The sequence below is a fragment of the Apis laboriosa genome, unplaced genomic scaffold, assembly GCF_014066325.1.
Source record: "Apis laboriosa isolate Shangri-la unplaced genomic scaffold, ASM1406632v1 scaffold49_cov149, whole genome shotgun sequence".
Taxonomy (NCBI): Eukaryota; Metazoa; Arthropoda; class Insecta; order Hymenoptera; family Apidae; genus Apis; species Apis laboriosa.
In genome coordinates, this window is record NW_025223500.1 from 1,349,608 (window position 1) to 1,421,696 (window position 72,089).

Below are 72,089 nucleotides of genomic sequence, written 5' to 3' on the forward strand. Positions count from 1 at the left end.
GAGAGATGAGTCATAGCTTCTAAACCTCGTCGGATCCGAAATCTCGTCCATGATAGAATTTCATCGAGAGTTATAGAAAGTTATAGAACAATAAATGAGTTTAACGGTCCACCGGTGGTGTAAAAATTTCACGTTCCGCGGATTTACGATTCCCGCCCCGAGGATTGAATTATGGCGCCTTACGTATCCCGTGCCGCATTTGCAAACCCGTCGTACCGCACGCTGTACGGCGGCCAGGTTTTGCACGTTACACTTTATATCCACGAGTGCACGCCACGACAGGTATTTACACTGTCAGCGTAAGGTTACACAGAAAATAACGAAGAAACATCCAACGGGGTCCTCTTAACAATTAGCACGTACCGTTGATCGTGGAACATAGTCTTCCGTAGACGGACGTTGTTTACTCATTCCGTGAATCAGTCGCGTCTCATCACTGGAAAAAGGAAAAAACGAAGATCCATCGCTTTATTAATACTAAATATCGTTAATTCAATAGCTAAGTCTCCGAGAAAAAATAATGGTGAATAATGAAATTCCTAATGAATTAATTTAATCCCAACTCGGATCTCTTCCCGAGCCTGTAACGCGCAAATATGTCGGCAAAGGCGAAGAGAATAAGTAACGCGTCGATTACGTGGAATTTTCGAGGTCTTCCCCTCTTCAACAAATCACTTTTTACTCATCGTACGGTGCGCGAGTCGTTCTTTTCGTTCGAGAGCGAAGGCGGCAACGTTCCTTTTTCGACAGGGAATCGTCGATATTTCGCCACGGCGATGCACTAAACCGTGGTCAGCCACATTTCGTTTTTTTTTTCCTTCTTTTTTTTTTTTTTTTTTTAGAACCATCCTACTCTCTACGTCGAAGTAACATTTACGGCGCATCCTTTTTGTTGCTCTTGACGATGATGCGATGAGGGGCAACGCCGCCATACCCTTTGCGCCGTGCGTTTAAAGCGCCTCCTCGAGAGCCTTTGTCCTCCTGCTCGTGCGGCCATTTTCTTTCTCTTCGCTTTCTTTTCTGTGAATACCTATCCAACGGTGAAGTAGACGCGCGCGTTCGGTGTACGAAGTGGAGAACGAGGCAACGAAGAAAAAGATGAACGGATGCTAGAGGGTGGAGGGGTAAGAAAGACGGGAAGGAGCGTTGAGGCATAAGGCGGCGCGGAGGGAAGGGAGGAGGTGAAGAAAGAGCGAAGCAGAGGAAGACCGCGAGAAAGAAGCTAAAGAGAACGAGCAGAAGAGACACACGAGCGATGAATCATCGTAAAAAGAGGAAAGCTGGTGGTCGACTACTCTGATTCGAACGATCGTGTCTGAGAATTTTTTATTTTTTTTTTTTTTTTTTGTTGCCCAGAATGCACTTATAAGACCGTTTCTATCGTCATTGTAATACGTTCAACACAAACCACGTATGGAAACTGTCGACGTACCGGTAACGCGGAAAACGAAAATGTATATGAAAGGAAGATAGATCGAGTGACAAGCACAACCGAGCTCTCTGATTGACGATCGGTCATTGCTTTGATCTTCACGACCGAGAAAATCTATGCTGCTGATTTGTATTAGACGTGGTCTGTGGTCACCATAACAATTTTTCTAGGCGTGTCATTTTTAGGGGATCGAGATTGTCGAATGGATTATCCCTACGTCGGCTATCTTTCTTCGAGGAATTTAGGTTAGAAATATTCTTTTTGCGCGAGAACATGCGTCTAGCAATCGTTATTACCGTTAGAGACGTGCATATAAACAAGAATGCTGATCATCATCGCTGAATAAGATCAGTCGGCGATTATATCACTTTGCTCGATGCTAAGTAGCATTCTTAGTAATCGTATCGTGTAGATTCGATCGTATATTATCCTTGACAAGGACTCAACAAGAATACCTTTACAGACCGTTCTTGAAAAATTCTAAGAAAAAGTCTATGTCACTACAAAGGTTACGTTGACAATAAAAATGTGCAAAATGTGTATTATAATAAAAAAAATAAAATGTGCAACACTTGATATTTTATTAAAATTTCATTGTTTTCTACTGATTACGAGAGCATTCTTCTTTCTTAGTTTTTAATCAATCTATTAAATTGATCTTAATTAATGATAAAAGTTACAAAAAATAATTTTTATTAGATGGAATCAATTGACATCTCTTCTTTTGTCGTAAAAACGAATATTTGTTTCGTTACGCAAGCAAGAGCATCATGACGATCCAAGGACACGAGCTAACCCGTTTCAGATGCTTGTTCTTGATGGATCTCTTATGAGCCGATCTCAAACTCGTCTGACACAAATCTCGCCAACATTTTGATCGCTTCGAATGGCATTTACAATACGTACTCTTGTGTAAGCAGTCTCATAAATAAAATCCCTTTGACTTTAACACATTGACTACGTGCAAAAAATATTCACATAAGATGTTTCATTACAACTGAAATCTTTTCCATGAACATACTTCATGTATAATATAACATATGATGTGCTCGGGCTTATATCAGAATTGAGAATTTTTTAGCAATCATAATCTAATTTTAATCTACATAGATCTTTATAGAAGAATTACTTAAAATATTAAGAAAAAAATATTTTAAATAATTATTAAAAAATTATTAAGTTTCATATACGGTTTTTCTATATAAAATTTTCGTTTGTTAAATCTTTTATTCGAAATCTTTATAACTCGAAGATTTTTCTTTCTTTTTGAAATTATCGGATTTTTACATATTATATGAATATTATATTAATTATATCAATATTATATCAATATAATTCCTAATTTTCAAAATAATATACAAAAAAACTATTAATCAACTATATAAGAAATTAACAAATAATTAGCTAACCTAACTTAACCTAACCAATCAGAATTTCTTTTTATAAACAATTAAAATTTTATATTATATTATATTATATTATAGAATACATAATTTATCATTTTGTCCAAAAAAAAAAATTATTATTCACAACATTATCCAACAAGTTCATCAAAAATGAATATACAAAGCAACGCACAACGAAAGAAAATTTTTACATAGATTCTTTTCTCTCTGGCAAACATTTCACGCGAACCACAAGTGACTTTTTACTAGACAATTGTACATCTGTCTTCGTTGTTCTCAATTGGAAAAATAAGGAAAGATATATGACCATGCGACAAAAAGTAGCTCGTGTGCACCGAGCCTAAACGAGACCACTGGGAGCGTTCCTATTTGCGTTTGTTATAACGATCAATGCAAACGCGTGTGAAACGTTCGATGCGCTGCGGCGGACGAAAAGAGAACGTTGCACTGCAATACACGAGGTTCACCTTGAAAGAAGTCATCTTTAGTTTTTTCCTCGATTTGCACCTCTGGAATATCGAAGATGGAGGCGTCCGCTTGAAAAACCCGTTCGCCGCGTGGGTAATACGTGAAGTGCAAGAAAATCCGTGAACAGTGGCGCAACGGAATAAAATCTTAATGTCTCTGTCCTTGTGAACCTTCGAAGAAAGACGCCACGCCCTTGTCGCGCAAATCAGCATCGTCCATTTCTTTTGTGGCATGCTCGCCGCCCCGATAAAGACGTAACGTATACATATATAACAACCGATTATGGTGTTGCTCGTGGGTGCGATTATGTTCCACGCATGCCGGCCACGAATTCATTTCATTTCGCGCGGCGGGTCGCTGTATTCGCCGGCGTCGCTTCTTATATGGATCGAACTGTCGAAAGGGAAACAACAAATAACCAGCCGATGCAGGACTCCGGTCTACCGAATCTCGCCTTGAAATTTCGCATTAATAATTCAAAGCGTCCGTTGAATCTTGACCGGATCTTGATCCATTTGTAGGGTGTGAGGCATGATACTGGTGAAGAATAATGAACGATAAGGTTAGAAATCTGTTCCACTTTATAATCTGAACATTTTATAACCTAATTTAAGAATCTTCAAAATATTTGATATAAGTTTGGATACATGTTTGGATAATTTTATAAATTTTAATGAATATTTATAATATAGTTATTCTTTTTCAAAAAGAATAAAATAGATAAGTATAGTTAATATATTTATAGTTTGAAAAATTTACTTTATCATAACCTCTTTTTCCAAACAATCTGATTTTTATTATATAATATATTTAGAAGAATCATATTATTTAGATTTCTAAAAGATTCATTGAGAAAAACATTGTTATGTATTTTTATTTTTTTTTTAAATTTTCTCGTAATAGAATAATAAATAATAAATTAATATTAAATAGAATTTTCTTTATCCAAGCATGTTGAGTTTTTTTTATTACGAAAATTAGATCATATAAACATCTTAGCATTTTTATGCTACAAGTAATATATTAAATAAGAGATATTTACATCAAATTAGAGATCATTTTATCTATGTTATATATATGTATAGTCGAAAAACAGTTTTTACCATCAACTATAAATTGAAAACTAATAACATTAAAAATATTAAAAATTTTAATTTCTAAATATATTTCTAATTATAAATTATTACATTATTTTAATAAATATTCAAATGTATAAATTAATAACATAAATCTAAATTATTAAATTATTAAAATGTTATATTAAAAAAAATAATTTTTAATGCCATTGACAGAAATCATATATTCATCATATATTAATTAAATTTCGTAACTGTGTGGAAATTTTTTATATATATAACATAGATTGCAGGAAAAGATAATTTCCTATCGAATAATATGAACAATATGAAAAGTTTGGATATAAATTGATTGCATTGTATATTAATGTTATAATATCATTTTTTTCATTGAAAAGTATATAATAAACTATTGATGATAAAAGCAAACAAGATTATTTAATTATATTAATTAGAAACAATGAAATGAAAAAGATATACATTGATAAATGGCAGATAGATAAAACAGTTAACATATACAATATATTATTTAACCAATAATTGAATAATAATTCGAATTCAAACTAAATCTTAGAGATGATCTCGATTATACGTTTATGGATTCGCGAACATTGATTCATTTCAACGACAAAATTAAACGACAACGAGTATTCTCCGAGTCTAATTATGGGTTCACGACATATCGAACACAAAGAGTAAATTAACTCAGAGCGGATGTGAGTCTCTCCATAATCGAACTTAGACAATAGGTATGACTACCACGCTCCTCGACACGATGAGCGTAGTAAAATATGCGGATATTTCTTAGAATAGCAAGAAGTTTAAGAACTCTTATAAGTTCTTACCATCTGAAGTACAATTAAAATAAATATAAATTACTAACAACTAATTAATAATCATCGTATGATAATTATCATATTACTCATATCAATTACAAAAAAATTATCTATCTATAGAATATGAAACCTGTTGATATAATGATTGAAAAATAATACGATAAAATTAATATGTTTTTCTTCAAGATAAAATTATTTAATTATATAATATATAAAAATTCGTTTATTTATCATTTTTAAAATTAAAATTCATCACCAATTTCAATTACAATATCAAAATATCGGTTGTTTAAAGATTAACTCTAAACATTAATCCCAAATTATCGAATGTACCATGCATACTTGTAATCCTCCGATACTTCTGCGGTAGCTGAATGAATTCCGTGGAGTGTAATGAAAGAGCATTGTTTGCCCGAATATAATAGCCTGAAGGAAACGCGTGCTTCCAACAGCTGACGCGATCCTGCATGGCAACGTTGTGTAATTCGAATTACGTAATGATTGCGGCGATGACAGAGTCGCGAATCGCCGTCATCGGCTTTGTCTTGAGCTAAATATCGATCATTGTCCCAAGTCTATACAGTTATTATCACGCGTATCGTTCGTTACTCGTACGCGATTTCCCGTTCGAGAAAAATACTATCGGAGACACGGTGATCGTTATGAAAGATCGTAAACTTTGTCACCGTCCATTGTGCAATAAAACTTGAGCATTCGCAATACTTTTCCGTCCATCCAAGTTTCTGACGCCATTTACACGTATTTAATCTTCCACGCAACATGTAGCGAACTAAAAGAACTTAATAGATCGAAATTTTTACATTTAAATTATTTTTTTATTCTTAATTTTTTTTTAATATGATTTTTAGTACTTCGAACGTTAGATACACATTTAAAATTTTTATAAATCAATAAATTGTAATAATTGGATTATATATAATAATATTTAAAATGTTATTTCTGTAAATAACTACTTCTGATCTTCTGAAAAGTAAAAATTCTTCGATATATTTTTATGCTTCAGTTAAGATTTATTTAAAGATTTTTGACCATTGATCATGGATGGCAATTGTTTTGGATTGTATACAAGTTTTTTTAAATACCATTTGTTAAACTAGAAAGTTTGAAAAAACGATATATATAGAATTTCTGAACTGTTGTTTCAGAATTGAAGTTTGAATAAAATCATAATTAATAAACTTAATTGCTGTTAATTAATTTACTTTACAAGCTATATAAAAAAATAATTTAATGTTTTAGTAATTATATCAAAGTCTTTTTTCTAATCATGCTAAGAAAAAAAAGTTAAAAAAGGAAGAAAATTGAGCAATTATCATTGAAAGAAATATGAAAGCGAGAGAACAGAATATTTCACTCGTTTCTTCTTATATTTCTGCATATAATGTACGTGTAGTGTACATGTTCGTGAATGGGCGTACATTTTGCAACTGAACGAATGTCAGGAAACAGAGTAAGGTAATTATCGTCATAAATTTTTGCAGAAACTATCTTATACTTAATCGCGTACACATTATAGACACACAAGTCTGTCCATGGTCACGCTTCGTGGACGCAGTCATTCACGCGGCCAATCGTTTCAATGGACTAACAACATCCTGCAATTAAAGTACTTGTTCTAATACAGTTCCACGACATGTGGAGCAACGAATGATCAAAAGATGACAGATGATAAAATTTGGTGAATCGTATGATTAATCAGATTTTCTTATAAATTCATATTTTAATATTAAAATGCTCAAAATGAAGAATTTAACGAATAATAATAGAAAATGATTTTTTATAATATATATATATAGAACAGATTAAGAAGAGAATTTGAAAATCTAACCTAAAAATTAAAATATTTTTGATTTCAATTTAGGTACTAAAAATTTGAAAATTTGAAAATATAGATTTTAGAAAATTAAAATATTTAGATATTATTTTAAATTTCATATTTTAAATTTTTCAATTTTTTAAAATCCAAATTTAATAAGATACTTTTTAAGTAAAATAAGATATAAGCTTCATTATTTATTAATACGTAATAAAGAGTGTTTATGTAATGTAATTCGGTAATTAAATGAGAATCACAGCGGTATTTCGAGCTATTAGAAACTAAATTGTGTTTCGTTGTAATCATACAAATGCAATTTAATCCGACTTGTCAACTATTGCACATTCGCGACTCCTTCATAAATTTAACTTAACTCAATCCACTAAAAGTCAAATGTCTTGATCTGTATCATCAATCTCTGTTATTGCTGCGAAATGACTCTCTTTCTATCGCTCTTGATCGACCAGGAAAATTCTCTATCATTATATTTATCTTTTTATCTTATAAATAAAATGAATTTTTTATTGCAATCTATTGCATATAAAATTGCATTAAGTTGATCTATAATAAAGCCCACGAATTTTCATACAATATTTATATTTTTATGTTGTAGAACATGTGATTGAAATTTTTTTTTAATTTACTCCTTTTAAATTAATAAATTAATAAATAATATTAATACGATTTATCTTAAAGTTCAAAAAATTTTCTTCTTTATTTTTTATAATTGTTTATAATTTTACAAATATAAATAAATTATTGTATAATTATAAATTATATATTTTAAATTTAAAACTTTCTCGTAAATAAAGCTTATTAAAAAAAAATTCTTCACATTGAATTTATATTTTTATAAATATTCTGTTCGTAAATATTACATTGTTAGCATATCTAATGTTCAATTTTGTGTAACAAAATCATACAATCCATCGATTTAAGTGATAATTAATATGTCTATAAAATAATATGTGTTTTCTCGACCGTGAAAAACAAAACAAGCACGCTTTAATATGCTCCACATTTTATAATGGAATCAGACGATCTCTTCGCGTCACGCAAAATGATGTTCATAAAGAGATCTTGAAAATTATGTATAGTATATGTTCCTATGTCGATATAGTTGCGAACGTTTCCCATTTATCCATTCAATATCTTCAAATGTGTATGCGCATGCGCATCATTACGCGATTACATTGTTGCTGTGTCAAGAATCCGCTTGAACTCCTATTAACCAATATCACGCGATCCTTAATATTTTAATTAATAGAATTATGCTAGATTTATTTTATAGATCTTCAAATACATCAAAAATTCTATTTTAAAACTTTTTCTGCATTTTGCAATTTTTTTAAATTCTATTGTACATATGCATCGAAGATATTTTTCTAAAAATATATTTTACCTTTTCTTTTTTATTCATTAATAATTTCTTTTGCTATTTCGGTGCATTAACAGTTTTTATATATATATATATATATATAAAAAGACAAGAATACAAAGAAGAATACAAAGTTGATACTTAGTCTAAAATATTACACAGAATATTTTATTCATTCATTGTCCCATCTTGTTTGATGTTCATTGAATTCTAACGTTCGATTCACGTGGATATTGCTGCAAGAGCACAGCAACATACGCGGTTAGGTCATCATTGTCCATGGTCATGGGCTGTCTAGGTGGTCCTCGTGAAAAGGAAACTGCATAATATATGCACGCGCGTTTTATTGCGGCACGCGGGCAAACGCATAAAGGAAAGGCAACCGCATTATGCGCGACACGAGTTCACCGACACGCTGGTTTATCTTATGTAGTGTGATGGAATCAGCCATGACGCAAGTGGTACCAAGACAATTTTTTTTTATTTTTTTCCTTTGTATTCGAAAATCTCACAAAAATTCAAATAATGTTTATTTTTAGTGATAATATTTTACAAAAAATATATTTTGCAAAAAAAAAATTTATTTGTATTGATTTTTCAATGTGAATATTTGAATTCTGAAATCAAAATATGTTCTTTATCTTTCTCTAAAATGACATTTTATGTAATTTTTTCTTCTAAAATTTTACAATCTTTTTAATATTCAATTTCTGATTTATTTAATTTTTTAATTCATAAGTGCATATTCGTTTTGAATCATTATTTTGAGTCCAAATTACCAAATTATTGGTATTTTTAAGCTTAGCATATTGTAAATCTCTAAGAACTTTAATTCTGTAATTGAATATCTATTTTAAAAGATGATTCACAATCTAACAGAAAAATATAATTAGAATCCAAATGAAAATAAAAAAAAAAGTGCAAAAGAAAGATTGAAAGATTGAAATACAAAAAAGAAACATAGCTGTATTAAAAACTTGAATTTAAAATATTTAGGATATGTGCGATTGTCATCATATTTTCTAAATAATTAAAAAAAATATATAATGAGAAATAAATAAAACTTCATGTAAAAAGAGATTTATATATATATATATATTAATAATATTATCAAAACCCAACAATATCAAATCGAATTTATTTTTTATTCGTAAAAAATAATCCATGTTTATCAGTTCATGACACACATGAAAAAAATCCAGATATATGTGGTAGTTAACAAAATGTTTTTACAAAATATTTTACTTAAAATATTTTTCAACTCGTTCTTCTATAAAATCTGAAAAATGCAACTTGTAACGATTTGACTCTGAAATACAGCCAGATTTACGTATATATAGAATAATATAGAATAATATTCTTATATTCAACGATGTATCCACAAAATGCAAATCTTGCAACTTTGACTTTGCATCGAAATCGATTTCGTAAGATTGAGATATCCGATCCAGACCGGTCGCTCGATTCGTGAGGCGTCGAGCCAAAATGTATTCCCACACCGATATGAATTTTCAGGTGGTTAGTAAGCTCTTCTGCGTAGAAACCACCGATATATACCGTCGTGTAAAAGAAGGACCGTGGGAGGCGAAGAGAGTGCATTCGCGTGGGCCTGTATCCTGTGCCACGTCCATTTGTCCCCGTGTCCGTTTCGTTTGTCGACAGTAGTATGTATGCGCTGTCGAGATTATCTTTTGGTGGAAAAACGAGTCACCGTAAATCGTACAACGCATTACAATCCTTCGGATCTTTTATAGAGAGAACTTAGTCGAGGAATAAAAGCCTTCTCTAACTATAGATTAATTAAATGTCGCATGTTAAAGTTTTATTTTGCATTTTCTCATTTCGTGTGACCTGAATTTATTAATCGTGCACGCTATATCAAAATAAAACACTTTTTTCTAATAAAGTTACAAATTGATGATAGAATGAATAGAAAAAGAATGTAAGTAAAATTTTATTCAAAAAAATTGTAGATAAAATCAGAATAACTTGAATAACATTCTATATATATATTCTAAACATTGAAATATATTTTTATAACTGTTTATAAAAGTTTGAAAAATTTATAACTAAATATTGTATTTTTTTTTTTTGAACTTTTGACTTATTAACTATAATATTAAAATGAATTTAAAAAAAAAAAGCAATAGCATGATTCGTAATTTTAAAAAACTAAAACTTATATTTAAAAAAAGTAATAATATTTGATGATGATACGAATATTTGATACGATTTACTTTATTTATTTTTTTTTTTCTCGTAAAGTACAGAGATTTTAAAATTATCACGTTCAAGAAAGTGTAATAAAGTAACATTTACACTCACGATCATCAAAGTCCGCCGATGTCGGGCGAATCGTTTGCACGCACGAAATTATACGCGTATTGTTACATCCGCTTTCATTCGACATTCCTTTGAAAGAGAGATTATTATTACATCCTACGGACGCACAAGGAATACAAATGGAAGGCGTGAACTATCGGATGGATAAAACGAGAGAATTAACATAACGTCTCGAATCATAAATTACACGTATATTGTCAAAAATTGATCGCAGTATATAGATAGGTATTATTTATATATATGTAATAGAATTTCCTAAGTACGGTCCTACATTAATTAACAATATATATTTATATTTTTTTTTTATTCTCGTTTCTTATCACACGCTCTTAATGTAATTGTAAATACGAAAAAATTCACCTTTTAACCGTAGACTATCGCGTGTTCTATAAATGTACCCTGATAAACGAGACGTGGTACGTAGTACATATGTATGGGGTTAACGACCGTAGGGGGTGCAGTTGGGTGCGGCTTTTCCTAATATCGTTAAAGGTGGGAGCAAACGCTTCGCCGATTATTTACAGGATACAAAGCAAATAAACGGTCGTGTTTCCGTGTGTATACGCCTTGTTCGGATTAATAGATATAACGTGTGCGTTAAACGATATAAATTTCTTATCGAAACGATAAATTCGTTAATGGAAATAATGTGCGTAAAAGAGAGCATTGTCGACGACGTAATATTTATTGTGGAGAAAATGCTACACCGTTTTTCTTTGGGATATTGTATGAAACTGCTTCGATTTGAAGAATCTCAATTGTTCAATTACAATCGTACAATTTGAATGTAAAAAAATTTTACAAGTTTTTTTTTTTTTTTTTTTACAGCATTATCTCTCTTTAGCTCGACGAGGTACATAGAATAACTTACGTGCAACATGTGAAAAATTGCGTATAAGATTACGTTTATAAGAACTTGATTACATAAGAGAAATATATATGTAATTTATATTAATAGGAAATTACCATTTTTTATTTCTAGATACTACGCAATCACAAAATTATATACGATAAACTAAACTGTCACAGAACGACAGAACACAAAAAATTCAACTACTTAAAAATTCCATTCCTCGTTTATAAATATATAACATTTTTTATTGGTATATTTTTATAATCAACCTGGAAGGAGAGCTATTCTAAAAATTGTGTATATATTTTCAAGAAAGGGAATTAAAAAAGGTGAAATAAAAAATTAATTATTATAATTATACTAATTATCATAACATTACACTTAACATCAAATTACTTTCTGCCATTCATACTTTATCTTGTATTCACAAAAATTTTGACCTGATACAATTATCATTAATAATATGTATATATAGGTATTTATTCATAAAATGATCTTTTATTATTATTATTATTATTGTTATTATTATTATTATGAAATACTTCTATACAATCACAAATGTAACATCTTCCAGGTCAATGAAAAATTGTTATCTCTTTTTGTATTATGAATTTCTTATATATACATTTCTATATATATCATTCATATTAAATAACATAAAATTCGACCAATATCATTAAATTTATCGTTTGTCTTTCTCCTAATTATTTATAGAATATGATATTTATCTATAAAATGAAGTGTAATGGTAAGCATTTATATACACTGCAGCCTCATTTTATTCTGTAATTTCAGTTCCATTAACCACATTCCAACAATGAATGATATCAATAAATTCAAATATTTTGCTACATGCTTTATATTAAATAACTGATTTAAAAATATTATACCAATCTACGTTGCTAATATATCTGTTTTCATTAATAACAGTTTTGTCGGTTTACAATTTTTGAAGGACAATTTTTTTACTGATAATAAAGTAAAATAATATTTTACATTATTGTAATTGTACATTCTTCATATTTCACTAAACCACAAAACTACTATTTCTTTATAAATTATTACGTACATCTAATGCACTAGTGGCAAAAAATGTTCTTGTACCATTCATGTAGACCGCACTGGCCCCGAAAATTGGCTCCATTGGAGCTATGCACAGAGTTTTTAAATAATATTAAATTGCACTCACAGTATATACCTTATTACTGCGAGAGAGATAAAACATGTGACTATTACATAGATGGATTTCCTTGGATTCCTTCTTCTTATATATATTATGAAATTGTCTGCAGTATATTTATATTACCATTAGCTTCTTCCTCTTCTTCTTCTTCCTAAAAGAACATAATGAATTTATATCATAATAAATCATGTTTTTAAAAAAGGATTCATGAAAATAATAAAAAATAAAATTAACTTACTTCGTCAAAACCAAAACAGGTTTCCATCTCTTTCTGTAATTTTGGATCATTTTGTGTATTTTGAGATTTATTAGTTGTTCCTGGTTCAATTTTTAACTCGTCCATTTCTACTTCTTCTTCTTCTCCATCATCAATTTCTTCTCCTGTACCAGTTACAATTCCACTTTCTTGACTCAGAGGATCTTGCATCACTAAATCTCCATCCTCGCTAGCTACAACGGCCATTTGCTGAACAAAAACAAAACAATTAAATTCATTAATATATAAATTACTTTTTAAAAAACACTAATATATAAATAGAGAATAATTTCAAAATATATTTTTTTGTATTTAATATAACGTATACCTGATCAGTTCCTTGATTGTCAGCTAACTGTATAACTTCCAATACAACATATTGTTGTCCATCGCTCCCTTCAACTGCCATCATATCGTCTTCATCATCTTCTTCTTCTTCATAACCTTTAAGTTTAGAAGCTAAATCACCTGTTATCATAACATAACACACGGATATTAGTCAATGACCTGTACACAGATCATATCGTAAGTGTCCCCGTGATCACAATTTTTTATAATTATTTATTCATTATATATGTGTAATAATTTTTTCATTTATAAAATCTAAATATTATTTTAAGCATATTAAATTTGACTTTGTTTCGAATTATACACATATAAATGAACTATTTTTTTCTTTTATAAATAATTTTACCTGTCATGACTTCAACTCTTTGTCCATCTATAATTTGAATCTTTTTCTGTCTACCCATCTTCAATGCTTGTTGTTTTTCTTGAAGAGATGATTCTGGATCATGAACAGCCATATGTCGAATAAGATTACCTTTATGCCTAAATATTAAAATTTATATAAATAAAATTTAAATATATTTTTTAATTATTTTCTATATATTTTCTTGATTTATAAATCGCAAATATTACATACCTAAATGGTCGTTCACATTCGGGACATTGATGTGTTTTCTCTTGTGGTGGAGGGGGAACATAAGAAGGATTATGATACAAATTACAATGCCGTTTTAGAAGTTGTTTTTGTCTGAAGGATTGAAAGCAATGATCACATTGATATGGTTTCTGATCGGTATGAATTAACATATGACTTTCAAGATGACGCGCAGATATAGAAGCATATGGACACAAATCACATTTATAACATTTTTCTCCTTCGTGAGTTTTACTGTGTAATTTATAGCTATATCTACAAAGATAAATTATATTTTTTATGTTTGTAATATACATATATATATATATTTTTTAGGATATAGTATATAGTTTTTCACATAATTACCTATCTGGGAATGTTTTTCCACAACGTTTACATTTCAAAGGTTTATCAGAGGTATGTAATTTTTGTACATGAATTCTGAGATCTGTTTTTCTTCCACAAGTGGTTGGACATAATTCACACTGAAATACTGGTTTATCACCAACTGTAACATATATATTATTATAAATCATATATATTAATCATATGTTAAAATAATTATATATAAAATAATTACATATAAAAAAAATTACATATAAAATATAATTAATATAATTATTATAAATTAAAAAATTTAGCAAGAAAATTATGTAATAAATAAAAGAATTTTTAGCATTAACATACCATTATGTATCAATTTATGAGCTTTTAAGCTATTAGACTGGGTAAACCTTGCTTGACAAAAATCACACTCATATGGCTTTTCTCCGGTATGTATACGCAAATGTCGCTTTAATTTAAAAGTATCAGGACTTGCATATGTACAATGTGGACACTGTAAAACAATTTTAATGAATATTTTAAATTTGTATATGTTTGTAATTAAATAAGATTTCAAGTGTATAATGTACCTGATATGGACGTTCCCCTGTATGACATCGTATATGACGTTTGAGCTTAGATAATTCAACAGATGCATAATCACATTCATGACATTTATGTGGTTTTTCATGAGTATGTCTATATCGAACATGTCTAACAAGTTCACCTATAAATATATATATAAATATACAGAAACTATTATGCCTTTATATTTCAATTATTTGTTTTATTTAATATATAATATATTAAAGAGAAATAATTATTAAAAAATATAAATAAATAAATAAATATGTATCTAATCACTAATATATATAATATATATAATCAAAAACTATTACATTATATACATATATCAAATATAATAAAAAAATTTATTTACCAGAAGTTGTGAATGCACTATCACAAAATTTACAACGATGTGGTTTGGTCCCAGTATGTGTATTAACATGATTTTGAAGCGAAGCTAATGTTTTAAATCCTCTTTCACAAACACTACATTTATGTGGTCTTTCTTCAGAATGTGATTTCATGTGCCGTGATAACAGATATCTATATTATATATATCATATATAAATTAAAAAATTATTTAAAAATTAAATTATAATAATTAATTATGCATAATTTAAAATAAAATAATAATACATGGATATGATTTTACTATAAAAAAATTACCTTTTTGGACTTGTGTAATTACAATAATTACACATATGAGCTTGAGTAACAGTTTGAGACTTTTTAGGTAAAAATTTAATAATTTTTGTTTTGTCATCTTCTGCTTCTGATTCCACAGGTGCTTCATTATCTTCATTATCTTCAAAGTCATAAACTGTAAGGTCTTGTTCCCCTTCCCCTTCTTCTCCTTCTGTTCCTTCTCGTTCTACAGGTCTGCTTTCTTTGTCTTCAGCATCAGGTTGCTGAACTATTAATACATAACTAACTTCTCCTGGATTTGTATCAGATGGTACAATAGTAACTGTTTGATATGCATCTCCAGAATTGATTACAACTTGATTATTTCCACCATTAGCTACATGACTCTATAAAATAATATATTTTTTATGATAATTATAAATATTGTATTATTCCATGATTAAAAATGATCCACTTACATCTTCATCACCATCAACATTTTCTAATTCTTCAATTTCATTATATTGTTCTTCTTGAGGTGTTTCTCCATCATTTTGTACATCTGTTTCTTCTACTTCTTGAATTTGTACCTGTGTCATCACAGGTGTTTCATCATTATTTGCTTGATAATAATATTGGCCAGATTGATCAACAAAATAAGTCCCACCCTCTTCTCCACCTGACAATCCTTCCACTTGTTGTACTACAATAGAATAATTTATAAATTTACAAATTTGTTCTTTTTACAATAAATATATAAATTTTTATTTATTTTTTTTGATATTAACATTGTACATGTTGTAATTGCTCTCCCTGACCTCCTTCTATTTCTTTATTAAATGTTTCTAAATAAGTCTGTATTTCTGTTACGGATTCTTGCCCCTCTTCTAACTTAATTGCTGCTACGTTACTTGTCATGGTCAGATCATTAACTCATACAAATGTACTTTCTCTCATTAGTCTGAAATAACATTAGATATTTTTTATTTAATAATTCACATAAATAATGCAATCATTTTCAAATAACATCTTTTGTCATTAAATTATATTTTTTTTATTATGAAAACATTAAAGTTAACTTTTATATATTTTAAATTATTTTAAATTTACATTTTTCTATTATTAAAAAGAAATTTTATATTTTTATATTTTTAAATTAATTATGTAATAATCATTTTAAAAAAATGTAATACTACAATAATATATATATAAATATAAAATTTTTATTATAAATATATAATATATCTAAAAAAAAAATATCTATATATTCTATTCAATTAGCCATTAAATTAAGATATTTATAAATTACATATATAATTGTATATATATTATATATATTGTAGAAATATAATATAGATATACATATATTGTATATAATACACATATTATATTATGTTAAAATATATAATTTCAATTTCATTAAATAATATTCTTATAAAAATACACAATAAATCTATATATATAATTATAGAATTATTAAAAAACTGAAATAAAGTTTAAATATTATATAAAATAAACATAACAAACATTTCGCAAGAATACGCAAATGTAATTAGTTTTACATTCGAGAAATGTATGAAAACATGTACATGCATACGAACATTTGGAATTGCACCAATTACCATCGGAATATGAGTGGCAATACATGAAACATTATGAGTCATGTAAAATTAAAGGAAAATCAATATCTGAGTAAGGAAATTCAAGGTACAAAAGAGCGGATAGACGAGAGGGGTCAACGAATAATTAACAAGATTGACCACGCTTTGGCAATCTTCGGAAGTGAGCATTGTAATGTTATAGCATTGTAAAGTCAAACAGAATTGACAAGAGCGACACACGCTGCTACAGAACGCCATGTAACACGCGAAGCGGGTAATGCGAACAAGGATGACGCCATGGGCAAAATGTGATTGCGTCGTGATGGGTGAAGGAGCGTGTGGAAATACGTAGCAGGCTTCCAGGGTTCCGTAACCGTGGACTTTCGTCGAACACCGGAGGCTCCAAAGTTGCGCATTCTGTCGGAAAGCTTTTAAGACAACGCGGGTGCTTTCGATTTCAGGACACAGGGGGCATTAACGACAAAAATTTCAGAAAATTATCACCGTCGGCGCTGTCATCAATATGGAGGACGCAACGGAAGGGAATACTGTTCGTTCTGCTACGTGCTACAGATAACTTACCAATCTTTTGCGTTTTGTTCGCGACCGGCGGCCACAAGTCTCTTCAAATATCGCTTAAAATCGTCTTTCTTCACACGGAATTAAGTTTCCACGTTGTGCTAAGTTCGCTTGCTGCACGAAACCTCGAAATATTCGCTTACCTCGTAAAGTCGAGAATGTTCGTGTGAGGGCGTTGTGTAAGACCCGGAGGACAATATGGCCGATCGAACTATGAATGTTCAAATGCTGCGCGTTGGTAGCTGCGCACTGGTACGCGTCACTCGTCATGTTTACACCGGACGACTGTCGTTTTAGGTACTTCCGGGCATTAAATTTATCTAGACTTTACCAATTAATTTGTTATTTTTCACATATTAAGCTTTCGCTTAATAAAATGTATGTTCAATATGCAATTGTTAAACTAATTTAATGATACAATATTATTAGTAAACATAATTTGATAACATTAACTTTAAACTTTTTTTTATATACTTGCAAATAGAGATATATATATATATTGACGAAACAAAAAAGAATCTGACGCCATGCGAAAAGAGCGGGAAAGTTATGTTAACGGGAAGGGAAATGATTAAAAGTTTTAATGGGGAAATCAACACTCATATGTATGTATGAAAGATTATTATTTATTATTTTTTTAATGATTTATAAATGACATAAATTAATGTAATAACATAACCAATATTATGCATATTAGAAATTGTAATAACAAAAAGATAACTATATATACAATTATCAAAATGTATCGTAGTAAAATTTTTTTATTTAAATTTTATAAAAAATTATTTAATTATTTATAATTTAACAAAATATTAATTCATTTTAGATTATTTTATTGAAATATTAATAATTTGCATTAAAATATTAAAAATAAAAAATATATATTTTGATTAATATTTAATCTAGTATATATTTATACTAGATTACATATATCTTTATATATTTTTTTTACTTCATACTCATATGCATTTCAATATAAAGATTTTCGAGCATAGAATATATATACTTATTGAATGTATTAATTAACAAACAATAAATAGATTATTTATACAATCTTATAAACAATACAAATTTATAAAATAATAATTTTTAATAAAAATATATAGTTAAATAATAATATTATTTCTATTAAATATATAATTTATTAACACATTTTATAAAATTATTATGAATAAAATAATTATGTTTATATTTAATATAATTATTTTTACATCATACATTAAGATAGATATTAAATTTAGTATATTAAATGAATTATGTAAATAAAAAAACTAAGATTTGAAAATTTAATCTGAATGTATATAATTTTGATTATTAAATTACAAGGAAAATAGATTGTACAAATTGTATGTAGAACACGTGTAAAATGTTATAAAAATAATTCTAATTATTGATATATTTTTTCTTTTTTTTTTTTTTAGTAATAATACATTTCTTTTTAAATATCATACACAAAAAATAACAATTGATTTTTTTCATATTGATAACGAAAACACGCGTATTTTATATAATTATATTTTATATAATTTTTTTTAACAAAAATGAAAAACAAATATAAACTAGACATAGTAAAAATCGATATAAAAAAGTTGTAATCGTTGCATGAACATAAATATGTAACAATTAAAAGTTTTATTATTTATAAGTATAAATCAAATAAATAACTATTTCATTAACCTATATCTCATGGTGAATGTCACAAGCTTGATCCATTCTAGAATATTGATCCATAGAATTTTTAATATCAATTTTTAAAATATAAACAATTATTATGGCCACTGTAATTGTAACTATCATAGAAAGTAATAGTAAATGCTTTAAAAATACAACTTCACTGTGCATCTTTGTATTACTTTCTTTCAAATGTGCTATCTGTAATTGATTAATTTATTTAATATAATTTATTAATATACATATCATATTTTAATTATTTTATATTATTATATTTTTATATATTATTATATATTTATATTTATTTATATAATAATTACCTTACGAGAAAGTGTATCTATTTGACTATTTTCTGATATTCCAGATATGGAATTTAATTTTAATACTTCATTATTCATAATTCCACCATAGCAACATTTTAATTTATGTTCTTCTGCTGGTTTTTCAGACTGAATAAGAAATAAATTTTAATCATCCATAAATGTTTATATAATTAACTTACATAGATATTTTTTTACCTTCCATAAAGCTGCTAACTCTTGAGCAGATGTATTCGGATCTTTTAATGGAAGGCACATAACTAAAAATTTATCAACATGTAAAAGAGCACGTACATTATGTTCTTGTTGTACAACAACTGAAATTGAGCGTTGTTCTTGAGGTAATAAAATTCCTGAACTTGGTCGTACTCTGAACTTTCCAGGTGATGTCGTTTTTACCTAAATAATATAATAATTAAAAATTTAGATTATGTCCTATATATATTTCTTAAATTTTCTTAAAATAAAAATACATCATACTTTATAAGATAAAGGTTTATCACTAGTCACATTTTTAAGTAAAATTGATCCACCAATTTCATTTCCTGATTTGTTAAAAATAACTGCATCTGGTTCAATAGATAATACTACAAAAGAATAGTGATTGTATTGTTAATGTAAGAATAAAAATAAAATTTTTTATTTTTATTTAAATAGTATTTGTAATAAAATATAAAATTTAATTTACATTGGTCTTCAGTTGATTGTTCTCCAAAACCACCTGGAGATTGTTCTGTTAATGGAGAACCTTCTGCAAAATGTACCTATAGTTATATGAAGACAAATTAATTTTTAAATGAATTTATAAGTTATTTACAGACATTTCTCAATAATTAAATACATACTTTTCTACTATCAAATTTACCATTCATAGTAGTATCTATATTATTTTGTGCTTCTGATACAAATTTGAAAAGATATTCATTACTACCACCCCAACATGTAAGTACATCATTAGGATCAACTAATTCATGTATGTTGCCTTTATGTACAAATTTAATTTTTGGAATTGCTTTAGGTGGTAACCATGATTTTATAATTTTAAATGCAGTATTTAATATCCATGGCATTTCAAAAATAATAATATAATTTAAAAAATTAGGATAATAACTTTTGCAAAGGTTAATTAAATATTTGATAAATTCCATATCCATATTTAAAATACCAGTATCTGACATATCAAAAAAAAGTGATATTTGATTGCCATTAGTTAGTCTAAAATAATATAAAAATTTTAGTTTTATTAATAATATTACTCTAAAAGTAATTTAATTTAATTTATTACAGATCATGTTACCTTTCTAATCTTTCAAACCAATATACAACAAGTTTTTGCAATTGATTAAACTCTTTACTTCCTTTAGTATGTAAACTACATTTAATAACAAACATTGTTTTACCATCTTTATCTTTACCATGAATAAAGCACAATCCAATATCTAAATAATCTTTTCTTACATTTTCTTCTGTAATCTCTGTATGTTAGATAATAATTGATATAAAATTATTAAAAATTATATTTATCATTTTATATGTATTTTTTTATATACATATTTTTTTTAATACATATTAAAACAATTAAAAAATATAGCATACACATGATTATATTTACCATTTGTACCAAATTTACTTCTCCAAATGCAAGTATCCCATAACATATTAAGGGATTCTTGTATATTGTTTTCATTGTGCTCTAAAAACCTTCTTAACCAATTGTTATTTTCTTTTACTCTAGCAATATCTGCAGGGTGAAACTCTAAAATTATATTTAATTATGAGAATAATTGAATCATGAACATTTCTGTGCATTACCCACTTGATTAATTAAATATGAGAGAAGAGAACAAAAACTTCATAAACTATTTATAAAAATTATCCTTATTTTTTAGTGGATGTATATTAAAAACATTGGCCTTGGAATACAACATTAAGTTTAAATTTTACTTTGTAAGTTAATCACATTTTTATAGAGTCATTAAAAAGGAAAAAATCAGTTTTATGAAATAAGAATAAGTATACACACTAGGATCTGGTGGTCCCTCGTCATCCAATTTTTTAAAAAATTTTTCACGAAGATGCGAGATTAATTCTGTTCGTACTTCCATCTTTGGTTAACCTGCTGACTATGACACTTTAACCGGCAGTGAATTACTAATACGATAGCCAGATGATAATTGTTTATCCGAACACCAGATATGCGCGCAGAGACACGCGCATGCTATTTGGACTTTATACTAAATTAATTGAAGTTTTTTAATTTTTTCATAACTATATAATAGGTTTTTTTTTTATATACTAATATGTAGAAAGATTTAATGTATAGTTTGAATCCGGAAATGCCACGTAGTATGATATTTTATAAAATATGGTTTATGAATTATTTCCGTGCAAGATATTACGTACTCAGTTTACTGTCAATATATTTATTTAAGCTTGATTTCCACGTTTACTATATCCATGTTATATCTAATGTAACTAATGTAATAAAGAATCTGAATATACAATTTATATGTTGATGAAAATAAATAAGATTCATTTAAAAAATATTTAAATCACAAAATTTTAAAATGTTACATGTTAATATTCTTCAATAATTAAATTTAAAAAATCAACAATTATCATAAAATTTATGTTTTTAATTTAAAATATTTTTCATTGTGACTATTTTAATTGATAATTAATTTAATTTATTTAAATTAATGTATTATTTATATATGTTTAGATTTATTTTTTTATAAAAAAATTTTTATTGTTATAAAAATAAATAATAAAAAAATTATCAATATAAAATTATTTCTATTATGCTCTGTTATGGTCATATAATATTTTTATCAATATACACAATATTTTTGATTAGAATTTTAATAAATTCTAATTAAATCAATTAAAATTATAAATAATAGTTAAAGATACTAAACATTGTAAAACACATAGATTTATATTCTATTAAAGAGAAAAAATAATGAATTTTGTTAATTAATTAATATGATTTTTTATATGTAAAATATTTACTCTTATTTTTTAAAACTTATTATATTTTATACAGATACTTAATCATGTCGATTTTAAATATTTTTCTTATAATTTAGATAATTAAAAAAAGAAGGATTGGTTTGGAAAACTAGGGAAATTTTAATCGATGTTATAAAATTCTATTAAGTTACTATTTGTTGATTCCATTCTTCATAAATTCGCCATAAAATTAATTGCACTTAAATCCATAGTTGTCATGGTTGAATCTGTACTTAATATGCCTATACAATAATAAATTTTGTTTTGATAAAAAACAAGTTATAAATAGTAAGAATAAAAATTTGACGATACTTGACTTATATAAAATGATAGGAAGGGTGTATGCATAAACGAAGTAATGTTTTCCGATACACGTGCACACAAAGGCACACTGTATGCAATGTATAATATATTTATGTGGGCATTAAAATATGCAGCTAGTTTTATATCGTATGACAATATGTATATGTATATACAATATTTGACATGTCAAATAATTCACAAATAGTTTTTTGCTTTTTTTCTTTTACACATATATCTTTCTTGTCAACAAATAACAAAGGCGTGAAATATGAAAATTTTAATTTACATAAAACAAAATTCTCGAAATATACACGGTTGACTACTATTTTCTTTTTTTGAACAAGATCCTTGGTCAACCTACGTTAACATAGAATTGTACAAAACGATAGATATTTATCGGGATATAATTTTCATCGCGGTAGTAATCATGGTACTATCTAAACGCGTTTCATTATTACAATAAACGTGGATACTTGAGTGTGTGTGTATATATAACCAGTCTGTAACTACTGCTATCATTAAAAATCATATATATGCATGTATATATCCACACACATATTGCAACATGTATATATATATATATATATTTATAAATACATGTGGGGCCATCCTATTTTTTAATCTATCATAGTCCACTCTTATATTAATAAAGGCATACTAAAAATTGAATAAGCATGCTAAGGCATGTATTTCTTATAATGATTTATATATGATTCTTGAAATTGCATAAAAATTCTATTAAAAAATTAATTAGCATATACAATTCAGTGATTTGTATATACAAATATACTATTTTAGTTAGTGGGACAGAATTATTGATCTTATATCATATATGAAGTGCATATATGTCTTAACATATTTTCATAATTATATTTATTGCAAATATCAATAAAAACTTTTTATTGAAAAAATCACATTTTCCCAAAAATTATTTTGATAATAATTTTTATTATATATAAAAGCGTATCTCCCAGTGCCTTTATCATATTAGTTGCAGACTAGGTGAATGGATTAAAATAGGGCAGCCATTGTGAGTATATGTATATTCATTTCAGATTTATAAAACTCTCATATGACAAATTAGTCATTTGAGAGATCTAATAATATAACACAAAAGATTTTGATAAAGATCTTTAAGAATATAACACATAATATGGTTGTATAAAATATTCTGAACACTGTAACATTCAGATGCTGTTCAAGAATATACCACTGATTAATATTCAGTTATTAAATTGTCCATTTATGAATATCCATTTTATATAGTTGAATTATTTTTTTTATATTATTTTTTCTGTTTAATTATTTCAGGTCTGTCCCATTAGACACTGTAATATATTATTTATAGATCTCAGTAATTTGAAATTTTGATCGATAATTGGCTACTCTATCAATTTAATCATCCGCATTATTTATAGGTATCCAAAATATTTACAACTTTATTTGCAGATGTTTCAATTTTTCATAATTCCTAAAATTCAATCTCTCTTTACAATATAAGAGAAGTTCCATTTAAAACTACTAGTTCTGTGTGAAGTTATTACTTATTCTTTGAATTAGTAAAACTTCCATTGACTTCAGTAACTGTTTTATATGCAAAAATTCAGTTACTTTCAGAATTAACTTCTTTTGCACCTTCACCATCTCCTTCTTCACGTGTCATGCTTTCTATAGGTGCTTGTGCATCCTCTACATTGGTAATATTACTAGATGGCAATTGTCCTTGTTGAATTGGTGGAGATACAGATGGTGGACCATTTTGAGCAGCTCCTTGTGGAAATCCTGTTTCTGCCGATACTAAGTGTGATGGCATATGTGGTGAAGCAGTTTGAGATTTTCTACTTTTTTCACCTTTTCTCCATAACGTTATTTCCTAAGAGATAATTTTATTGTAAAAAGTATTTTTAATAAAGAATTAGTAAATTATGAACATATTTTTTAACTTACTTGTTGTTTAAAATATCTACGATCTTCTTCATCCATAAGAACTAAATTAAGATAATATCTAACACTGAATTTTTTATTGATGTCACGCATTGTAGGTGTTAAATCATACCCTGCTAAAAATACTCTTATAGGGATAGATTCGCCTCGGACAGGTGCTCCATCCATTATTTCATATTTTGCTATAGTTTCATTTTCTGTGAATGTATGTGGACCTGCAAATATATATTCTATTTATAACTATAGTATAAGTTATATAACATAAAACAAATACTTAAAAAATAAAACATTTTCTCCAAAAAAGATATTAAAATTAATTAACAGTCCAAACAATATTATTATAACTATTTTTATGAAAAAAGAAAAAATTTGTTATTATACAATACCAGAACCAGTAGTTTCCCGTTTTATTATGGCAATTTCCATATGTTTGATTTTTATTCTAACCAAAAGAAAATATATTTTTCCAACAATAACATCTTTTAAGTGATATCTGAAAATATAAAAATAAAAATTTTATTTTTCTAAATCCAATACTTTTAATAAATATAAATATTAAATCTATAAATATATATTAAATCAATTAAATTTTTCATTACAGTAACTTACTTGCTTTTGTTATATTCAAATTCAATATGCAAACAGTCTTCAATTCCAACTTCCATTTTAATAGGATTATTCATATCCGGATAGGAACTAAGAGTATGCACAACTAATTCAAGTTCTTTAACAATATCACTAAGTCTTCGAACAATTGTAACTTTGAGAAAATATCTCAATCGTACATTAGATCCTGTATAACTTTCAAATGATTTTTCTACATTTGCAAATTCAAAAGTATATACTGTATTATGAGTTAATTCTCCTGGCCTAGCTAATTCTTTAACTAGGCTTGTGAATTCATGATGATTTCCTCTATCATAATATAATTCAATTTGTCCAATAAATTCTACTTTTACACCTTGATGTTCTAATTTACCAGCTTTCCTAAGACTAATATTAATCTGTAATATTAATTTTATTAACTGTATTTAATATATATAATTATATATTAGAAATAATGTTTCAATAAAAGAATAACATTATTACATATATTCTACATTATTACATATATTCTGTTCTATGATTTGAATTTATCAAATTATATAAGATAAGTATATTTATTTAAAGATATTAAATTATTTTGCAATATTAAATCAAATATATATATTTAAAAATACTTATATAAGCATAAATAAATTAGAAGATTATAATATTAATAAGAATTATTAATGCATAATAAGATAAAATTAAGTATTTATAATTTGTTCTTTACGCCTACTTAATTGTAGTTTTCGAATACCCATCATAGGTTATGAGTAACATTCTGTACTAATATTTCTTTTATATTATTAATATCTATTCATTTAAAAAAATGTTTTTACCTTTCCAGAAACGGTTTCACCGTCATAATATAACAAGTGGCGCTCTTTTTTACCATCTTCAGATTTAATATCTGCAGTCTTTCTGGTTTCTGCATCATCCAAAGTAATTTCTATATCAGCCGATTGACCAAACCCAAAGAAACTCTACGAGAAAAATAAAAGAGTAACGTTAGAGAAATTGTCAAATTTCATAATGAATGATTAAAGTATTTCCAAGACAAAGAATTTATTAATCAAAAAGTAACATACCATTTTTCGTAAAAAAGGTTGAGCTTGTAAAAATGATCACACGTTCTATTATAATAGTATATGCGTTAACAAGACCAACGTGTGAAATCAATGAAAAATCCTTGAAGGCAACATTTTTTCACGTAGAAATGAGAAAAGTTGTATTATTTTTTGCTCGCTTCCTCCCAAAAGTCACAAGTAGCCAATATGGCTGCGCACTGTGGCCCCCACCCTTATCATGTACTGTCAAACTTCCAGTCGCATATAACATACAGCAACATTAAAACCGGTAGTATCTAGTATTATTTATATCCATCTTTATTGTCTTTTAACATTTCTTAATGTTAATCGGATAACATGATACGTTTATGTTACAAATATCTCCCTTAAAAACATCTGTTCATTTGAATGTCAGGTGCGTTCGTAATGCTGTTCAATGGCGAATCGGTGACGTTCAAACACCAAACTATATTAATCTACACGTGATAACATGTTTGAATTCCATTTTCAAATCATTTACTTTACCCTAAATTTGAATAGATATAAAGAAATGATCACTGGATATTTAAAAGAAATTTTTTACTAATAACATAACATAATTAGTCAATGTACCCTTGCTTAGGCTAATTGAGTAAAAGGTGAGGACAAAAAAATCAATTTCCACATTCACTATTCATGATAAGCATATTGAATATATCATAATGGGAAAAATTAAAGTAAAAGTTGATGTGGATTATTCAATTATTAAGGAACTATGAAGAAATAATATGAATAGTTGTGTATGAGGTTAGATTCTGTGTTATTTTATACTATAAATTTATTTCCTTATATTCTTATAATAATTATTTTATAATATATTATGAATAACATATATAATGAAATTTCATTAATATTTACGTTAATTTCTATTTCAAGCAAAAACCATAATTATGTTGATAAACAATATTGAAATTTGTTCATATGATTAATAGTTAAAAATCTAATAAATAGTAATAAATCATGGATTATGATTACATGTCATTTCATAGAGAAAAAGATGTTCATAACAAATGCTATGGTGGAAGATTATGGTGTATAAAAGTATGTATAATTATTTTGTTATCTAATTTAAACATTTTTTATAATTATATAATTTAAATATTTTTTATTTGTTTTTTTTATTATAGGATATATGTGGAATTATATGTGCAATTTTAACATGGTTATTAATAATTTATGCAGAGTTTGTAGTAATGGCAGTTATTCTTATTCCTACAATAAATACCTTATATTCTAGCTTAAATACTGCAATATTTCAATCATTGGCTTTTTTAGCATTTGCATCTCATTTAAAGACAATGTTTACAGATCCTGTAAGCAAAAATTATATTTTGAAATATATATAATTAATATATTTAATATATATTAATAACTTAATAAAAAAAATATTTATAGGGTGCTGTTCTAAAAGGAAATGCTACAAAGGAAATGATAGAACAAATGGGATTTAGAGATGGACAAGTCATTTTTAAATGTCCTAAATGTTGTTCTATTAAACCTGATAGGGCACATCATTGTTCTGTTTGCCAAAGGTACAAAAAGTTTATATATAATTTTGAATATCTTAATTTTTATATATATATATATATATATATATATATATATAACATATAAAAAAAATTAAACACATATAAAACACATATAAAAAAATGAATAATAATAAATATTTGCATATTTTATTTGTAGATGTATTAGAAAAATGGACCATCATTGTCCATGGGTTAATAATTGTGTTGGAGAAAATAATCAAAAATATTTTGTACTTTTTACTGTGAGTTTTATTATAAATATATGCAAATTCAAAATATTATTATATAATTTAATATTTATATAATTTATTTTAGTTCTATATAGCAGGAATGTCATTGCATTCTTTATTCTTATGTATACAACAATTTGCTACATGTGTAAGACAGGAATGGAAAGAATGTTCTACATTTAGTCCACCTGCAACAGTGGTATTATTACTTTTTTTGGCTTTTGAAGCCCTTCTATTTGCCATTTTTACAGTTGTAATGTTAGGAACACAATTACAAGCAATTTGGAATGATGAAACTGTATGCATACGTTATTTAAAAAAATTCGTATATTTTCAAATAGATTATTTATTTGCTATTCTTTTTGTAGGGTATTGAACAACTTAAAAAAGAAGAAGCCAGGTGGGTTCGTAATAGTAGATGGAAATCTATTCAAGCTGTATTTGGAAGATTTTCCATTGCTTGGTTTTCGCCGTTTACTTCTCCTCCAAAAGGAAAAACAAAGCAAGATTCTTATTTATATTCCGTATAATATGTATTACGGTTTATGGTTGATTCCCAGGGATATTTAATATTTTTAAATATAAAATAATTATGACGTATCATGTACAAGTGAATAGAATGTTTGTAATCTTATATTGTTACCTAACGTTCTTATTTTATTGCGACCATTTTTTAAAGATACTTATAACGTACTACATTATATGTAGTACATATATATTATAGTTAAAGTAAATTTATAAGCATACGATATAGTATGTTTCTTGTAAAGCTTTTTGTGCTAAAATATTGAAATTATTGTACTGCGGTAATGACAACGCTAAGCTGATTTTTATCTATGATAATATCAACACTACTCGTAAACTGAAATTTGTTTATTGTATTAATATACAATTACATGTTATATCATAGAAATTAATATATAATGAAACTATGCGAATATTATATGTGAATGAATATACGTACATGACATTAGTTTATTCGCGAATTTTAAAAAATTCAAAAAATTAATGAAACTGATTTTTTGCACTGTATTAGAGAATATACATATATATTGCACATTGTGATAATAGCGTAATATATTTACGAACGATTTAGTTTGTTTTTTTTTTTAAATTTAATATATTAATTATCAACTTACAATGTTTCGATCAAATTTGGTGATCTGTAACAGTAATAACTGTTTATAAGATATATTTTTTTTTAAATTTAAGCATATCATAATTAATTACATTTTCTTATTCTTCAATATTGTATTTCTACGACGATACCTGATTTTTTGTACACTTTGTACAAATACACTTTTTTACATTTACTAGTATTGTTTTTGTTCGCCTTTACGAACAGTAAAAAAACTTTTCTTTTATACTTTTTTATATTTAATCTTTTCTAAACACTTTTAAACACTTGATTTATGCAAAATATATTTAACATTGGTGAAATTCAAGATTGTATTTTCTAATTTCGTTAGTTTCCGTTATAAATCTTAAATGTGCTCTTGGTCTTCAGGGTGGGGGCGCTAGGTAGTTGCAAGGTCGTTAAATGTGTATAAAGAAAACGTCTTTCTATACTGTTGTGTGCGATTGCCGGAGTGGCTTTCACTTTTGCTACGACCACGTTCGGTAAGTTTTGATCATGAAAACTTGTAGTTTACTAATCTTTTTATGATAAAGAATTTTTTATAATATAGTTAATATTTAGGCGACTTAAATTCAATGTAGAATTGACGGGATCGTTACATCTTTTCCATAACTAGCTTTAATCGTTGAATAAAAATGAAAGTAAAATTAGTAATTATGTTTAGTTTAATTCAAGTAATGATGCGAAGTTTATTGAATTTAATTAAGTTATCTATTTTATATATAGATATGTATCTACACTTCCATTTTTTGTCTCGATAACTGAAAATTATTTTTATTCTTTTAATAATTTTTTTCATTTTAGTAAATATTAAATATTAAATGTTAAAAAGAAAAATTCATTCAATAAAAATTTTTAAGTATTTTTATTAAATGAATTTTTTTTTAATTCAACCAAATATTTTTAATTGTGTGTAAATTGAAAAAAAAACGAATGAACGAATGTAAGAAGAAGAAACACAAATCTGTTGCGTGCTCGCGAAATTAACGGCAAATAAATTCGTGACTCATGACTGATTACTTTTTTTATTCATCGTGATCAAGGGAAAGATAAATAGAAAATATAAAATATCGTCTTGAAATCAGAATATTATTTAGCTTAATGAAAAAATCTATTAGAAATTTTTCCAATTATTATTTATCATTAATGAAATATACATATAATATCATAAATTGCATTTATAATCTATATCAAAATTGTATATTGGATTGATTAATCATGTTTAATTTCTATAGAAAATAATATTTTGAATAAATCACTCTCGCTTATTTTGATATAAATAAATAAATAAATTCAAATTGAAATTGGCTAACTAGTAATTAAAATTGCAAATCTTTGCATTTTCTTTTCTCCAAAACACGATTTATTTGGCTAGTTTATATCTCAACCATGCGAGTCGAATTATTTTAAATATCATTGCTTTAATTATGTGATTTATGATATTCGCATTTCACGATATAATTCATGATTAATTCATTTTATATTTATCTTTTATTTTATTCATACAATATAATACTTTTTATAATTATAGGGCTTCGATCAACTTTGAATAGGGATCGAAGTATGGCAGTAAATTCTTTCATCTTTATGGTATGTATTTATATTAAATACTTACGTTTTCTTTTATCGGGATCACTTTTTGAAAATGTAAGATTGAAAAATGCTATTAATGTTATTATATAATATTATAATAAATTATAATATTATTAAAATATTATTATATGCAATTAGTGCTATTATGTTGTCAAGGCTACAATAATTTCGATCTTCAAAGTCAAGAACTGAAAAATCAAAACATTAAAAATTAAAATTACATCATAATTTGAAAAATAACTATAAGAATCATTGAAATCATAAAGTCATTTGAAGGTCAATGACAATCTTCTTCTTAAGTTCTTGTTAAGTTCTTGTTAAGTTGTAACCTGATCTTCATAATATTAGGACTTTTTTTCTTAGTTTTGGAAATTATCATCGAAGTATATAGTTCAATCAATTGTATCATGTACCATAACCTAGAATTATTTTTACAATTCCAGTGTATTTCCCTTTTAATTTCTTTGATCACAAATGGAATCGCCTACGATCCAAATGACAAATCGCTTAAGGATATTCTGTTACCAGAGGGTCAATTCGAGGCATTCTATTTAAAGGGATCACAGGATCAGGAACAGAACGCAGTAAGGCCTCCACATCTACACGGCTCCTTTCATCAGTACAAAAACCCTGCTCTAGTTGGCGCACCGAACAGCGCCGCCTATGGTTTTCGTTTCGATGGAAAGCGTCGTTTTAATTACAATTAGATGGATTTACGAGTTTTGCGTGGAATATCTTACAATAAAGTTCATATCACTTAAACAATTGTATTATGCATTGTTATAGATGATATTATTCATTCAATTAAAACCAAATTTCTCGATTAGATTTTCTCCAATATGTAGGAATAACAAGGAAATTTTGAAAAATGTAATGTTGTTCTCCATAGCAAATAGCAATTAAAATTGTACTAATTAGAAAAAATTTAACAAGGAACTCTTCATTTGTGCACATATATTATATGTATTTAAATTTCAATAATTTTTTCAATAATTAAAAAATTCTTTCAATAATTAAAAAACAAATTAATTATAAATCAAACTTTGTATAAACGCACATAATTATGTATCACATCGCATGTTCCAGAGTGATTTAGAGACATGTAGAATGCACAATTCATTTCGCAATAAAAAAGATACCCTGTATATTATACACTCCGTAATTTTCCAATCTTTATTTTTATAGAGACGTTATAGTGAACACTTATCTCAGATTGATTATTTTCTTATTAGAACAAGATTTTCTCGCATACTGATTCCACAGTTTCAACTTTTTACCTATCACTTTCAATTATCATTTACACATTGACGTGTTTTTACTGAATCTTTTTAATAGCTACCACTCGTTCGACTTATCACCGGTTATGGTGATATCATGACGCGATATCTTAACCGAGACAAGTACATTACTTTCGTTTCAATTAATTGGCAACGCAAACAGGTATATCTTGGAATAAGCGAGTAACTTTGGGAGTTTGGGCTTCGTCGTTTTTCGGATAAGAAATCAATGACGATGATTATGTACTTAAATAGAAAATCTCGATGGCCATTTCGCGTTCGTTCCTCTAATTAAAGTAGCTTCGAGTAGGAAAATTCACTTTCGTTGAGATTGCCGCGTTTAGTGGTGGAAATTAAGAGGCGATATTTATGATCCTCGATGTGTATATACATATATAAATGAAAGGAAAAAATATATTTTTGAATAGTGCCTTATTGGCCACAGTCTTTTAACGTTAAAACTTTTAACGTTATATTTAAACGTTATATTCGTTCGCCCAAAACTTTTTGGAATAAAATAATTTTCATTAACTTTTTTTCTTATAAAAGCTTTTTTCGTTTAGGAAATTATTGGATAAACTTGCAAGAATTTTCGATTCTGAATAATTTATTTTCATAATGCATGTCAATACGAATTTATAGGAGAAATAATTTTTTTTAAAAAAATAGTAAGTAAACGTTTAGAAGTATTTTTACATTTTTTGTTAAAAGTTCAAACAATTAAATTCGTAAAACATTTGTTATTTTTTTCAATCAAAAGAACATGATTTTAATGCAAAAGAAATTTCACATTAGAAGAATTATTTTCCAAAAAATTTTTAACTTTTTATCTTAATTAGCTTCTCATTAATTTTTAACATATCTTTACACCTTTCTTTTCTTTTTTATAACATAAATCCTTTGATATATCCAATAAATCTAATTTACCTAATTTACAAATTATCAATATTAAATTTCGTCTAACGCTTCCTGATTCTAAATATCTTCATTTTGATCATATATGCATTATGACTCGAGAGGAAGTGATAGCGTGATGCGCACCAATTCCCGGTGATTCGACGCGAAACAGCCTCTAAGATCAGTCAGTATCTCTATATTTTCCTCTTCTTCTTTTTTTCTTGTTTTATTCAAGAGAAAACCGTCGATTGTAGCAGTACCTACGCAAAACAATGTTGTCAAGTCCAGTTTAAACAGTTGCCGTACAAGTGCCTCTTTGGAAAGAGGGAAGCTTTAAAAGACGTTGCCAATGGATAGATGTCTCCATAGTAGGATCGGTGAAGTGTAGGATCTAGTTGGACGTGGTACGATCAGCGGGATGAGGATCGCGTGTGTGATCACGGTGAGTGAATTGTTACACGACGTGGTGGAACGACGAAGTGAAGGGGTCATTGTGATACGTTTGTACGAATATTTTCGAAAGAAATCGATAAAAATACGTAGATATGATCGATGACGAATGTTTGGAGAGAAGAAGATCGCAAACGAAGATGATTTTTTGACATTTTGTGTCGGTCGTGATATAAGAATGTTAGTTCGATGTATAAAAATTCGTGATTGTAAATAGTTCAATATGGTTTCGTTTCATCTTATTTATTTTTCTTTTATCTCTTTTCTTTAATTGGAGAAGAACGGGAAGATTAAATAATACTCGAAGAATTTGTATTTATAACATTGAAAAATGCTAACGGATTTTTATTCTCTTTTCATGGTTGCAGATTTGTGCCGCATTTATATCAACATTCCTCGGTGTAGAAACCGTGCATTCTGAAAGGTACGTTTCCTTTAAAAATCTTTAACAACGCATTAATCAAAAAAAAAAAAAAAAAAAGATAAAAATAAGTAAATAATATAAAACTTTATTTCAAATATAGAAAGCAAAAGTCAAAGGCCCACTTGCTACAACTCGAGTCCGTAAATAACACAAATTTCAACGTCAGCGAGATAACGTTCACAACTCTCCAACCGGAGATACAACCGGAAAAATTGTTCAACCAGCACGAAACACACTCGAATACACCAAACGCGCACAAACTCGCCTCGAAAACGAGAGGCGCGAGCAAGAAAATCTTAAGGATTCATTCGACTCGTTCGATTCAACCGCGATCGTATCCGTTGAATCGATATAAGGTGAATCGACGTCGAAGGCAGCTTCAGCATTCGGCCGCGAGAACAAAATCGTACGATATTAAGGAGAATTACGTGGAAAATCAACAATTCGAAACAATACAAGGACCCGCGGCAGCTTTCGAGGATGGATCGATTCGAATCGAGCCTATATACCGAGTGAGCAAGAGCAAAAACATCTTCGACTCGATCGTTGACGTGATTCATAAAATAATCAATCCATCGAAAGCGTTGGGCCCCTTCGTTGGACCGTTCCATTTCCCAGGCGTGGGCGACAAAGTGTACATCCGACTTTTAGAGCCGCTTAACTCGAAGCATCTGGTGATACGATTGATATCGCATTCGCCGATCACAGAAATTCAGTCGACGTTCGAGAAAAATATTCTTCCGCCCAGCGAGTTGATAGAACATCCCGAAATTTCCTCGATCGATCACGAGCCTCTTTCTCTGCCCAACAATGAACTGTTGAAATCGTACGGCCAGCACAGCGACGCAGTTCACTCGTCGGACAGTTTGCTGTCATCCAGTAACAATGAGGATCAAGTTTTAAAAGTGACGAATAATTTTGGCCAGAAAGCCAAGGGAAATAATTCCGCAGGAAAGCACAATTTGAGGACGTATAAGCTGAGTTTTAAACATGGTAACGTGAACGGTATTCAAAAAATCAGACATCATAAGAGGAATCCGTCTTCGATAACAAAAAGCAATATCAATCATATTTCTCGTACGAAGCAGGCCGGTGAAATAAATAAAACGAAAGATAATCTTCGATCGAGCAATTATCAAGAATCGTTGAATGATTCCAGCGGCGAAGACGATTCCAAGCTGTTGACCGTCGATTTCCAACAAATTCAGCATCCCATAAATGCTTCGTTCTTCGAGCAAATATCTTACAACACACCAATCACTCCGTTCGAATCATTTTCGAGCGATCAAATATTCTCGAATCCTCGAATCCCAACCTCGATCAATCGACAAGTTCAATCGTACAACGATTCCAACGAATCAACCACTCCAAAGTACAGTATCAAATTTGCGAGTAAGAACATGAGATACCTTAACCTAGACGGAAGCGTGGAGCCCGCCATTAAGAAGGACAGCGATGGCGGGAAATTCAAATCAACAGAAATGGATCCCGTCGTCTCGAAAGTGTCTAAACCTGTCGATAGCCATTGGAGAGTGCTTCGAGGCGTAAATCTACGATCGAAAGAGGCAATAGAGTCGAATAAACAGAGTCATGGAGGTTCTCGAGAAAGAAGCGATCGCAACGATGATGCGTTTTTTAGAGGCATCCCGGAGGTCTAATGATAGCGCGATGAATTATTCACGAGGAAACACAGTCGCGATAAAGGAGCAAGGGTGTTGTTTGGAAAAAAGAAATGGAAAACAAAAGCACGAGATCTGGATTCGACGAACAATGTGGAATCGAGTCGAATATAAATAATTCAGGGGAGCAGCGTGGAATCCATGTCGAGAAATGGATCGCAAAACAGTTTGAAGTCGTTGCAAGTCCATTCAGAATGATGCGTTAAAAATATTTTTTTAAACAAACAGTCTCAGTCTTTAGTATAATCTTTTAGAATTTTTACTTAGATTTATTCTTCTTTGTTATTTTGCTGTATCGCTTGTTGATTTTGTTATGATTCTTCGGTTAATAACACATTTGTTGCACAGTCATTTCTTAAGATTCTTTAGTATAATATTAACTTAATTAATATGAATAGTGAAATCAATAAAAATGTCAATTTAAGTGTATTAAAGTAAATAAAAAATTGGCGCCATTTATTGTGAACAATTATAATTATAATAAGAATAGATAGACTATAAATATTTTTGTTAAAATAAAATTTTGTCAAAAAATAATTGATTTGATATTGTTTTATTATTTATCCAAAGAAACTGTTGTATATTTTAAATATAGAATATTAATCAGATATTAACCATAAATTATAATTTGCTCAATATAAACTGTTAGAATAACATTTTTGCTGATTGTAGGTTTATTTGGAACGTGAAGCTCTTGAAATATTGAACATAATAAATTAACGTGCTCTGATTATTTTAAACAGTGGATCCGTTTAGTTGAAATCTCTCTAGAAGCGTGTAAAATTTATAAAAAGGTTAAACTTCGAGAAAATCAATCTATTCTGAGAAATGAATTAATCAGAATGATTCTAAAAAAAAAAAAAAAAAAAGCGATCGAAATTTATGCGTGATTATGCGATTAGATTAAAAAATTCATCAATTATTTCTTACAATTCATAAATATTTTATATTATTATTATTATTATTTTTTAACATTTCACACTCGATTAATATTCTAATTATCTCATAATTCAATTATTATGCATCACAGTAAAAAGTAAACACTTTGTTTTTTTTTTTTTTTTTATCTTTTACTTTCTATTTCACGGACAATTTTCACTATTAATTGACCAGATGTATATGTAAATTGATTAAAACTTTCTTAATAGCTTTGATAATTCATTTTTTCACGGTCTAACTGTAATACAATTGTATTAAAAGAGTAACTTATGCGCGACCTGTTCATAATAGGATTACACACGATGGAAAGCGAAGCTTTTTTGTTTCATTCGATCTTGGTGGAACGATCAATTGCCACATTCTTCAGAATCACTTTCTTCATAAAATTATTTCATGCAATTCCAACACGCAATATCAATTTCTCGATTATTTATACAAATATTTTTTTAGATATTATCTCCCTTTAAGAAAGATTAGAAAATTGATTATCGGTAATGTCTGTATCTCGTGACTCGTTTTATACGTGACGTATCCGAATAGAAAGATAAGATTAATATATTTATATCAAGAATCGTGAAAAATATAATTAAACGCTATTCGATTTATGTATTAATCGTTTCACTCGTGTACATAATTAATACAATGTGTGATTTATCATTTTTACGAAACTTTTCCATTTTTAAAACGTTTTCCTCTTTTTATTTATGATTTCAATCTCTTTATTCTGTTCAAAGAATCGAAACTATCGAACGCTTTATAAGCGTTAATCTTATAGCTTACAAGTTAAGCAGCCAATTTTGTTGAAAGATTTATATATATATATGTATTATAACATTCCATATGTATAAATGTTAGTATTTTATTGCATATTAACTTTCAGTAGTAATAATTCTGTAATAATAATAAGAAAATAAGAAAAAATTTTTATTAATATTTTCTCTTATAATATATTGCAATTAAAGATAGTTTTAATTAGTAATTTACACAACAGAAGAAACAAATTCAGTCAATTAAGATATTCGATAATGAACTAGTTAGAATTGTTTTTAGATTTAAAATATGTTTTTCTGCTTGTTTCCAATCCCGTTAATGATCTTTGTTCATTAAATAAAAATGCGTATGTGCCACGGATCGAACAATTCTGATTCTCGGTTGGATGCATCTCGAGGAAATACTCCTCCGTTTCCTGAATGCAGTTCTTCGATCGCTTGTGCGCGGTTAGAAACTCTTTTATTATCTCGAAGAGCAATTTCTTGCTTGCAAAATAAATCGATATAGTTATTTGTGATTTTGTGAGAACAATTAATATATTTTGTGATATTCGTGTGTATATTTCATAGTGAAGAAATATAATAATTTTTAAAATACGATATAATTATAGAAAATTATAAAGTATATATCAAAATAATTAGAAGAAAAATAAATTATTTATTGATCTTTTACATTTAATTTTCAATTAATTATTATATTTTAATAAAAAAAAAATTAAACAATAAGTGAAATCGTTAAATTTTAAAGTATCATCAGAAAAAATATGATTTTAATATTAATAATGGCGATTATCTAAATTAGAAAACATTTAACTGATTTGAATGTTATTAATGAATACAAATTTCAATAATTAATAAAAAAAAATATTTTTCTAAAAAAAAAAAAGATAGAATTAATCTTGAGTGAATTAATCAGTTTGCAATCAGTTCGAAAAACTAATCCAAATATAAAATATGAATTACTTTATGTATAATTAATTACAAAATACACTAAAATTTAACAATCAATTTTGAACGCAAAGATTCATATTTTCGTTAACCTATATAATTAATTATATAAGAATTTTTTGAAATAAAAACATTATTCACGTAATTATGAAAATGATTAGTTTTATTTTTTGATATGTCATTCATAATTCGAAAATAATCGATTTGATTTTGTTATTTTATTTGAGATAATTATTTTAATTTAAACGACAATTAAAGACTAATCGTAAGAAATTACAGGATTTCTAAATTGATATCCATTTTAATAGAAAATTGCATCGATGACAGGTATCGTATTAAGTACCAACACCTCGGGCATAATGGCGTGCAAGACAAACTCTCGTCGATCGATTACTCGGTACAGTAGAAATTCTTACGCATGTCTCGCATGATAACAAGCGCAGACACAGTGATGTCGATTGTTTGGTGAAAAGCAGAAAAGTGAAAAGAGAAGAAATACGAAAACGCATCTACCAGGATCCCTGCACGTTGGGCGGAGTTTCTCAGAACATTTTATGGAGACGATTCGCCTCGCTAATTTCAGCTGCATGTATATAAACGTTAGATTTGTTGCGATCGTGAGCAGAGATTGTCCGTTTCTCAAAGCTTCCAAACGGTTAAATATCTTTGCTTTGGCAAAGCGTTAAATTTTCTCATTTGTCCAGAATGAAAGGAATATTTTTGGTAAGGGACGAATGAAAGATCACGATTTTTCCCTGATTTCATTCGACAAATTTATTTTTATTCCAAGACATTTATTTTCCTTTTCTCGTACTTTTCAGTATGCTATTGCTTTATTGGCGCTGTTCTCGCTGCTACAACAACCAATCGAATCGTGAGTATCTGAATGTCGTTGTTTTAATCGTACGTATATTAATTTACTCTTATTTTTATGTAACAGGAAGAAGGTGATTATCCATGTTCCTTATCGAGTGAAGAACGTGAAGCACGTACACACGATTTACAAAATCATTCCTCATTATCGCGAAGACAAGAAGGAAGATTTGGAGGAGGACGATAAATATGAAATTTATTAGAAATAATTTTAATTATAAGTAACATAACATAGTACATAATATAAAATTCAACCCAACGAATATAGTTAATAGAATTCAAAAGTATTCAAATATATATAATAGCTGGTAGATCTGAAAAGATGTTTTAGCAATATTTTTTTTGTATTAACGAGTTTATTTAAAGAACAAATGTATCTATTTTCTGTAAAATCAAGTTAAATTAAAAATTACAAGAATCGTCAAACTGCGAAAATTCGTAAATTTCCTTGCAATTAAATATAAAATACAATATAATTATAAACAATTAAACACTATGTAAACATTATGTAAAATGTTTAATGTATTTAATCTCATTTTTTTCCAACAAAGAAGAATAAAAATTTTCAAGAAAACTTTATTTTTATAAAGACATTTCTATAATTATTTTTTTTTTTACACGTTTACGTTAAGATAAACGAGCAAAGTAAAAAAAAAAAAAAATATAAAATACAATACGATAATTATAAACAACTAAACAGGTTATGTAAAATGTTTAATATATTTAATCTCATTTTTTTCCAACAAAGAGGAATAAAAATTTTCAAGAAAACTTTATTTTTATAAAGACATTTCTATAATTATTTTTTTTTTTTTTACACGTTTACGTTAAGATAAACGAGCAAAGTAAAAAAAAAAAAAAGAAATAGAGAAGCAACCGCAACAACGATCACGAGCATCAATAACCGCGTTTATTGAACAATAATCCTCCTTCCGGCGTGGCAATGACCTTACCACCGATCACGTTGACACATTTTTCCAAAGGCGTGCCATTCGAAGCGGATTGGCAGACGGAGCATATCTCGAAACGGCGAAAGTGGTTGATCGTCCGTAAAATTTCCATTATAATCTCGCAATTTCATAGTATCCACCGTGATAGAGGGCGGAATATAAACGAGGAGCGTCCTACGAGATTGCCAAACGAAATTGAACCACTGATCCCGACGTTTCATTTATCTTGCTCTCCTCCACGAGAAGCCATGGTGACGAAAAAATGGGTAATTAAAACTACACCAATTACAAAATTACTCCACAATAATATATATAAATAATAAATACGAAAAAAAAGTGTAAACAATTGATAACAATTTCCAATCGATACATTTCTTTTCAACAGCAACTCCTCAACTACTTGTCCTTCCTTCTGCTGAACCAACCGACAATATACGGGGTAACTTCGAAACAGTAAGTTCTCTCCTTTCCAATAATCCATCCAACACTGTCTCTTCTTCTTAACTTCGACGATATCGTATGATATCGTTCCCCGCTTTCTCCATTCACGTACTCTCGTTTTCTCGCCGAGTGCTCACTCCCTTTCCCTCGTTTCCAGCCTGCACCTGAAGATCCTCGTGCCGGATGTGATCAACCACCACACTCACACGAGGACGGTGCTCCTCCACGTCCACGTGCCGACACCTAAGAAACCGAGAACGTACAAGAAGCACGAGTACAGCTCGAATTGGAGCTCGTGGAGCCGCGGCCGTTATCACAATCACAGGGACGAGTACGGCGACCACGAGCTCGATCACGAGAATTATCACGACGAGAAATCGGGCAGAAATGGGAAACGGCCGGAGGATGATAAACGGCGCAGGCAGAAGTATTTCCCCGTCTACGATTATCACAAAGAGTATCCCTCGTCCTACGATGCGGATGGCAACGATTTGGAGGAGAAGGATCGGAGTCGTGACAGTTACGCGGTGCACGAAGACGTGAACGACATACCGCCAAATACGGAGACGGTGTCGTATAATTACGAGGAAGGGTATAGGAAGGGGGGAGAGGTGGAGAGTGGGCATATTCGAGCGGATCAGACGCGCAAGTTTCACGAAGATCATCACGAGGAGCAGGGGGACGCGGAGAACGATGGCTTCAAGGACGAGTTTGAAACGAAGACGGACGCCGGAAGGTATTTGGTCGACGACGTGGAGTACGAGAACACTAGGGATAAACGTCATCATGGTCGAAGGGCGAGAAAGATTCGTAAAAGCGTTGATGAGAATGTGTAAGAATTCTTTAAGAAGTTTCTTTTTTTTTTTCTATTAAGTTGTACAGTTTTGTTTATATGTATATGATTTGATCAATTGATTCTATTGGTTTGAGATAAGTAAACAGAGAGAGAGAGAGAGAGAGAGAGAGAGAGGAAATAATAGAAAATGGGAAGTGATCTTTCAGGTACACACGCAATTTAATCAATCTTTCTCACGACATAATTATACATTAGATTCATTCGAACCGCGATATATTATAATAGGGATAACAATATTAAGAAAATACGAGTAATAATATTTACATTAACAAGTTACGAACGATGTGACGAATAATAGAAAGACTAGGACGAGAGGTAAGTGGCAGAATGATAAAAAGTCGATTGGCATTCCATGGAAAACGTCAGTCAAAATGTGAAAAAAAAAAAAGAAAATGAAAACAGCGATTAAAATATCTATCTAAAACGTTTTCCTTTAAATGTGTGAATATGAAAGTATGCGTATGGGTCTTTGAAGCGCGGCAATTTCAATATACTTTCTAATAAAAGCTTCTCGAAAATGGAAGCTTATATATATATACATATATATTCTAATTTTCTTCTTTTTGTTGTTCATTTTCTAATTTAAAATCTCATAAAAGAGTCATATAGCGAAAGTTGGATAACAATTATATGCTTGATAATCATCGCCACCATTGGAAGGTTTCTCTTAATCACCAAATATTTTTTTTCTTATCCTCGAGAAGATAGAAAGAAAATTTCTCTGATCGTTTCTTACTGATTGAATCTAAAAAAAAAAAAAAAAAAAAAAAAAGAAACTTAACGAAAGAATCGAGAAAATTTTCCTTTTCCACAACTATACGAAAATAGGAAAAACGCGCTTCGAACAACCAATCGAGCTTTTCCAGAGAAAACTACCGGTTCTCCTCCCAAAATTGGCACGAGCCGTTCTCGTTAATGGCCACCCCAGTCTTCGTGGCCTCCTCCAAATCCACCGCCACCAATACTGCCTCCGTGGCCTCCACCGAATCCTCCACCGCCCCCATAGCCTCCGCCAATATCACCGCCGCCATATTCGATGTGGCCGCCACCACCGCCGCCGCCGCCGCCGCCACTGTATTCAATATGGCCGCCGCCGCCGAAGTCGCCGCCACCTCCCAAGTCGTGGCCACCACCGCCTCCGAAATCACCACCGAAACCACCGTGGCCACCTCCCAAATCTATGGGGTGACCGACCGTGTACCCTAGCACCTCGTATTTGTCACCACCTCCGCCACCGTGATGGATGTGCTTGGTGATTGTGTGCGTGTGATGGATGGTCTTGATCTTGTAGGGCACGTGGATCACCACGTGATCGCTGAAAATTTTATTTGAATTATTTCAGGTAAAAGAAAAATGAATGAACGATGTTTAAAAATGAAGATCGTTTACGGGGTAATGTGATATTAATGTGTATTAAAATTTTACATGGAATATTGAAAAAAATCTATCACGTATTTTTTCACGATCAAAAGATGGATGTATATAGTCTTTCTTCGATCCGATAATAAAATGATTATTTTCTCCGTCTTCGAGTGACATTTAATAATAGACGAGAAAAGTTTTGAAACTTTCTTTTCATTTTATTTGGAATGTTAATTAATAATAAAAGAAGAGAGAAATAGAAATTTCATTATCGTTGGGTATACTTTTTTGGTTATTTTTAATCGTTGGTATGAAGAAATCTTTAGGGAGAGATTTATCTCGCCGTATCGAAACTTATAAAAACTTATATATAGAAAATTAATTTTGATTGACATATTATATTTTATATCGATTATATATCTTGTAAATGATAAACGTTAAAATATTAACTCGAAAATGAATTGTCTTTCAATTAATTTTTTGTCAATTTCGACACGGACGATCGTGCGCGTAATGACGCAGAAACGACGCTTCCTGAATCATTGGATAGGAAAGAACGAATTTATTTTTACATTCGATAATGGTTGTTGGAGGAAAATTGACCATCGATAAGCAAAATATCTAGAGAAAGTCGTGACGCGTGGGTCGACTTCATGGTTCGTTACTTTGATTTATGATTGCGAGTAGATAGCTACACTTCCGCTTGATTATAGTAAATGGCAAATAACCGTGGACGACGTTATTGCATATGGACATAAAAGAAACTCACTGTCCACCATGATGTCCTGCTGAAGCCAAATTGAGCAAAGAGGCAACCACAAAGACGGCCTGAAAAAAAAAACCTCGATTTAACCAGTGTAGAAAATTTCTGAATATTACCATTAACATGCAAAATGTATATCGTGTATATCGAGAGAAATTTAAGCGAATTTAAATTGCTACTAGAATTTTCTTTTTTAAACGAACATCATATTTGCATAGAGAAATTTTAATACGTGGAATTTTTTCTGCAATGATCTAGTAATACATGAAATTTCGTCTTTTATCTTCATTATTGTAATTCGGATTCAATTATAAGAATTCTCTAACATTCTCTTAATAGAACAATTCTTTTGAGAAAGTTTCTCAAGAAAATTTTTAAATTTTTTCTAATAAAACAATTTTCTCAAAATTCTGTATTTTTTAGTTAAAAAGAATTGTTAAATTTTATTATTCATACTTTTTCTAGATCTCTAAAAAAATTCTTATAAAATTTTCTTACTTTATTTAAAAAGTAAAAGACACTGGGAATTTTTTTTTAAGTAAAAGAATTTTTTCAAAACTAGAAATAAGAAAAACATTAATGAAATTTTTTATATTGTTAATTTTTTTCTTTTTATTAAATTTTTATTTAATATACTATTTAAATTCAAATCTCGTATATAATTCAAATCTTGAACTTGAATTATATTAATCCAATATAAAATATTCTATTCTGCATCCTCCAAATAAAAATAAATACCAAAAATTTCGCTAAAATTCACTTTAGCAATCGATTTATCCAAAGTGATTGTACATCTAAAATTTTTCACACTTTCATTCTTTGCATAAAATTTATTTATCCCAAATTCAATTATTCTCTTCGAATTTACGCAAAACGTCGTTTTTCTAATTTTTACAAATCAAATTACCAATAATTCGCCAGAGGAAAGAAAAATCTTTTCAAATTTCCCGCGCAACCTTTAAATCGAATTTCAAACCGAGAATTAACTTACCGCGAGCTTGGTCATCGTGTTGATCTCCTCTGGTACCCGTTTCTTTAGTTTAAAGACCAGCTCGAAGCGAATAATTCGAGGAAAATAATAGAGGCGTAAGAGAACGAACGACTACCGGTTCCTTCTTCGCGATACAGTTGGCGGTTTCAACCGCAGTTTTGATCTGCTGACGGTTGTGCACACGCTCGCCGCTTTTATACATGTACGTGATTGGAGTTGGATAAGAATGAAAGGGAATCTTTTGCAAGCGTAAAACTGATGCACGTGAAAGGAGCCGTCTAATAGAGAAGACGTGGCAAAAAACGGAGGACCAGCGCACCCCCTCCACCTAAGTTATCTACCCTTCACCTCGATCCCATCGTTTTGTTCATTTCCTCTTCTAGACGTTCCTAGATCTGTTTCGACACACCTTGCGTCCCCACCGCCTTCCTCACCGCCTTTGCCACACAGTGTACTGTGGTCTTTTTAATGAAAGCTGGACTTGGTTGGGTGAACGGCCAAGATCAAGATCACCGTCGTAACACGACGAGGTGGGTGCACTCGCGGTTTGTTTCACTCGTTTGGTTGACGTCTGGGATGATTCATTTTTACCGATCGAGGAGAGAGACGATCGAAAGCAATGGATATAGATAGATGACGATCGAACAGATGAGGTTATGTTACGTGAACCGTAAAATTTTTCCGTGTTTTCGAGTGTTTTATTCTTATTTTTGTTTCTTTTTTTCTCTTTTTAAAGATTATTTTGTTTTTTTTTTCTCTTTTGGATAGATTTTGTTTTTGAGGTTAGTTTTCTGAGATTTTCGATCTTCGTGGAGAAATTTTTGATTTACGTGAGGTTTGCAATGAAATTTATCGTGTTCTTTGGATTTTGAGATTTTGGAATGATAAGATTTGGAAATTTGGAAGATTTGAAAAGATTGTTACATTTTTATAGTTTGTATTTGCTTCTACAAAATTAAAATTTTTTTTTTAGTCCTCTATCTTTATGTATAATTGTTATATCAATGTTCATGATATTATATCTATTTTGTATTTTAAAACGTTCAAAACAGTGAGTTCGATTATTCCTGATATTAAATTTTCTTTTCAGATTATGTTAATCACCAATGATTTAATTAAAATTTAATATAATTGATTTAATTAATTTAAATAAATTTTGTGATAATTGTGATTAAACAATAATATATTTGTTATTTAAATCTTTGTATTTTAATTATTAATTTTCAAATTCTTCGAGAAAAAATTCTTTAATATTGAATCAACTGATTTATGACTATTTATTCATTTACACATCAATTTGCACGCAACTTTTAGAATGTGTTTATTCACAGGATATTAATTAAAATTCATAGGAATAATAATTCATATAAGAGATAAACATATTTTCGTACAGTAAATGTCTTAAGCAATGTCTTAAGCTGCTGCATAAAATATTTTATTATTATTCCATCAAAATGAAATGTGTTCATTAATCTCATCTTAACTATATAATAAAAATAAATTATCTTAATTGATAAAAGGAATACCAGCTAAATTATTCGCCATTATAATACATCATGGTTTCATTTATTTATAATTCCTGAAATCTACGAAATCATCTCGCATTGTCTTATCTCTTTATTATATCTCTCTCTTTAATCTCAATTAAAAACTGCGACTTCGTGTCAGTCATATAAATTAGTCTCGAAAATTTGCATAAGAATGCAATATTTTATTCAATTGTTTCAATTTCGAAATCAGAAACATATTTAAATACAAAATATTTGTAACAAAAATTCAATCAATTGAATTTATTTTAATCTCATATAAGTGCACAGCGAATTATTATATTGTTAATTATCATAAAATAGGATAGATAATTTGAATAAATAAATACATGGCTCCATTTGTAGCAATTTATGAATTTATTGTTTTTGCACTCATTTTAGCTTTTAAAAAGAAAATTGCAATAGAAAATATATTAACAACACACAAATAGTAATTCAAAAATATATTTTTACTATAATTCTATATATTTTATACAGAAGAATAGCATAGAATCTTATATTAAAAACATTCTAAATTCAGAAAGAGAAGATTAATTTAAAAATAATTTATTAATCTAATAAATTTATAAACTCGAAGCAAGCAGTAAAAGAAATTAATTAAATGACTTAAATCTTAGTCATCTTAAAAAAAATTTACAAGACAGTAACTAATCAACTGATTAAGAAACATGCAATTGCACATAAAGCAATAATTAATCACTTCATGGTTCATCAATTGATTCGTTATAGATAAACTTAATTTATTATTTAATTATTACAACTTGTTCTATGCTTTCTTTAAGCTGTATTGATGCATCCTTAGTGTTTGCATAAGTGACTTTTAAAAATATAATTATTATTAAAAATATAGTATTATTGCTGATGATTTAAAATCTACTTAAAGTTACATCTCCAACTATAATGATCAACAGCAATACCAAGTATAATATGATAATAATAATAATTTAATTAAAAGAATGAAAGTTGACACTCTTTTATATGTCTCCACTATTAAGATGCAGTAATTGCGCGTTTTAACAATTGATTTAATTGACGAATAGAATCATCAGTTGTCATAAATTGCCAACTTTTATCTAAATGTTTATACATGTTCCATGTGATGCTGTTACTATAGTAGATAACCGATGTGAACTTGATCTTAAACTTGATCTTGAGCAAAAGGATTGCATGGTCAAGAGTGTACAGTCGATGGAATCAATATTATAATATAAGAGATGTATTTGTATGAATATAATTTCATTGCTAGAAAGATATAACTTTATGTATTGAAAATTGTTTATAAATATTATTTGAATATATTTGCATACATTTAAAAAAAAATATTACAAAGAAAAGAAAAAGTTCTCTTTGGAACTCTTTGATTTATTTGATTCTCTGTCATTAAATTTGTTATTCTCTGTCATTATTTGTTAAATTTGAATAATATTATAATAAATATTTTCATATTTCATATATTAAAATTTCTTTTTTATGTCGTTTTTGGCTATATTTAAAATTCAATAACTTGAAATAAAATCTTACAGCAAGTTTTTTACGAGTCGATAGTGGATTCAGTTCACGAAAAAAATTTTATTTACAGTCCATTGAATTTTTCCAATTTTTCCCAAAGAAAAGTATCTTTACTTTTTTATTTGCTACACGATGCAAAAAACTCAAGACAGTGAAAGTAAAGATTTCACGCTTTGAAAATCGAATTCAGATTGTTCTTTTAAGGATTCATAATAATTTTAAAAAATAACGGGAATTTTTCACGGAAATATCGGCTCCCCGCAATAGATCTCATAGAATCAAAGTACAATATCGAGGGCAAGGTATTTTCAAGATTCTTTGTCGGAGAAAATGTATCTCTTTCCCCGAGTTGGAAGTTTCTTCTCGAGCAATGGCGTTTTCGTTTCACCGGGGCAGGTGTTTCCTTTCACGAGACCGGGTATCCATCCGAGTTCGAGAATGAATCCATAGAGGGAGGATCCATAGAAATCGTGGCCTGTAAATCGATCCATCTGTTCTAGGATCGCGTGCTCCCGTGCTCACGATCACAGAGAAAGGGAAACCGATCGTCTCGCCTCGTAAAATCGGCCCACACTCGGATTGCGCGGTGCGCGCATTCCGATGGCGGAGCGAAAACAAAAACGAGCAACGAGCGTTATCCTTTTTTTTCTCGAGGATCGCGGAACCGTGACAGTGAAATCTCTATCCGAGGAATTCGATTCTAGAAACAAGGAAGGTTAAGGCGTGTTTAACGATCCGTGAAGTTTTTCGAAGTATTTGTGAACGAGTTCGAGAGTTGTGTCACCCATGTATCGAATAATCCTGTTCGAAATTTTTTTTTTGGACATTTTTTTATTGGGACAGTTCGAAGTATTCGAAATGAAAAGTATTCTAATTAAATAATATAATTAGATAGATATATTAGTAATTTTTTAGTGTCATTACTAGTAATATTACTAGTAGTTATTACTAGTGATATTACTAGTAATTTTTTAGGGTTATTATATCAATGTAAGTATCACTCGAAGAGCTTGATAAAAATTTTTAAAAGAATTTGTTAGGTTTACTTTATTGTTTTAATATTTTTTAACGTCTCTTGAATTCTTTTTGTTCAATTATATGATCATCAGTAAGCTTTAAAGAGTTATTGTAAAGGGGAGATTTCAATTTTCAAATCTTGTATGGGTTTAGTTATTGAAAAGAATTTTTCAGTATCTTTACGTATAATTGATTGAGTTTTTTAAATTTTTGAGAGGAAAAGTATCTTTGCTTTTCTATTTGTTGCACGATGCAAAAACATCTTTGAAGAAAACGAAGTCAGAGCTGTGAAAGTAGAGATTTCATTTTAAAACGAGTTCACACTGATTCTGGTACGGTCTTTTTTTTACGAAATTATAATAATTATGAATATCGTTATAATATAATTATAATGATAATATAATAAAGTTACAAGATAGAACCAAGCATGAAAAAATAATAAAAAAGATATAAGGATCTATAGACTTTGCTCTTTTCAAAAACAAAATTATTGATCATGTGATACCAATGATAAGAAACAGATTTGTTTTATATTGATTATTGAAAAATTTGCAAAGTAAATAAGATTTTGATTAAATATCAATATTAAAACAAAAATTCAAAAAAACTCATCATTAAATTTCAATAAATTGCAAATAAAATTTGAAAAAAATTCACTATTTAGAAAACATCAACAACTAATTATCAAAAATTGTATCAATCAGCTATAACAAAATATTCTTCTTAAAAGATTTTTTTGTAATTATCATTCTTCAGAAACTTCATTCTCTTTCTCATTTTTCTTGACGTAACAAACCGTTTAATTAAACAAAGCTCGCGTGAAACTTCCGAGTTAATAATATGCTTGCTTTACAATGCCAAACCACGTGAAACCAGGAAGTTACTCTCTCTCTGTGAATCACGATTGCTTCTTCTTGTGATCCTTTTATCGCATTTCTAGCAAGATGGACGAATCATTCGTCGAGGCCGATAGAAAGTAACAGGATCAGCAGAAAGGACCTTGATCTTCGATTCATTAAACGGTCGTTCGCAGAGTGAAAATCTTTCACTCGATGGAATTCAAGTGTAAATCAATCAATACATACTTTGAGGTTATGGTTCCCCAATATCTATAATACTTTAATATTTTAACGTAGCATTTTATAACTATATTTTTAAATTTAATCGATGTTACGTTGTTTATAATATTATTTGATATATATTATTAGAATATTGTATTTTTATTTTATATAGTGTGCATACGTATATTTTATCTATATGTATCTTATTTATATATTGTATTATTTGTATTTTATAGAGTATTTTACATTTTCTAAATTTCTTTAATTTGAAATTCGCGCCATTCGATGTTATATCGTTCATAATATTATTCGATAATGGAACATTGCGTTTGTAAATAAATTAACATATAGTAAATAGTTTACGTAAATAGTTTAGCATAATGAATTCTTAGATTTCTCTATTAAAGTCATTTACTCTCTCCGAGAAATTCGTGTCTAGGTATAAATTTACGAAGAATTCTTATAAATGATTCTTTACTTTCGTGCTTGTTTAAATCGTGCACGATTATCAAGTATAAATTATTTTCATTTTCTTTCTTTTTTTTTTTTCCTTCTTATAATTTATAATCCGTTGAACTCGTGCTTATTTTGTATTTATTTTGTAAATTTAAAATATAATATAACGTAAAAGAAAAATTATTTCTTTTGTTCTAATTTTTAATCATTAATTAGTCATATAAATAAAGATGAAATAATTTTTTAATTTATATAATTGATAATCGTTATTCATCATAAATATTGTGCATGTATATATATAAATGTAAAAATATATCATACAATAAAATTTACATAAAAAAAAAAAAGAACAATTTTCAAATAAAAAGCATTTTTACATCATCGTGAAATTTCAATTATGTCACTGCTTACATCGTGTCGTCTCGATATAATTAATCAAAAGATATCTCTCTTAGCAGTAAATTTCTACAACGTCTGTCTCAACGATGGCTCAAGGTTATATGCTCCATCAAGATTTTACTTACTTAGATGGAAGATAGTCATGCAAGAAGGAGGAGAGATTCTCGAGGAGAAGAGAAAGTGATCGTTCACAATATGTGTAATTCTTAAATCGATATTACTTCTTCTTTAGATTTCACTATTACCGCATTATCAAGTACTGATAAGCACGTACAGACTTCATCGTGTTATTAAAGATATATATGTATGTATTTTAACAATTAAGCAAATTGCTACTAATCAATTTCCTTCCTCTTTAAATTAATCGTATTTCTCTTTTTTTTTTTTTTTTGGAATTAATATTACTCCTTGTTCGATCATAACAGAGATTTCTACGATTTTTTAATCACAATCGAGAAAATATCAATCTACGAGACTTTCAATATTATCACTTTCACTCATTTATCATTTTTTTTTTTTTACCTGCAATTTAAAAATCGCATAATTTTGACGAATAGGTTTTCTTCTTTTGGAAACTTGAAAAGCAGTTTGTAACAGGAATAAATTAAGTTAAGATTTTTATTTCATCCAGTTGTATCTCCCACTCTGATTAGCATGTGTGATGATTAACATATGTGAACACGAAATTAGAGAGTAGACATAATACGATATAAAAGAATAGACGAAAGAAGAATTCAGTGAAAAATTCGTTTCTTCGAGTGGAGACGAGAGAAGAACGATGATATTTCATCCATTACAAATCAGAGAATCGGATTGATATATAATTCTCTTTTTTCTCGACTTTGTTTCTTACTTCGATTAATATAGGCATAGAACTAGTTCCATGAATTATGTGAGAGTAAACGTTAGCTGCTTGAAATGCGATAGGGATGCATACGAAAGTAGGTGATTGAATCTGATTTCTCAATGGAATTCTCAATTCTGACTTGTCATCTTGAACAATCGAAATCATTCTGAAATTATCCAAAATTAGCTCGAACCTTCTTGATGATTAACATTAATCATTTATTTTATTCAAAAATAAATCAACTAATAAAAAACTATCCATATTTTATATCCATATTAAATACACATTTCCTTCATTAAAAGGAAATCTAACAAAATTTTTTACGAATATGATTAGAAGAAACGAAGCTTAAATAGAGATTTTCTTGATTCTTCAAACATGATAATATAATATAATCAAACCCTCATTCGTGGATCCACATTTTCCTTGTTAACAAAAAAAGAAAGCTAACATAGTCTTGTGGCTATGCATCTAAGTACAATTATATTATCTTACAATTATCTACAAACACCTTCAAATAAGATTTTCTTGATTCTTCAAACATGATAATACAATATAATCAAACCCTCATTCATGGATCCTCATTTCCTTTACTTAAAATAAAAAAATCTAACGTAGTCCTAAATACAATTATTCATAAACATCTTCAAACACCTTCAAACATCTTCAAACATTTTCAAACACCTTCAAACACCACAATTCCCACGAAATCCATCATTAACCTTGATGCCCATTTACCAGAAGTTCAAGGATATCGACTCGACCAACCTTCCCACGTTCTTGAACCCGTACAATTCTCTCACCACGACTCCTCCCCTCCCCTCCCCCCTCGATCAATCCTGATCAAACAATCCTCTCCATACATCTCTCACTCTCGAATATGTAGAACGGCCGATTCTCCTTGTTCTTGTTTTGGAAAGCGCGGGGCGCGGCCGGACCGCGGGTGAACGCCTAGAGAAGAGAAGAAAGTGTCGATTTCCCCGTGAACAAAAATTGCCAGAGGCACGCTCGGCCGTCCGTTTCATATCGGCACGCCGATCCATCCACGGCGGCCGCCGATCTCTTTCCAGGAGATGGAGCTTTGCCGGTGGGAGGTGCACGCGCTCGCCCAACGCCGATTATGCTCTTTTTATCTTGTATAAAAGAGAACAATCGTGCACGAGACTCCCGCAATTTGTTCGCACCCGTTCCAGAGACACACCGGAGAGGCAAAGCCGCGGGTTTCGTTGAGAGCGCGGCCGATCCACTGCCGCCATTTTGACCGCCTCAACCTTACCCTCGAATCCCTGGGCCACGAATTTCGTCTCTCGACTCGAACGAATTTGTCTTCGCCGAGGCGTTGTCGCGTTGAGGAAGGAGTTTTGGCAACATGAGGTATTCGGTAAGTGGAGTGTTTGGTTTTTGATTAGAGAAATGATTCGTTGGAGGAGGGATTTTATATTATAATATATAAAAGGATTTTAATTTGGTTAATTTTGTAGCACGATTTTGATACGAGCATTGCCGAGTAATGGTATAAGAGTAATTAATAATGTAATTACGAAAGGAAATTCAAAAAGATATTTTGTACCATAGCTTTGTGTCGAGACATTATTATATTATTATTGATTCGAATACTATCGAAGAAGTAACATTTGTAACATGAGATATTCGATATAAATGGAGTTTCATTAGAAAATATTCACACAATTTAGAGTAAATTGTTATTACAATTTTAAATAAATTGTAAAAGTCTATCAATCAACCCTTGCATTCAGATTTTATTGATAGTTATTGATTCAAGAGAAACTGCAATATTTGGCTCTTTGAAAAGAATTTGGAATACATTAGATAATATTTATGCGAGGAATTTTGATATAATTAATGTTGAATTAAAAAAAAAAGAATTTATAATAAAGTTCAACATGTATGGAAAAGAGTTTAAATAAAATTGTAATAAAAAATAAAAAGATATGAGTGCAAAATTATTTAATATTCGTTGATTCGATGATTGATTTGTTTATTTTATTGTGTTAAGTAAATTAAATTTTCTTTTTAATCATAAAAGGATATTAAACATTTATTATTACGAAAATTAATACGTAATAAATGCTATAGCGAACGTGTCAAATTTATTAGAGTTTTGATAAATAATAATTGTATAATTAATCCTAAGAAAACATTATGTTTGTATTTTTTTATTTAAAGAATTGAATATATTTCTAAAAGAAGTTTTGATATAATTTCAAAGATTAAACATTCTTTGATTCAAAAAATTCGTGCAATTTATAATTGTATGTTGTAAGATACGTATTCGATAGAAATTAATATTAAATGATCAAGTAATGTAATTCAATTAACATCATTTTATAATTTCTCTCGTGAATCGATGCAACGAAGATTTAAAATTCTTAAATTATATTAGATGTTTGATTATTGAATTATGAAGTTATAAAATTGAAGAAAATTGAATTGATATAAAATATTGAATCGACTCGAAAGAAAATTGAAAAATTTAATTTAAATAATTACGAGAAACAAATTAATTTTCGATGAAAGTCATATCATCAAACAATCGACAAGTATTATTTATTTTTTCACTTTAACATTGGAGCTTTCTGTTACGAACAGATTTTCAGAAGCAACAAATACCAATTGGCTGATTTAAACATCCGAGAGTTTCTATTCAAATAACAATCTTTATTCAAAAATTATAATTATTAAACTTTATTGATAAAAGAAAATTAAATAAAATTATATATTTACATGCTGCATAAGAAATTTTTATTTCCAAGCACATTTTTTCATCCCAAAAATGCAATAAAATTATATTTTTGCATTGCATGAAGAAGAAGAAAATTTCTTGCAATTGTATTTTATGTTATATTCTATACTCATATTTATTAAAATATATCTCATTCAATCTCTAATCCGTGTTTACAGGCTTTTTGCATGTTGCTGCTAACGAGCGGGCCTCTAATCACTTATGCGTAAGTATTCTTGCAAATTGAATGTAATTCTCGTTATCAGACCGTATCAAATTCTAAACTTTTCTTTGTAACGCGATTTACGAATGAGCTACCGTTTCGAATAACTTAAATCATTTCGAAGTTTATTTATTTATTGTATGTAACAGCAAAGGAAAATATAAATAATAATTATAATTTAAAATATAAATTATAATATACACAAAACTTATAAAATAATAGAAAAAATAGAAATAGAGTCAAAGTTGATGCAAAGGTGCAGAACTTTAATCTGAATTGACTGAATACTCATAAAATTTTCGATACAGTTATTTTATTAAATAATATTTCAACAAAATTTGTTTATTTCCACAGCAACAAGGTAGTACTGGTGATTCCGCAACAGACGAGACGCATGTATCATGGTGGTTTGGGACCATCGTGGCAGCCACCGATGCCACGTTTCAGAAAATCGTCCCTCGGTAACGAGGTTCATTACCAAAAGTATCATCATAGCCCTCCTGCACATTATTTCCCGAAGAAATCTATGTATAGAAGCCCTTCGTTCCCTCACGGAGGAGATGACTTCGATCAAGGCTACGAACACGTTAATCACGTGCGTATTCCATATGGAAAGGACATCAGCCATGCCATTTCGTTTGGAAAAGGTTACATCCCTTATGATAAGATCAAAGGCAGTTTCTCATTAGGTCGTGAGAGGTGAGAATATCTGTTATTTTTTTATCTTTTATTTTTTATTTTTAGAGATGGATAATATTTTGATTTTTGTATTCATAAAATTTGAAAAATCAGAGAATTTGTGAAGTTTTGAAATATTTAAAATGCTTCTCCTTACTATGATGTATCTAAAGTTTTGCATAAAAAATAAAGTTATGATATATACTTTTAATTTCATCAAAAATTCTTTTCTCTTCGAACACAAGTTTATGCTTAATAATAATTGTTAATTTTTTAAGAATTTTGAGTTTCCAATGAGTTTTTAATTTGTAATTATTTTATTTCTTTATAATTATTTTATTTAATAGAATTAATATGAGATAAAAGATTAATTTATTATAAATTTGTAATATGCATTATAACACATCTATAACTTATTAATTTTGACTTTATATTTTCCTTTTTACTTTTCCTTTTTATGAAATGTGTGAAAGTAATCGGTATTTTATATTGAGAATTTCATATTTGAATTAGATTGCATTTTATGTGCATTATACATGTCGAAATATAATTACAATACATTATAAATTATTAATATGGAGATGCTAAAACGTATAAAAGATTACTTTCAAGATGAGTAACACTATCGCTTGTCTGACCATCCATATAACACTCTACTGTAGCCAGTAGAACAACTGTTCAATTCATCAGACTAATATTTCTACTCCATAGACAAATTGTGTTTTTAATAATTTTTTGATAATCATTTAAAAATATTATGAAATTTAATTCTGAATTATTATCTGCTTTATAATTTGAAGATTAAAAGATTAATGTACAATAATTTTTTTTTTCAATATTTATGTGATGACAATCTAAACTGCTTTAATGCAACTCTCATTTCTCTATTCTAATATTTTATTATAATTGAATTTAATTAGAATAAGATTACTTCAATAATTTTTAAATTTTTAAAAAATTATTCAAAGCATCGAATAACTGCAATTATTGCATACTTGTACAGCTAAACATTATACAAACTAATTTCATTCCAAATTTTAATTATTCAATTTTCTAATTCATTAGCATTTTCAAATCCTAGATACATATCAATAAAGCTATAGATGAAACTATAGATAAAATGGAAATTTTAATTCCTGTTATAATGCCTAGTATCCTGCATTGTACCGTGTTATCTATATCATTCTCATCGTTGAAATTCGTTGCAGGAAACCAAGCTTGCAAGAACAAAATTATCAACCGGAACCAGATTTTTCGTCAACCCAGTACACTTCGCCCGATTCCGATTACTCACCTTCGGGACAATCGTACGAATCCTCGCATACGGAAACCTTCTTCCCCGACCCGGAGACCGCCTTAAACTACAACGAGAGGCGCAACGATCGCAAGAAATTCTATTCCTCCCGATCAATCGAGAAGGATATCATTGGAAATAATCCTTTGAGCTTTGTCTCGGACAAGGATCAGATTCTTCTGCTGCAACAGAAAGGCGTGGACCTGTATAAGAACGTATCCCCTCAGCCGCAAGATGGCGTATTGTTGCCGAATGGCGTTCCCTCGGCCACTATAGGCGGTAGTAAAGAAGGGATAGTGTTGAGAGACACGGTGGCCCTGGACGAGTACCAACAGAAGCTCCAAGAAATGACCAAATCCTGGCCGCAATTCTTGTCCAATCCGGTCACCGGTTTTGCCAACAATTATCAAAGCCAGCACGTGACAGCGAGTTACTCGACAGATGGCTCTTCGGTTTCTGGTGGCTTCAGTGGCTCCATCGATTGGCCAACGAACTTCGCTCAACCGAAACAAGGTTACGACGTGAAGGAGGATACTGCAGAGCAACCGCAGAACTTCAGGATGCCTGTTCACACTTCTCCTTATAATACTGTCTCTGTTCCTGTGAGCGTGGCGATACCGGCTATCGCGCAGGCTGTTCATGGATAGAGATATTGGAGAGTTTGGATTGGTTTAAAATCACGACTCTTTATATACTTTTTAAACATGACATGCATGGAGGACGGATGCACGGACCCATGTGCAATTAGATTAAGATGTTTGTGGGATGCGGAGAAAGGTTTCGTTTATTACCAATTTTGTAATTAGAGGTGAAATTTAGAATAAAAATCGTAAAGTTTAATAAGGAACGCATGTAAGATATTAATTTATTATAGTAAATTTTATAGTGTTTCATTCTTAAAATTTTTTGAATGAAATCATAAAGTTTTCTATCACAAGCATGATAAATATAATTTGTTCGCTTTCTTTCATATTATACAGTCAATATAATGCCAATATAAATGGCTTCGAGTGAAAAGAAAGGAATATTTGAAAAAAGATTCTAAATTATTCTAAATATTTATCTGGAGATCTGAAATTGTCACAAAATAGAAATATTATATATCTGGATTTTATTTCAGTAAGAATTTAAAAATGGAATAGTCTTCTTATAGCAGATTGAAGTTTGCGACTATTAGATATTAATTAGAAATATCGAGAGATTAAGATTCATCGATTAAAAAATGATGATTTTTGAAAGTTGCAAACGTCCTTGAGAAATTTAATATCCATTTTATAATCGCATAACTCACAATCGACATGCAAGAAAGTATTTGTCATACTGTGTATCTAATGTATATGTTCTTTAAGCATCGGTGAAAGTAATCTTTCTTTTTATCCACCATTTTGCGACGAACAGTTAGACGAGATAGGAAAGCACTTTTCTTCTCTAGAAAGTTATTCGAAAACCGAGAATTGCATTTTTTTTCTGCGCAGAATCGTTTAAATTGTATGCATCGAAGAAAAATGATAAAAACTTATTTTATTTTATTTTATATCCTGTTAATGTGTGTGTATATATGTTAGCATTTGTGTAATATACTTTAGGCATTTAAACATTTAATCGTCAAATAAAAACGATTAAAACAACGACAACAAGATTTTAATAAAATAAAATAAAATACGCACTATACCTCTTCTTCCTTCAATTAAATCGTCGCCATACAGATTTTTAATTCCTTCTACGTTTTTAGACGATTCATACGAGCAAATATCTTTGAACAAAATTTTACAACAATTAATTCGCTTATTAATATTTCCAACTATTAATATCCAACTCTGTTGTATCCTTGAATCTAAATTAATCATCTAAGAAAAAAGAATCGAAGAATCATTAATTAATTTGCACTTCAATTTTCCCTTTCAATTTTCAATACCATTAAAATTTAAAGATCAGTATAGCAAGATCAAATTATTACCAATTCATTTTCTCCGTTTAATCCGCCATTTAACAATTGCCAAGGCGGTTCTCACACGCGCGAAACAGGCTTAAACGGCGAATCCAACGATCAAGACGGATCGATCTAACAAGAATAAAATAAAGATCGAATGCCACGGTCGCCAAGATCACATCTTCCTCCGAGTTTACTTTCACTCCGAGGTCCGATGACCGGCTGAACGTTCGAAAGTCGAGAAAGTCGCTTTATCGCGAGAGACACGGGATCCTCTCGATCTTTTCAGCTCGCCGCCTTCGCCTCTCCCTCCCCTCTCCCCCTTCCCCTCCTCTCTCCATCCCGAGAAGGCTCTCTTTATTACACGAGACACGTTCACGTGCAACATAGAAGGTCAACGCCACGAGGAAACGCGTTCACGATTCGAGTTTCTCATGGATGTTGCGCTGTGTGCAATATTATTTATATTGCATTATTTATATTATTATTTTATATAATTTTATATAGTATTATTATTTATATATTATATTTTAAATTGGATCGAGTTAGAATTTTTTTTTTTTAATTTTTATCGCTTTTTGTTTCAGGACAATTTTTAAATTTTGAAAGAATTATAAATTGTAACATTTGGAGGGATTATCTGTGATCAAGGATCCAAATAGAAATACTTTAGATTGAAGTTTCTTTTGTTGGAAAGATTTCTATTAATGCGATAATAATTTGCATGCGCACAAAATGATTCACCTGTGATTAAATTAATTCATAATTTTTATTTTTAAGAAAATATTAATAAGTACAAGTTTCAAAGAAAGAGAAAAAGAGATACTCGGTCTCGAGAGTTGTTCAAAGTTATTTGAAGAGTAAAAGGCGATGGAGTATTATTTTTGTTGTTACCAAAATTACCATTATTGACAAAAACAAATAATGCAGCGAAAATTTTAGATTTTAGACAGATAGCTTCGTCAAATAAATTGAGAATAAGTGTCATCAAAATATAAAAAGTGCAAGCTTATCAACTCTATGGTAAATATGTTACTTTTATATATCGTCAAATAAATTGATGGATGAAGATAAAGTAATCACTTTTTCAAAATAGAATAAAAGAACACGATAAAAATCCATTGTTACAGTGTAAAGAGTAATCCCCATATTCGTCATAAGAAATAGAATCATTTGCATAATAATAGGAAGGAAAACTGCATACAAAAGTATTTCGTTGAACGAAGTGACAAAAATTATACTTTCTTTATTCAATGCTAATAGAAACGCGGAAACAGGGATATATAATTATTTAATAATAAGCATATCTTAATAATACGACCACTTTTGGCGTTATAGCCATTTTGCCTTTCAAGGGAAGGTAAAAATTTTCTTTTCCGGTGAAAAGATCAGAGAATAGCGAATTGTTGTTTCACCGAGGCTTCGTTGCTTCAACGAAAGTATATTTCCCTTATTCGATGATTAACGCGATACTCAATTAACGAAAGCATGGAATCGTTCAATTAACAAAATTAAAAATTAAGTTGTAATGTATAGAAATTAGCAGAAAAAAAGTTTCTGAAAATAGAAGAGAGTGAAGATGTTTTGAAAGACTATTTTCAGTTTCATTGTGTGAAAAAAAAAAGAAAAATTCATAACCAGTTGAAGCATTTGTATCATTGTTCTTATTTAATTATTTGTTAATATTTTTTTTTTATTAAAACTTATTTATTTACTTAGAACATTAGAATATCAAAATGATATGTATATATATATATATTTTTAATGATTATTGAGAATATGAAAATGTTTTAAATAATTATTTAAAAGAGAAATTATTTATAAGTTTAAGATGAGAAAAAGATAGAAGAATATTGTTAAAAAATATGGCAAAAGTAAAAATATTGGTATCGAATTTTAATTCAATAAATTTATCAAAATTTTTCCATTTTTCTAAAATTTCTGCGGTGTACAATCATTAAACTTGACCAAAAGAAAGGAAATGAATATTTAGACATGATATTTTTTTCAAAATTCGCTATCAAATAGCAATTTCATTGTTACATATGCAAATTTATGTAAATTTATGCTCTTATGAATATGAATAAAAGAATCAAATCTAAATGAAGATTTATCTTATATTTATCTCATAAAAACTTCTTCCTTTTCTTTGAAACTTTTCAAGAAAAAAGAAACTTAAAATTCATCTCTTAAAAAACCCTTTAACATTCAACATTTTTACTTGAATCTAAAAATTAATCAAAAATTAAAGCAACAGTAAATAATATAACAATGATAAAAATTTGCGATAACAATTAATAATTTAACAAATAATAAAGATCTCGAACAGCAAAATTGTCACGAGACAATTTTACAAAAGTGACACGGGGTAAAATGTTCCCTTCTCGAGAGGAGAATCTCTCCAAAAGGCCGGAACACGAAAATGGAAGAAGTGAAAGGGTATGTTGGATCTCGAGTGCAGAGCCTCGCGCGAATATTTCGATCTCCTTCCTCGCCTTTTCATTTCATCCTCGTCAATCTTCTTTCCCTCGTGTTCCCTTTTTCGCCGGATCCTTTACGTATGTGTACATACCGCCACTTTCTATTTCATTCCCTGGCAACAGACGGTCATTAATTAAAACGACGAGCGTGCGTAGTAAATCATTCCGTTTGATTAATCCAGAAATGAACAGGCGTCATTGGGAGTGTAATCATTCGATATTCAAGCGATTCAAATGATCGAAGTGCAATCTGAATCTGCTTGCATAATAATTTTAAAGTGAATCTATAAGGAGAAATGTAAATCTGAATCTTCTTGCATAATTTGCAAATTTATGAAATATTAATTTTAAGAAATCTATCTAGCAATATATTTTAAGTTTTGTAATTAATCGTTAATTTTTAGAAACATATAATATTAAGAAAATATTTTTTTCCTTTCCTTATATTCTATCCTCCTTATAAATTATATTATATTAATTAAAATATCAGCAGATAATTAAAATTTTTATTTTCACATTTTCTTGTTAAAAATTTAAATTAAATCTGATTTTAATTTACAATATAGTATAATATAGAATTAATATAATGTATATATATGATCTTTAATAAATTCTAAATACAACATTGTAGCAATTTTTCCTTTTAAATTGCGTGTAATTGATATTCTTTATTATCAATTCAAATTTTATGATCATTTCAAGACCTTTTGAAAAAATAATGAATACACATTGTATTAAAAGAAGTGTTTCAAATCATTGAAATGATTAATATGTATCATTGTATATTTTCATCTCGATGATCATGAAAAGACTCTTTTAATTTATCTTTTAATTCATTGCTATTTCAAAAGAGACATTTCATTTCACTTTTCATGATGGTAAGAAACAAATCTTTAAAATTGAGGCTATATAAAATTGGAATCACAAATTATATATGATAATTATGTATGAAAATATTATTGTTATAATTATTATATAATTATTATTGTTATAATATAAAATTTATTGGTATTTGATATAATTTGTGGTTTGTAAAATTTCACTACTAATAGATATTAGTTCATAATTATGCAAGAGGATTCAAATTATGACGGAAAGACTTTCTGCATTGTGGCTTCTACAAATCTTATATACAAAGTGTCAATATATTCATGAAACATTTTTGGAGGATCAATTTTTAAAAGTCAAAACAAAAATTGGTATCTAAAGTTGATAAAACAAATCCCAAAGTGTAACTTATTTAATTTATTAAGTAAAAATTAAATAAATAAAGATAACAATATGTGTCCAAAATATCTCAATTTTTCACCGTCTCGTTTCATCATAATGCAAATTTTAATTATAATTTAATAAACAAATCTTGACTGATATTTTTTATATCAATTTTTGTATTTGTTTTGACTTCGATTCTTCAAAAATTTCTCATGAATATAATAACACTCTATATATATAAAACTAATAATTTAATTTAAAAGAATAATGTACTCAATATTTGTAATGACTAAAATCTATATTAGTCTATCAGATTATCATTTAGAGACTGATTATCTTGATATATCCTGCTCTTCAGAAAATCTTGTTCCACTTTTACCCAATCACCTTAAGGAAGTTAATAATTGGCCAAACGTTCTCAAGCGTTGCTGAAAGCGAAAACTGTTTTACACTTGCTATTGTTTCCGTGTTTAGCTTTAATTGCTATGGACGGTACGCCTTTATCGTCTTTGAGGTTAGTTCATTGTAATTGCAAATAATTCTGTTGTAGTGTTTCCTTTTAAAGGAAATTGAAGTTTGTGGTTGAAAGAAATTGTTGAAAGAAAATAGGTAAATAAAAAACGGACGAAGAAATTTAAAGTTATCTAATATAAATGACATTTGCGTCATTTAATTTCTCATTTTAATAATTATAAAAATTATTCGATATCAATTAATGTCATCGATAAAAATTAATCAAAGTTGTTCGAACTTACAAATGTTTCAAAATTCGTTTCGAAACAAAAGGAATCGATATGGAATCAAAGTTGAAGCGAAATCAAGTGAAATCCAAGATCTAAGAAACTTCGAGAGAGGCGCGATATCGATTAAAGTTCGCTTTCTTTCTTTCGAGAGCAAACTCTGTGGAATCGATTTGCGATCAAAAATGCGGATTGCCATTGGATCGTGCGTTACTGTTCTCTCCTCTCTTCACTTCGCTGTCATTTTTCGAACCGACCAACCCCATTCAGAATGTCAATGTCGAGATTCTTGATCGGTTTCACCGAACCAGTTGTATTTTAGTTACGATATTGTTGCCTTTGATACGATTTAACCAGTTTGGTCTCTTTTTTTCCCTCTCTTCTGAGAAACGATATCTCAAGAGCGGTTTCGATTGTTGCATTTTACAAAGCTGTCATTGGTGGAATGCCTTTGATCTTTTAGTTCCAGTTTCTTTCGTGTAACACGTTTTTCATGTTTCCTTTGTACCTCAGCCGAGTATCTGAAATTTTAATAGAGATTTATTTTAATTGTCGTTCCATATAATGAAAATATATGTACACTCAATAATGCATATAACAAATTGCACTAGATTGAATTGCATTTAATTAAACGTATAACTTTATTTTATATAGAAATATGCATCAGTGTGTTTTAATTAAAATTAAAAAGATGACAAGTATTTGTTTCTTTATTACGTGAAATTTATTATACGTATTACACTTATGTGTAATATGTGTATTAATGAGAATAAGAAATAAGTTTATAGATACATAGTTTAAGTTACGTAAAATAATTGGCCATTTCGATTAGAGAAAAGTTTTATATGTTGCAGCATCAGGTAAGAATATTATTCGAAGCATGAAAGTGATAGTCATTGACGAGTTAATTTTTTAATGATACGAAACTCGTTTCTAGAACGTTTGAATCGTGTGAACACAAAATTATCAAACTAATTATATTCTCATCTTATAATGTTACTCTTATGCAATGTTATTGCTCTTTGTTTTTAACAAACAAATCTTTGATTCTGAATTTCGAATTTTGTATTAATTAATCATTTTATAACGCGAAATTGGTTTTTGGAGATTGTTAAAAATATAGAAAAAAAAAAATTTCTTTTCACTATTGGCTTTATTACATACTTTCTCCTTGCAGGATTAAAATAATTCGTTTCACAAAGGAATCAATTATTCAAAATATCCGAAACAGAATTTCTTCAAGGTATGACACATATGCCTGTTTTCTGTTTTACAAGATTCTCCTAGAAAATGATTTATTGCTAATCAAATCATAATTTATTATTAATGAATTATTGACAAATGATATAAATTTGAATTTGAAAGTGGCCTTCAATTTTACGATTAAAAAGAAAAAGATAATTTATTTAAAAAAATTTTTTTAAGACAAATAATAAAAACACAATATTTATCGAAATCAATGTAAAAATTAAATTTATATACAATTGTTTCATTCGAAAAATTAATCTTGCAATATTAGTCTCACATCAATTCCTTTAACATGAAACCAAATTATATAATAAAACAGAATTGAACAACTTTTATTTGAAATCAAAATAATAAACAAAAATTTTTTATTTTAACTAAATTTTAAAATTAAATTTTACTTGAGAAATAAATTAATTTCACTATAATTTTTTATATATCAATTGTTTGATTATAATAACAAATATATATTATATTATAAAATATAACTATTTTTCAAGTAGATAATCTAAAAGATAAAATAATACATATCATGTGAAATAAACTTTATTTCGATAATAGTTCAATTCTGTTTTTGTAAATATATATGTATATATACATATATATATAGCATATTAATAATCACAATAATAAAGCTTACATGTTTCATACAACGAGATTAGATATCTATGATGCATAATTTCGAATACGCACAAAGGACGATTTGATTGTGAGCCGTGATTCTCTACGCTCCATTTTGTTCTGGAACTCAGGGAAAGTGAGATTAGATATCGTAAAAATTCTGGGCATCGATTTATGCAACGACCTTAGAGGAAAGTAAATTGGTGACGATGGTCACCGGCATCCCAATGACGGATCCGCATTGGGGAGAACGAAAAGTGAAATGGAAAACGCTGCACTCTTTTGCCACGGAATCGTGCGCTCAACGAGCGTAGATGATATCTCTTGGGATGCATTCGAATACCTGTTTCGATATCGCACGGGAAAGAGGATGTGAGAGATAGAATGTCCTACAGAGGGAATAGATGGAGAAACAAGTGATGAGAATTCTGTATAAAGAAACGTAAAAAAAAATATTTGAGTTTCCCTTTTTCTTGTTTTTTTTTTTATTAATATTATTCTATTTTATTAATAAACATTTAGTTTCTTTTTTTATTAATAAACATTATTTGTTAATCATTAGATTAATATCCACATATGTATTTGAGATTTGTTTTGCACAGAGAAACAGAGTTGGAAAAGTTTGATTGAAAGATTAGTTAAACTTCTTTTGAAAAACTAATTTGAATTTGAATTTATTATTAATAAATTCAATTTAAATTTAATAAATAATTTAATTAAAATTTAATCGTTGTTTATTATTTATTATTAGATTGATATTTGAGATTTGTTTTGTTAATACGTATGGGATAAATAATTGGAAAAATAATGATTTTTTTTTAATTAAATATCGTCGTGCAAAATATTAAGATATAAATAAAAAAGAGACGAAGAATTGGTACGAATATTCTTGGAGGAAAGTATAGTAGTGAAACGATTTTCTAATCGTGGAATTTAGAAAATAAAAAGAAAATAAAAAATCGTGGAATTACTAGAAAATAAAAAGAACAATGAAATAGTGGATTAAGAAATTTACAATGTTTATTGTGGCTTATTTGAAATTAGCATTTGCCATTCTCACATTTAATTAGAATATACATTGCTTCGTACATTTTTTTACCTTCTTTCACTCATTGTTATGATCGATATCAAAGAAGTAGGTTAAACACAGAGATTGAATCGTCTTATTTATACGATTGTTTGAAAATATATTAATTGATCATATTTACTTTCTTATTTTATTAATTCTTTCTATTTCTTGAAATTTTTTTACACTAACATTTTAAATTAGTTGCAATTATTCGCTAAATTATCAAACTTTATGATTTAAAGGAACTGTTTTATATTCATTCAAAAATTCCATCGAATTTACAATTTAAATTATAATCAATCGTGAGTTACAATCATCTAAAATTTATACTTAAAAATCCAAAGAAAAAATGGTAAAACTAACAAAAATTTTAATTTAAAAGAAACTAAAACAGACATTATTATTACTTACAAAAAATCATAAATTAATATACAGATATTCACTAATATACATTTATTCATAAAATTTTATTATAAATTATCTTAAATTTCAATTTTAAATAAAACTAAAACAAAATTATATTATTATTACTTTTTTTACCTTCAATCAATTCATATACTGCACCATATATATTCACCATCTCAATCGTTTCTTCGAAGAGGAGAGATTCACAGAAGACCCATTCTTTTACTTCCTCTTGAAAGAAGGTTCTTCAAGATCGTTCGATGTCCATTTCCTTGTTATGTTCCAGAGGGCAGCACAGCCGAAAAACGCCTGAAGCGCCAATTTCTCCGGTAACCAACTCTAGGTCACGGCCGTTTTTGCACAAACACACGTGTAATCTCGCAAAGCATGGCCCGTGTGCACGAAAGGCACGACACCTTCGATTCGAGTCTCCTCTGCTGGTTGGGCACCTATCTTCATCGTCTCCCCACCTGTTTCTCTCTTCCGGTACTTCATTCGGCCTCGCTATATATATATAGCCAGAATCCTTGCTGGATATATATGACAGTGTGTTCCTGGCCATCGAGTCGAGCTGATCGAGAAAAGACAAGGAAAAGGCTGGCCTACAATGAAGCTGAGAATCTTTGTAAGAAGCAAAGGACATTTGTGTTTGTCAAAGTTTTGGATTTTGGATTTTGGATTTTGGATGATGGATCTGTGATGACAGGATTGAGTTCTCTTCTTTGTGATATCTTTAGTGAATTTTTAAGAGAATGATTAGATAGAGTGATAGAGTGTCTTGGATATGTTAGGATAAGAAAGATGGATGGGTTGTTGGTTGAGTAATGAAATTGTGTTTTAATATTATTTGTTTTCTGTAATGAATCAATGATTAAGTCATTTAAAAGATAAACATCTTGTTGATATAGTTTGTTGTATTAGAAATGTTGAATCAATTGAATGAGTGACAAGGATCATTTTTGTAATATTAAATTAAGATAGAATTGAGAAAAATAAATTAAGTTAAATTATTGATATTATATTTTATTAATATAATAACTATTGATTATTATTATCAATTATAGATAGAGGATAAATTTAATTAAAGTCCTTTGATTAAAATCCTCTCACACAAATTTATATGTATAATTATTAGATAGATCTGATAATAAATCTTTATATTTCAACTTTTTCCAGGAATTTTTTTAAATAACATTATGATTATTAAGCTCCAAGTTTATTAATTGTTATTTGGAACATTAGGATATGATAGGAGAAAAGTAAAAAAAAGAATATATATCTCTTTATTATTCATCTTTTAGTTTTTACTCATGAAACTTCAATTTACAGATGAGCTACTTGATCCTCGCGGCAATATTAACCGTCACGCTTGCTACGTTTGGTAAGGAGCAGTAAGTACACATCTATTTAGCAATTAGGAGCGTTAACCATTATTCGAAGCTCATTATTGTAACAATATTAATACGATACATATGCCTAACCAACTTTCTAGCGTGCATATTAGGATCCACGTGCCAGAGATAATTCAACACGAGGAAAAGAAGGTGATAAAATACAAAGATCATGGTGGACACGATCATGGAGGTGGAGGAGGTGGGGGAGGAGGTGGTGATACAATAATAATTACATCACCTGGAGGTGATGGTCATGGAGGAGGATTTGGAGGAGGACATGGAGGCGGATTTGGTGGAGGACACGGAGGCGGATTTGGAGGAGGACACGGAGGCGGATTTGGTGGAGGACATGGAGGAGGAGGTGGCCATGGAGGAGGTGGTTTTGGCGGACATGCCAGTTTTGGAGGTGGTGGCCATGGAGGTGGTTTTGGAGGTAAAAATTCAAATTAAAATTTTAAACTATGAATATAATGTGAAAATTGTTTAATTTATATTTGTGAATGTAATAATTCTCTAATTCATAAGTTTGAAAAATAGGTAACATAAATACAGGAAATTTTTTCTTACTTACTAGATTGCAAAAATTATTATCTCTTGAAAAATAGATATATATCATACAAATTGAAATAGAGAATCATTTCACTTTCCAATTATAATAATAAGTATATATTTAGATATTCTAGATTTTTGCAAATCCTATATATACATATACATATATTTGATACACTTGGCCTTATTAAATTTATCTGTAAATCTATCTCTATAATATCTGTAGTCTATATTTGCATTTAATAAGAAAAATATAATGATACAACTTATGACTTTATTAATAGCAACTTTTTATGAAATATAAATGTTAATCATAGAATATTTCAGCTTGCAAAAGAAAGAATATCATAATTTAGTATCATGATAAACATCTACTTCAATTTCAGCCACTATAATCAATGAGTTTTCATTTTCATGATATTGCAACAAAGATTCATGAAAATCTCAAACGTTGATTATCATTAAAATGACACGCAAAAAGTGTTTTTACATTTCTCAGCTCATAACAGATAATACTAAAATGTATTCTCACGTTCTCTTTACCTTTAATAGCGATATCTAGTTGATTTCCAGAGAATGTATCTTCTGTTTCTCTTTGCGCTCTTTAGAATCGAGCAGAACTCGTTTTATGGGTTTTCACTTCCGGCTTATTTCGGAGTCAAGAATTCATACACGGATACACACACTATCATAAATCTTCGTTTACATTCATCCAGAGTGTAATTTACTGCAAACATGTTTGAATTATGCGAATTGCTACGCAAAGTTGGACGGTGATCAATGATATTGTTAGAAATTTCATTTCGTTCAATTTTTTCTTTTAATCATCATAAAAGAATTCTTTTAATTATCAATTGAAATTATATATTTTCTAATAAATAACTAAAAAAAAAAAAGAATATTTGAATGTAGGCAATATAAAATAGGTAAAAGAAAGATTCGAGTAAAGCTGTCCAATATGTTACTCTCTCTACCACTAAAAATAGTTTAATTCTGCAATGAATTGTCCCAGAAGAAAAATATGGGAGTTATATATTTTTCCTATGTAGAAATTCGCCGAAGAAAAACTGAATCATGCTACAAAGATATATAGTAAGATTATAACGATAGAAATAATAATAGTATGTCATAAACTTTGCCTTGCAACTTTGAAAATTGGGCATAGAGTATTGCTGGCTGAAAGTTTAAAATCGAATCTCGAATAGATTTCCTTATTTTTCCCTTGTTTGTTCAAAAGTAAGATGAATGAATGCAATGAATGTAATACTTATATAACTTTTTATGATATTTGTGATTTGATTATTCAAAGTACCATAAATATTTGAATATTCCACAAATATAAATAAGCTTAACTTAAACAAATATTGATATTTAAAACAAAGTGATGTAAAATAAGCAAGAAGAACAAGTGTATACAGTGTTGGATTATTGATTAAAAGTACCCAAATTTAAATCCTCTATATTCCTCATTCTCATACAAACACAATTATTTTCAGGTGGCCACGGAGATGTTATAATATCAAGTTCCGGAGGTGGATATGGAGGTGGTGGATATGGAGGCGGCGGTGGTGGATATGGAGGCGGCGGTGGTGGATCAATTATCGAACATCATGGCGGCGGAGGAGGATTCGGTGGAGGCGGTGGCGGAGCAATTATCGAACACCATGGTGGTGGAGGAGGATTTGGAGGAGGTGGTGGCGGAGCCATAATTGAACATCATGACAGTGGATTTGGAGGTGGAGGCGGTGGATACGGAGGTGGAGGCGGATATGGAGGCGGCGGTGGTGGTGGAGGAGGAATCATCGAACATCATGGTGGCGGAGGATTTGGAGGCGGAGGCGGTGGATACGGAGGTGGAGGCGGAGGATTCGATGATCATCACGGCGGCGGAGGATTTGGAGGCGGAGGTGGATATGGAGGCGGTGGAGGAATCATAGAACACCATGGTGGCGGAGGATTTGGAGGCGGAGGCGGTGGATACGGAGGTGGAGGCGGTGGATATGGAGGTGGAGGCGGAGGATTCGATGACCACCACGGTGGTGGAGGATTTGGTGGTGGTGGTGGTGGTGGTGGTTTTGATGATCATCACGGTGGAGGAGGATTTGGAGGCGGAGGCGGAGGCGGATATGGAAGTGGTGGAGGTGGATTCGATGCACACCACGGTGGAGGAGGATTTGGAGGTGGAGGCGGAGGCGGATATGGAGGTGGCGGTGGTGGATTCGATGATCACCATGGTGGCGGAGGGTTTGGAGGAGGCGGTGGATTCGGTGGTGGCTATGGTGGTGGCGGTGGTGTCGAACACCATGCTATTAGCAACAGTATATCGTCAGGATTCGGCAGCAGGTAAAAAAAAATACTTTTCTGTTATTTTCCACAATTTTTTAAGCGAGGAAAGAATTTTTTTCTCATTGGTTTAATTTTTTTTCTTTTATACTATTATTTTCTTTTTTTAAGGTGTTAAAAATTGAGATTAGATTTCAATTTTTATATAATAATTATTGAATTGTGAATAGAATAATTATTTAATTTTTATTTGTAAATTGAAAATTGGAAAATATTTCCTATAATTATTTTATTATTATATTCATTCATATTTAGTTTAAACTTCTTCAATCAGTTTTAAAAATTTAAATAAATTTCTTCTTACTAAGATAATCTACTTTTATTGAAGATATTGTAAAAATTGCAATAAGAAATTAACATTAACTGATTTAAAATTTATTATTAATTTTAAATGAATTATTAACAATTTTAATTTATATTTCAGCGGACATGGCGGCGGTGGTGGTGGTTTTTCAGGCTACCATAAGAAAAAATAAGAACGATCGATGGATTAAAAACTGTAGTATTTACGATCGTATTTGACCGACTTTTGATATCGAAACGATCAAACGTGCCGTGTTTTCAGCGCGCGATTGTTAACATTCACATCCTCGATCGTGAACCGTCACAGCACTGCCAGTACATAATAGAACGCCGATTCGAAACGATCGTTCCGATTTCCCCTCATTCTCGACGATCGACTTGTTTTCCCTCTCGTCAATATACTTCGAGAGACTCCATTTGTCATTTTCACTTTCGTTTTTAGATGCACGGATTTTATATTATCCTGTGATGTTGCACGTAGCAGAGGAAATGGAAAGTTTTAGAAATTCGATCGAACAAAATTAATATAGCCATACGATGTAGTGTCCGATTTAGCGCGCCAAGTGAAATCGTAATAAAAAGAAAAGGAGGTTAATTTTTTTTAAAATAATAGAAGGATTTTCAAAAAAATTTAATTAACGAGAAAAAGTGAAGGAAATGAAATTAATGTATAATTTTTTTCTTCTTTTATAATTTAATCATTCGAAGATTGATCATTCATCTTATCATCACAATTCCGTCCAATGTTTTAATGCATATGTTTTGCAATTGCGATACATCTACGTGATTGTTTACTCGTTATTGCGTTTTGTATATATTATAAGTTGTGTAAATATTTTTCATTTATTGTTACTTTTAATAAAATGTTTTGTATATGTTTTGTAAAATTTCATATCTTTTCTTTTTTTAGATTACTTAAATGAAAAATGTATCTATCCTTTAATCCTTTAATCATTACTATATTTTATTAAATTAAAAATGTTGTCTATAATATAGAATCATCTTTATATAAATTTATATAATTTATATATATTTGAATATTATATTAATATATTATAAATTAAAAAAAAATAATTCGTTTCAAGAATAAAGAAAGAGTAATTTAAAAAAAAAATCCATTTCAAATTTTTCAATGACGTGAATTCCAAACAAGAAATTAAATTTGTATTTTTTATTATATTAATAGTACTCAAGAATAATTTAAATCATTAAAATTATATTCGATTTTAGATATAAACATTTATTTAACACAATTATAAAAAATTAATAATTTTAATTACGTACGTAA

At 29.0% G+C, this 72,089-nt stretch overlaps 9 protein-coding genes and 1 pseudogene across 12 annotated transcripts; 6 read left to right on the top strand and 4 right to left on the bottom strand.

Moving 5' to 3' along the window:
- Positions 1-10,655: 10,655 nt before the first annotated feature.
- On the bottom strand, positions 10,656-18,248 carry LOC122716879 (transcriptional repressor CTCFL-like). 2 transcript variants are annotated; one of them, XM_043940366.1, is made up of 13 exons: positions 17,689-18,248; positions 16,294-16,466; positions 15,985-16,208; positions 15,548-15,912; positions 15,255-15,424; positions 14,905-15,041; positions 14,678-14,828; positions 14,357-14,498; positions 13,994-14,266; positions 13,763-13,899; positions 13,397-13,536; positions 13,051-13,278; positions 10,656-12,963 (listed from the first exon to the last, which is right to left on the bottom strand). In XM_043940366.1, exons 2-13 carry the CDS (start codon positions 16,421-16,423, stop codon positions 12,904-12,906), a joined length of 2,157 nt encoding a protein of 718 aa, XP_043796301.1. In that variant the 5' UTR covers positions 16,424-16,466; positions 17,689-18,248; the 3' UTR covers positions 10,656-12,903. The 2 variants fall into 2 exon arrangements, with proteins under 2 accessions (XP_043796301.1, XP_043796302.1); XM_043940367.1 differs by having other exon boundaries at positions 13,397-13,512; positions 17,689-18,243.
- Positions 18,249-19,134: 886 nt separating this feature from the next.
- Positions 19,135-22,066, bottom strand: LOC122716885 (motile sperm domain-containing protein 2-like). Of its 2 annotated transcripts, none has more exons than XM_043940375.1 (9): positions 21,700-22,066; positions 21,289-21,432; positions 20,974-21,151; positions 20,522-20,891; positions 20,365-20,440; positions 20,157-20,263; positions 19,971-20,075; positions 19,677-19,805; positions 19,135-19,557 (listed from the first exon to the last, which is right to left on the bottom strand). In XM_043940375.1, the coding sequence occupies exons 1-9, from the start codon at positions 21,779-21,781 to the stop codon at positions 19,363-19,365; spliced, it is 1,386 nt and encodes a 461-aa protein (XP_043796310.1). In that variant the 5' UTR covers positions 21,782-22,066; the 3' UTR covers positions 19,135-19,362. The 2 variants fall into 2 exon arrangements, with proteins under 2 accessions (XP_043796310.1, XP_043796309.1); XM_043940374.1 differs by having other exon boundaries at positions 19,139-19,557; positions 19,875-20,075; positions 21,700-22,061.
- Positions 22,067-23,044: 978 nt separating this feature from the next.
- LOC122716886 (vacuolar protein sorting-associated protein 26B-like) lies at positions 23,045-26,775 on the bottom strand. The gene is made up of 6 exons (XM_043940376.1): positions 26,609-26,775; positions 26,360-26,503; positions 25,545-25,939; positions 25,322-25,428; positions 24,939-25,150; positions 23,045-24,864 (listed from the first exon to the last, which is right to left on the bottom strand). The coding sequence occupies exons 1-6, from the start codon at positions 26,609-26,611 to the stop codon at positions 24,595-24,597; spliced, it is 1,131 nt and encodes a 376-aa protein (XP_043796311.1). The 5' UTR covers positions 26,612-26,775; the 3' UTR covers positions 23,045-24,594.
- Positions 26,776-26,822: 47 nt separating this feature from the next.
- LOC122716887 (palmitoyltransferase ZDHHC3) lies at positions 26,823-30,293 on the top strand. Of its 2 annotated transcripts, none has more exons than XM_043940377.1 (8): positions 26,823-27,002; positions 27,210-27,373; positions 27,503-27,667; positions 27,754-27,939; positions 28,022-28,158; positions 28,313-28,397; positions 28,471-28,683; positions 28,754-30,293. In XM_043940377.1, the coding sequence occupies exons 3-8, from the start codon at positions 27,587-27,589 to the stop codon at positions 28,913-28,915; spliced, it is 864 nt and encodes a 287-aa protein (XP_043796312.1). In that variant the 5' UTR covers positions 26,823-27,002; positions 27,210-27,373; positions 27,503-27,586; the 3' UTR covers positions 28,916-30,293. The 2 variants fall into 2 exon arrangements, with proteins under 2 accessions (XP_043796312.1, XP_043796313.1); XM_043940378.1 differs by having other exon boundaries at positions 26,835-26,876.
- Positions 30,294-33,534: 3,241 nt separating this feature from the next.
- LOC122716882 lies at positions 33,535-36,277 on the top strand (annotated as a pseudogene).
- Positions 36,278-37,720: 1,443 nt separating this feature from the next.
- Positions 37,721-39,766, top strand: LOC122716892. The gene is made up of 4 exons (XM_043940381.1): positions 37,721-37,999; positions 38,828-39,182; positions 39,303-39,374; positions 39,441-39,766. Exons 2-4 carry the CDS (start codon positions 39,055-39,057, stop codon positions 39,574-39,576), a joined length of 336 nt encoding a protein of 111 aa, XP_043796316.1. The 5' UTR covers positions 37,721-37,999; positions 38,828-39,054; the 3' UTR covers positions 39,577-39,766.
- A 550-nt stretch (positions 39,767-40,316) lies between these two features.
- Positions 40,317-41,600, top strand: LOC122716916. The gene is made up of 3 exons (XM_043940432.1): positions 40,317-40,589; positions 40,709-40,776; positions 40,922-41,600. Exons 1-3 carry the CDS (start codon positions 40,317-40,319, stop codon positions 41,598-41,600), a joined length of 1,020 nt encoding a protein of 339 aa, XP_043796367.1.
- Positions 41,601-42,532: 932 nt separating this feature from the next.
- LOC122716888 (glycine-rich protein 23-like) lies at positions 42,533-44,751 on the bottom strand. Its single transcript, XM_043940379.1, has 3 exons — positions 44,737-44,751; positions 43,752-43,810; positions 42,533-42,935 (listed from the first exon to the last, which is right to left on the bottom strand). The coding sequence occupies exons 1-3, from the start codon at positions 44,749-44,751 to the stop codon at positions 42,533-42,535; spliced, it is 477 nt and encodes a 158-aa protein (XP_043796314.1).
- An 8,190-nt stretch (positions 44,752-52,941) lies between these two features.
- LOC122716917 lies at positions 52,942-57,157 on the top strand. Its single transcript, XM_043940434.1, has 4 exons — positions 52,942-52,953; positions 54,495-54,541; positions 54,893-55,237; positions 56,425-57,157. The coding sequence occupies exons 1-4, from the start codon at positions 52,942-52,944 to the stop codon at positions 57,155-57,157; spliced, it is 1,137 nt and encodes a 378-aa protein (XP_043796369.1).
- Positions 57,158-66,819: 9,662 nt separating this feature from the next.
- On the top strand, positions 66,820-70,502 carry LOC122716918 (glycine-rich cell wall structural protein-like). Its single transcript, XM_043940435.1, has 4 exons — positions 66,820-66,837; positions 67,542-67,603; positions 67,705-68,027; positions 69,688-70,502. The coding sequence occupies exons 1-4, from the start codon at positions 66,820-66,822 to the stop codon at positions 70,500-70,502; spliced, it is 1,218 nt and encodes a 405-aa protein (XP_043796370.1).
- Positions 70,503-72,089: the final 1,587 nt, after the last annotated feature.

Coding starts and splice junctions, on each gene's coding strand:
- LOC122716885 (XM_043940374.1), bottom strand. CDS start 21,781: ATGGAAGTACGAACAGAATTAATCTCGCATCTTCGTGAAAAATTTTTT. Junction 20,441..20,521: donor GTAAATTTGATAGTAGAAAA/GTATGTATTTAA, acceptor ATATAACTATAG/GTACATTTTGCAGAAGGTTC. Junction 20,076..20,156: donor ATAAACCTTTATCTTATAAA/GTATGATGTATT, acceptor TATATTATTTAG/GTAAAAACGACATCACCTGG.
- LOC122716918 (XM_043940435.1), top strand. Junction 67,604..67,704: donor GCTACGTTTGGTAAGGAGCA/GTAAGTACACAT, acceptor CCAACTTTCTAG/CGTGCATATTAGGATCCACG. Junction 68,028..69,687: donor TGGAGGTGGTGGCCATGGAG/GTGGTTTTGGAG, acceptor CAAGTTCCGGAG/GTGGATATGGAGGTGGTGGA.
- LOC122716916 (XM_043940432.1), top strand. CDS start 40,317: ATGACCTTACCACCGATCACGTTGACACATTTTTCCAAAGGCGTGCCA. Junction 40,590..40,708: donor CCATGGTGACGAAAAAATGG/GTAATTAAAACT, acceptor TCTTTTCAACAG/CAACTCCTCAACTACTTGTC. Junction 40,777..40,921: donor TACGGGGTAACTTCGAAACA/GTAAGTTCTCTC, acceptor CCTCGTTTCCAG/CCTGCACCTGAAGATCCTCG.
- LOC122716879 (XM_043940366.1), bottom strand. CDS start 16,423: ATGACAAGTAACGTAGCAGCAATTAAGTTAGAAGAGGGGCAAGAATCC. Junction 15,913..15,984: donor ATGTTGATGGTGATGAAGAT/GTAAGTGGATCA, acceptor ATTATTTTATAG/AGTCATGTAGCTAATGGTGG. Junction 15,042..15,254: donor TAGTGCATTCACAACTTCTG/GTAAATAAATTT, acceptor ATATATTTATAG/GTGAACTTGTTAGACATGTT.
- LOC122716886 (XM_043940376.1), bottom strand. Junction 25,940..26,359: donor GTGAAACCGTTTCTGGAAAG/GTAAAAACATTT, acceptor TTAATATTACAG/ATTAATATTAGTCTTAGGAA. Junction 25,429..25,544: donor TTTGAATATAACAAAAGCAA/GTAAGTTACTGT, acceptor TTATATTTTCAG/ATATCACTTAAAAGATGTTA.
- LOC122716917 (XM_043940434.1), top strand. Junction 54,542..54,892: donor GGGCCTCTAATCACTTATGC/GTAAGTATTCTT, acceptor TTATTTCCACAG/CAACAAGGTAGTACTGGTGA. Junction 55,238..56,424: donor TTCTCATTAGGTCGTGAGAG/GTGAGAATATCT, acceptor AATTCGTTGCAG/GAAACCAAGCTTGCAAGAAC.
- LOC122716887 (XM_043940377.1), top strand. CDS start 27,587: ATGGATTATGATTACATGTCATTTCATAGAGAAAAAGATGTTCATAAC. Junction 28,159..28,312: donor CATTGTTCTGTTTGCCAAAG/GTACAAAAAGTT, acceptor TTTTATTTGTAG/ATGTATTAGAAAAATGGACC. Junction 28,398..28,470: donor AATATTTTGTACTTTTTACT/GTGAGTTTTATT, acceptor AATTTATTTTAG/TTCTATATAGCAGGAATGTC.
- LOC122716888 (XM_043940379.1), bottom strand. Junction 42,936..43,751: donor GCAGGACATCATGGTGGACA/GTGAGTTTCTTT, acceptor TAAAATTTTCAG/CGATCACGTGGTGATCCACG.
- LOC122716892 (XM_043940381.1), top strand. CDS start 39,055: ATGGAGACGATTCGCCTCGCTAATTTCAGCTGCATGTATATAAACGTT. Junction 39,183..39,302: donor ATCTTTGCTTTGGCAAAGCG/TTAAATTTTCTC, acceptor ACATTTATTTTC/CTTTTCTCGTACTTTTCAGT. Junction 39,375..39,440: donor CTACAACAACCAATCGAATC/GTGAGTATCTGA, acceptor TTTATGTAACAG/GAAGAAGGTGATTATCCATG.